Source organism: Capsicum annuum, chromosome 7 (genome assembly GCF_002878395.1).
Source record: "Capsicum annuum cultivar UCD-10X-F1 chromosome 7, UCD10Xv1.1, whole genome shotgun sequence".
NCBI classification, from domain to species: Eukaryota; Viridiplantae; Streptophyta; class Magnoliopsida; order Solanales; family Solanaceae; genus Capsicum; species Capsicum annuum.
Genome location: NC_061117.1, coordinates 194,932,010 through 194,997,056, shown reverse-complemented (window position 1 = coordinate 194,997,056; position 65,047 = coordinate 194,932,010). Strand labels below are relative to the sequence as shown.

The window sequence follows — 65,047 nt, the reverse complement described above, 5'->3', positions numbered from 1 at the left end:
CTATTCTAACTTTGGAAGATATGCTAAGGGTCTGCGTGATTTACTTTAAAGGTAGTTGGGTAGATCACTTGCCACTTAAGAGTTCACCTACAATAACAATTATCATTCTAGTATCCAAATGGCTCATTTTAAGGCTCTTTAAGGTAGAAGATGTAGGTCACCGATTTATTGGTATGAGGTAGGTGAAATCTGATTGTTCGGACCTGATCATGTGTATCAAGCGAGGGAAAAAATAAAGGTTATTAGAGAGAGGATTAAAACCGCTAAAAATCTTATACCGATGTAAGACATAGGGGCTTGGAGTTTGAAGTTGATGATTGGTGTTTCTAAAAGTCTCTCCTATGAAAGGAGTTATGATGTTCGAGAAGAAAGGAAAACTCAGTCATTGTTATATAGGTCCTTATCAGGTTAAGAAAAATTGGTGGCATTGCATATGAGTTAGATTTGTCGGCAAACTTGGCTTCAGTCCATTCCGTTTTTCATGTGTCCATTCTCAAGAAATATGTTGGGGATCATTCTCTTGTCATCTCCATTGAGGATATTGGTGTGAAAGATTCATTGTCATTCGAAGAGGTTCGTATGGCAGTTTTAGATAGACAAGTTCGAAAGTTGAGAAGCAAAGAGATAACTTCGATCAAAGTATTATGGACAAATCAAAAGATAAAGGAAGATACTTGAGAATGGGAAGATGACATACGTGCTAGATATCCCCCACTATTTAAATCTTCAGGCGAAGCCATGGAAGGTTCTAATCTTAACCTTAATCTCACTCTCATTTCATGATGTATTCCCTTAAAACGTGCTTAATGTATTTCGGGCCAGTATTCGGGGATGAATGATCCCTAGGGGGGAGGATAATGTAACACCTCGAGTGTTTTGACACATAAATAGAGTTAAGAACAATCCCACGTGACCCCTATATCTAAATTAAACCACTTTAGGATGGGTTCAGATGGGGGTAAGATTAGATGAGAAAATGACCTGCGCAACGCGAGGGGACAATGTGCAATAGCCCTATACCTTATAGGCCAACGTAGGAGGCCCTGCCTCACCCACGTAGAGGGCTCCTCATTGTGAGGGGGCTAACTCGCACTAGGGGTCGCACCACGACGCGGCTGCCCTTCGCTAAGAGTTGATCCGCGTGGCTACCTCCCTGCGCTGGGGGTTGCACGACACCCCCTCCTTTCATTGATAGGGCATCAATTTTAATGTTATTTTAGGGGTGTTTAGATCTTTTACACCCTTAAGATGGTTCTAATTCACCATCATTCTAATAAGGCCCTAAGAGCAACTACTTCTACTAAAAATCCACTTAGAAAACATTCACAGAGCAATAGGGAGGAGAACTACCTAACGTTCAAAGGTAATTAGCTCTAAAGACCAAATTGCGTCAGATTCTCTCAACTAAAGGTATGCAGAACGACCCTAACACTCATGGGCTTAATTATGATGTTTTAATAAACTCTAAATTTGTTTATTTGTACATTTGATATGGGTTTTAAAATTGTTTGAAGAGCATGAATTATAAACCCTTTTTATAATGAGAATTATGCACTTAACTAGTGTTGTGGATTTCTCTTAAGATTGACGAAAATATTGAGTTTAAAATGGTTTCCTTGTCAATTTATATATTGTTTAATTTTACGGATTCAAAAGGTGTTTCTTGTAGTTAAATGCTTTTGTTTTCTTATGGAGATTGTATAAAATTATGAAAAGATGACCATCTTTTTTGAGTTATAGAAATGTCTTGAAAGAATGTTGGCTTACTTAAATTTTCTCATGAATTTCAAAAGAAAATTCTTATTTGATATTTGAATCATTTTGGTGGTCAACGATATGTTTTTAATAAAGGGCTAAAGAGTGTAGACAATACGATTTATACGGCTTGCAAGTCTAGGTATGATGAAACTTTTTTAGAGGATGCCCATAAAGAGAAAGAGATGAATTTTAAAAGAATGATAAATGGTTTAAAGAGGCTAAAAATTGGCTTATAGAGAGTTAGATGGTTAACCGAGAAGACACGAGTTTAAATGACTCATTGCTGGAAACCATGTTTTGCCGTTGTGGGTTGATTTTATCCTGAAATATGGATAGTCATTATGCGCTTGCTTTGTGCTTTTGGCGCATTAGAGAGTAGAAACTCCGACCCTTACGGTAAACTTGGGTTCAGGGCTTGACCGAAGAGTTAATGTCGGACCTATATAGCCTGTGGGTAAATAGAATGTCGGGAATACCATCTAGCTCAGAATTAAAGAAAAGAGTTGAGTCTTTACGAGATTGATTGAAGCTTTTAATTATCCCCATGTGATTTGACCTCTATCTTTGTTAAATTGCCTTCATAATGCTTTTGTTATTTTGTAAACATATGTTGTTTTTGGGTTGTTCTACATGACAATACATTCCAAGTATTGACCGTCCTCCAACTATTGTTTTGTCTCATGATGTAGGTTGTGAGGTTCAGTTTTGTGGTCCATCGCAACAGTAAAATCTTCTGAAGCATTATATTTGGTGAGCCATCCATCTTCCGGAAGGAATTTTATTTATATGTTTATCTCTTTCAGTTTATGGTCCGGCTAAGGGCCGTGTCCCGGCCCAGACAACCATTCATTAAGTAGAGGCTATGTAGACTAGATTTGATTAATGTTTAGTATGAATTTATTGATGGAGTTTTGCTTATAATATTTCTTGAAACTTCATTATATCTTGCACATTTCATATGAATTATGCCTATGATAGTATGCTAAGGGATTTTTAGATCCATCGTGGTTCGAGATGCCTGTCGCAGTTAGGGCCTCGACTCGAATCATGAAAAAATTGATTATGCTTGATAAAAGAGATTTGATTGGTAAGTAATAGCTTTAATTGACCAATGGAGAAAAAGGGGAGCTCCTTAAGGCGGACATCTTCTTCCTTTGATGCGATAATCCCCATTCTCCCACTTGTTCTTAGACAACTATAAAACAACTACAACACTCAAAAGGTTACGGTTTTATTGATAAGTGCAATAAATTTCATAATGATCTAATTGTTGGAAGGTGAAGAAGTAACAAACCTCGTTGGATATAACACTGATCTTCACCTTGGATATTAATAGTGCCTTGAGTTCTAGTAACGTTAACAATGTTGGACCTTTGTAAAAGCGAAGCGATTTGCTTGCAGGTCAGTGATAGGCTTGAAAGAACTATAGCTAATTCTGCATTTGTATTGCCTGTTTGTTCCTGCTGCAACAAACATGTTGTCAAATTAATCATTTCATATCGATTTTTTGATTTTTTGATTTTTTGATCTGTGCTGGGACTATTTTTATTCCTTCCAAGCTTGCTGCTACACAACTAATTCTTGAACTAGGACTAAAACTATCATTGATGAGTTGTTGTGATCTCTTGATATTTGTGGGAAAGAGATGGAAATCAGGAGAGAGGGGAGAAATGAAAGAAGAGCTTGAGAATTTTCTCTGTAAAAGGTATATTTATGTGGTATATATATTGTATCAATGTGGTATAAAAGTGTATCAATCTAGTATAAAAGTGTATCAATGTAGTATCAAAGTGTATCAATGTAGTATAAAAGTGTATCGATATTGTATAAAAGTGTATCAATTGGATATAGAAACTGCATGTGGTCGACTGGGTTAATGGCTAAAAGAGGAAAATAAATTGACTGACTGACTACAGTTGTCCACATTTTCAAATTGTGAGCCAATTTTTTTCAAAGTGGTCAGCCCATGTCCTTTCCCCAAATTTGTGTAAAAGTTTAATAAAATTACAAGTATAAACAACATAAATCTCTTCCTTAATGAAACTAATTACATAATATTCCTTGTGCTATTTCTCTCTCCCGATTTTGGAAAAATAAATATACATGTCATTGATCCTCATACGTTGCTCCAATGTATGATGAAACTTTTTGGCCTATATTTATGGAAACGAATATCAGCTATCCTTATTCAATTGCTTAATTTAAGGCATTAATAGATGTTGTGATTTATTGGATGCTTAAAAGTAGTAACTGATATTCAAATTCAAAAATATCACCACAATATATTTATTTTTTTAAAAAAATTTTATTTGGAATATAAACTGAAAAAAAATCCCCAATTGACATCTTCTTTCATCTTTTTTTCAAAATCAATATGAACATCGTTATATTGTTGCGGCATTTCGGTTCTTGACAGTCGAAAATTATTTATGAACAATACAAAAGTGATGGAATTGTGGTTTCAGAAAGTAGCACATTCGTGAAATTGGTTTCGACGATTGATACGGAACTGAATATTGATGAATGTCGGAAAAAAATTGAAGTAAAGTACATTGTTGAAAGTAATTTCTCTCCAATTATTATAGGGAATGATAATGGAGTGAGAGTATAAATTGAGTTGAAGAAAAGTATTTCAGGTTTTGTTAATTATCCGTTGTGGATTATAACATTTGACAAGTCCAACAAAGAGATTGATTTTGATAGTGAAACCGGTGCTGTTCTTTGTGTTGAAGGAACTGAATCTGATGCTTTTGTTGAATGTGCATTATTTCTTTATAAATTTACAAATCGTTAATAGAAATTGCAGTTGTCGTATAGAGTTGTTACGTTTTGTTTTTTTTTCTTGTATGTATTGTATTATATTATACGTTGAATAAAATGAAACTATTTACTTAAAATTCCGGCTGGCTTTCTCTCTCCTGATTTTGGGTAAAACACTTATACATGTCGTGGATCCTCATACATTGCTGGAATATGTTAGAAAATTGATTAACCTATATTTATGGAAAGATAAATCCGATACTATTCTTATGTTCCTTAATTTACGTCATTAATTACCTATCATTATGTGATGTATGATTAATAGAGTAACTAAAATTTAAATTCAAAAAATATCTTAAACGTCAACATTAATTTTCTTTTTTGCTAGATTACGATCTTGAATAAAAAAAAGTTACATATACATGTCGACCACATATTATACATTAATGGAATGTATAAGGTAAATCATTTTTTCTATATTTAAGGAAATTAAATCAGTCACCTTAATTATCTAATTTGTTGATTAAATCAGACACCTATATTTAAGTAAAGTAAATCAGAAACTTTAAATCAAGAACCTTATTTAATGGAAATTATGAATTTATTGATTAGTGATATATTAAAATTAGTTACATTAATTTAAATTGAAAATAATTTATACATTCAAAAATTAAAAAAATCATGAATATCTATGTATAATACATAATATGACCTCTTATATGCAATTGTTTTTAAAAAAATTCATAAAAATATTATTTCTTATAAATTATTATTTTATTATGTGTATAAGGTCTAAAAATCAAATTGCATCAGATGAGGTGATATGTATGTATGTAGAAAATATTATATGTTACATTGACCTTATACATAACAGTCTTATGTATAGTGTAATTAATTAAATGTATAATGTTGACATTAGCGGAGTTTCAAAATGTATTATGTTGAAGAATATACATAACTTGATATGTATAACATCAAAAATCAAATTGCATCAGGTGACTTTTAATTTTTTTTAAAATAATATAAGTTCTTGAATATTTTAATCTATACATTAGTATGGTAACCTTATACATATTCATTTTATGTATGATATTATAGTTATGTGAATTATTGATTGAACAACTCGTGCTAACTTAAGAATAAAACTTTCTTATACACAACTTGATATGTATAAAAGTGAACAAACAACAGATATCAACCACATACTCGTACACTACTTAGTAATGTGTGAGGGTTGAATTGAACAAATAATAGAATTTAACCACGTCCTCATACATTGCTTAGTAATGTATGAGGACTGAAGTAACAATATCTGTATGACCTTAATCTATTGTATGAGATGGTATAATACATTACCATTATGTATAAAATTAAGGGATTTAAATAATTACTTTGAGATTTTTGTAATTACTTTTCTGATATGGAATTTTATGTAATAAGATAAAGTTTCCTTTTATATATATGTGTGTAAATTTTAGAAATTACAATCAATATCAATAGTAGATTTTACTTTGGGCCTCTTACTATACTACTGATGATTAGCTTCACTGATTAGTCCCAATCAATTGTTCATGTTCACTTTGAAATCTCTTATTTTTAGGCACTTAATCATTAGATCAAGAAACGCGAAACCATATGAAGAATATTGATATAAAGAGTAAAAGAGTTTGAATCTTAAAAGGAAAGAAGTTTCGTGCAAACAACAATACAGCAAATGCGCAACCAAATATAACGGTGTCACCATGGAAGAAAAAAGACAGATCAACTTTACCAATTTTCATCAAGATGGAACTGAGTGTATGATACATTGATACTAATAGATTTCAAGAGATATCTATTAGTCTCTCCTAGAGATACTGTTATGACCAAGCGTCTAAGACCACACTGATTGTATTTAACAGAAAATGATCATTTTCAACGGAACGGATGATGATTTCCAACGAATCGTACAAGTTGTGCAGAACAATGTTGCTCGGACTCTCCAAAAATGTCGATAAGTGCATATTGGATCCTTCAGTAGTGCATTCTTGAAGGGATCAACACAGCAGCAGCACAATTTTGAGAGTCTTGAGCGACATAGGTGCAAAAGCACCACGCAAACCCCAAAATAGTAATATACAGCAGCACAAAGAAACAAAGTATACAAGCTAAACGTGCAACAGTAAATATCCAAATCCAGCAGGCTGAAGTAAAAGTCTCAGCAAAGCAACTTCCCTTCCACCAACAACGAATGGAGCTAACAGCCAGCCAAAAGAGAAGCAGAATTGTGATGAAAAAGAAGAGGATAGGGAAGGGAAACAAAAGCCCCCCCAGATTTACAGCAAGAAGAAAGAATAGTACTAAGATGCCATAGAAGTCTCCGGGAAACAACATTCAGAGCTATAACTATTACTTCAGCTATGGTGCATAATGGTATAATTTAGATATCTATTCTCACTCTCCCAGGAAAAGGATATGACAGGGAGATCAAGCTCAACATGTTCACAAGATAAAGGCTATCAAAGAACTGATATTAAAACAGATGTATGACCTTATATAACTGGACAACTCTTTTGACAAAGGTAAATTGGACAATGGTAGAACTTATTACATCTAACAGAGAGTGCAGGTAGTACACAGAGAAGATAAAGTGCGAGAAGATCACCTTATATAGCTTCCCATGTGTTGAGACCTCCAGGTTTACAGGTCTGACAACATGATAATTAAGATCTTTATGAAGACGATAATTATGATTTTTAAAAGGTAAATTAAGTCGCGTGGATATGGAAGATTTCAATCCCTAGTGTCTTTTGAAATCAATGTAGACTTGGTTAAGAACAGAACCTAATGGAAGCAAAAGATCTGTATAAGATACCACAGTGATTGACTAGTTAAAAGATACCATAGAGAGATGTGTGGAAGATTTAGAAAACCCCTCATTTTATCTTTAAGACCTAATTCAATATTGGAATGCAATGAACCTGACCAAAACTGATTGGATATCGAGAATTCATATAACTGACATCAATTGTTGTAGGATTGGCATATAGTTGATTGAATGATGACAAATGCAAGCACACAACGTGCACATACACATAAAAGAAGCATGTGTGTGCACATTCATGCACTGCAGAATATCTTCACAAGGAAAGAACAGAGAATCAGCAGTTTAAGAAAAACACCTAAGAAGCAGTGCCTGCAAGAAAATATTCTATCATAATTGAAGTTCTGTCAGCTTTAGAACAGGACTTAAAACCTTTAGGATTGGACAACTGTCTAGTCAGGAAACAACATTGCACTCTATACCAAAGGAAGCTGTTACTATCCAAGAAAAACATAGCATTTACTAAGGAAGGATACACCTGAAAGTTGGCAGGACAACATTACAGCAATTCCTATTGTCTACATCTATGTTGCTCGGACTCAGGTGTGGTACCGGATACTTCATTACTAAAACCAGAACAAAATGGAAGCAAAAGATCTGTATGAGTGACACCAAACCATTGAGATTACACTAGTTAGCAGTTATCCATGTAGAGATGTGTGGGAAATTTAGAAAATCCTTAATTTGTCTCCAAGACCTAATTATTCAGTACTGGGATGAATGGACCAGAAAAAAAAACAATGGATATTGAGAATTCATCTAAATTGCTTTGGGATTGACATATAGTTCATTGAATGATGATAAATGCAAGCACAGACACACACATATATAAAAGGTACACTTTCTGCGCATTCATGCACAAGTGAATAGTGAATCAGCAGTTAAAGGAAACATTTAAGATCCAGTGCCTGTAAGATTTATAGAGGAAAGAGATACAATGACCTCCCCCCCCCCCCCCCCCCCCACCCACAAAACAACATCGCAAGGAGATAGCAAGTAGGCCAAGGACAACACAAGCTGCAAAAACTGAGAAAGATAGCATTTAGCCATAATATTATCCAGAAAAGGAAATGATATATTACAGAGGATGAACCAGAATGTCTCCAGACGTTCAATGGTCAATATTCTCTGCAAATTCATCTGTATTGGTGGAATTTCCATGCCAGCTGTTCCTAAGGTTGCTTCCACCAATCACATCCCCATACCACACTAACAAATATACGAAGCAACACAGCAAATCTCATACAAACCATTTCACTAGTAAAACTAAAGAAGCAGTATCATGTATGGTTCAACTGAAAAGTAAATCTAATCCTGCAGGATTAATAATAAGTTCATTAACCCGAGAAGACCTAGTCTCGAAAGACAAGAATATATGAAACAAAATCTAAAGATTCACAAAATCAATATCCGAACTTGCAGCACCAAAAAGAACATAACCCATCAGCATCTAATTACCTCTTGTTCCATCAACCACCAATCCGCAATGCTCCCTAATCAAATCCAAGCGCTTCAGAATTAAAGCAGCTTCAGCATCATCCAGCTTCTTCCACTTCTCCTCCAACACTTTAGCCTTGTCACTAGCAATTGAACTCATCTTCTCCTTCAACCAACTCGTACCATTTGGATAAATCATCGACATCCCACCCAAACTTTCAAATGAAGCAGCCAAACGCGGATACTTAGACTGAAAATCCTGTTTATCATCGTTAACAATATCCTCCTTAACCACCTCTATTGCAGCAACCTTTTTCTCTTTCTCTTCGTCCTCACGTTTCTCATTATCTTTTGCTTTGTTCAAGGTACTAACTTTACTACTTTTCTTAGGTTCAGCAATCTTTTTAACCGCATCAGCCGCCGCCTTTTTCGCTTTACCATTAGCACTACTGCTAACATTCTCCTTAACTATATTATTACTAGGGGCACCCCAAATCTGATTTGAATACTCATAAACTAACCAATCTTGAGTCTTGGAGAAACCTGGTTGCTCCCCATCCTTCACACTAGTCATAAATTTCTTCTTTAACCTCCTAATCTTATCACTCAATTGACTCTTGGAAACATCAGCCTGTAACTTCCCTCTAATAAACTCATAAAAAGCAGACATATCAGCATTTGGTTCGGTACCTTTTTCCTGCTTGTATTCAACCATACCTTTGAGTATAGCAACCTGATCGTCCTCACTCCATAGGCTACGAGGCGTCGCAGATGCTTTCTTCTCCTCTTCTTCAGCAATCTTGGGCTTCTTCTTTCTTGAATCTTTTGACTCTTTCTGGGCCTGTTCTTGTGGTGGCGGCCTTTTTGCTGGTTCTTTTGATGGGACAGCAGCTTTTACAGGAACACTCGGCTTGACGGTAAAGTCTGATGCAGAAGGAGAAGGCAACGACTGACCCGAATGACCCGAATCGGTTTGGGATTCGGATCCTGACCGATTTTCAGTTCCGGACTCAGAAGAAGAATGAACTGGTTTTGGTTGGGTTTGAAGTGATTTTTGGGTAATGGGTTTCTTGGGTGGTTCATCTTCTTCAGTTTCTTCACCAGACTCTTCTTCTTGTCCTTCCTCAGATTGTTCTTCTTGTTCTTCTTCTTCTTGGGATTCTTCTACTTGTTCTTCTTCAGACGAGGAAGCAGAAGGAGGCTGATCAACTAACCTAGATTTGGCTTTGGGTGCCATGGTAGAGAGCAAAGGGTGCGGAGTTTCGACTAGCACGCCGTCAGCTGTGTATAGTGGTGAGTCTAGATGTCGAGACAAAAGATGAGGGGTGTTGTGTGGTTGCGTAGGGTTTTTTAGTTTATATAGTAAAAGTCAATGTCTTCGTCAATTTGTCACTCCGAGATTTGAAAATTTTACTTTGATATATTTTGAAATCTAGACCAGGTGAGTTTTATATGTAATGTCACTACTTAGAGGTGGAAATGGGGTGATTGGAGGATGGAAGAGCAATTACGCCTTGTTTTTTCCTGACATTTATCAAATAATTTTTTAAAAGTATAATTTATTATTTTTAATCGGTATGTGTTTTTTTTGTGAATTGTGAAGAAATTTGTCGATACGCAAGTAGGAGTAGTGTTGAAGTTACTTGTAAGGATGATACATTCTGAGATGCCAATAAAGAGAGACGTATGAATGAATATAAAATTTTATAAATGATAAGTACTTGATGTTATATATATACTTTGAATATAAATATCTATTTTTCTTTTTTCCCTTAATATATCAATTGAATGAGAGAATTAATTCTTATAGTTTGGAGAACGTATTTGTACATTACAAACAAAAGTTTTATAAAAAGAACAATTTAAAGTTTTTGAAAATATTTTTTACCTTTATATTCTTGTCTTGTTCATTATCGGTATTTTTAAGGTCGTTGGGTTGTTGGTTAAAAGAAAAATTAAAAGATTTTTCAATTTAATAAATTCTCTATGGATATTTTCCTCGTTGGGTTGTTGGTTAAAAAAAAAATTAAAAGATTCTTCAATTTAATAAATTCTCTGTGGATATTTTCAAGAGAAATTTTACGGCTTAGGTGCGAAATTGCTTCTTCAAGCCCAATTTCAGTATCTCGAAATTGGAATAAAATTCTAATTAGACCCGACCGCTTTTTTTAAATTATTTGATAGGCACTTAGCTTTCTACCAAACAAGCGGGTGATATGCAATATGAATTAAGATTAAAAAAAAATTGGAGACAATATATGATATAATGCACATAAGCCCTCCATCCCATCAAAAGTAAAGAATAAAAGATCCTCAACCATAATAGTCGGGGTTGAATCCCTACCTTTTTGGTACATATATATGGTGATATACGTGAGACCATTGATCCTCGTTATTATATGATTGTGATAGAAGCATCTACACGACGATCACATATGCATGTTTTCAACTCGCAATACAACACGTGAGGTTGGCTCAAATAATAAGATTAAGATCACAATTTTTCAAATCATATTAAGCAATTTGTCTTTAACAATGCCGACTAGTTTACTTACCTTGGGGCTCGACCCTGACCTCGCGACCCAACCTCAAGACCTGATAGACTTTGGTACCAACTTATAACTTGGTCAAGTGTTGGGATAGGGACTAATTCTTGAGTCGGGGTCAGGGGTTTGGCATCTGTTGATTCAGGGTTGGGTCTTGTATGTGTCGGTTCAGGGTCGCAGTTCAGGATTGAATCCTAGGTCGTAGGGGGTCTCGTGACGGGCGTCAGATCTCGAGTTATGATCGAGTCTTGGTTTGACCGGGGGGGGGGGGGGGGGGGGATCGCGGGGCGGGGAACTGGGAATGTGATATGGGGTGGTAGGTTGAGGGGCCAAGGGTCGGGGGCGTTTGGGTGGATTAGGTGGTGGGGATGGGTTTGAAGGTGGTGAGGTTGAAAGAGAATTTAGAAAAATGTTTCCCCTACTTTTAGTAGGAAAGTCATTTTCCTTTAATTGGAAGAAAATAAGTCTATTTGGAAAACTTTTAAGCCACTGGAACATGAAAAAGTTGGAAAACGTTTCCGCCATACCGACCACACCCATTGTCAGTGCTTGAACTTCTTCACCTTTACACAGTAAACAAGTAGAAGATGCTGCATCAATGAAATACCAGCATAACTTTGAAATTCTTCAAGTTTATATAGACCTTGTGTTAGAAGGCAATTTCCTCCACCAATCAGCAGAAATGATTTAACGTTTATTCAGAAATGACCTTGTTTCCTTCGAAATGCCATTGGCCAATCCTAGTACTCTCAAATTCTTTTACACAGAAATATAGAATGAGGAGTAGACAATTACCCAAAGAAAATGAAAGTTAATAATGAAATGTACGAAATATAGTACATATCGTAAAGACAGATGTAGTAGGGGTCGCAAACCAGACAGTACACAACTTGGTTTTGGAAGAAATGCCACTAAAAGATTGTACCAAGTTGAGTGCCAACAGAGAAACTAGGAAACAAAATGGATGAGGGAACAGATGAATTAGCAATGATGCATCTTGACCAGAAACAGAAACTGTTACTAAGAAGAATAAAACGCTGCAACTATACAAATCTGGTCCAACTTCCGATATATACTAAAAAGAATTTAACAAATATTAGGGAGATTTCAATACCATTACCATCTCGATAGTTAGATTCTTACAGACAAAGGTGACTACAAACATTGAGAGGCCGTGACATAACTCCGTGGATAGTTGTAGTAGACCATGCAATAACTACAGCATCTATACTATAGCCATTCTTCCTATTGCTAGCGCTAGGGCTCTAAGAGAGCATTGAAGCAAAATGCCTATTCCCTCTATCTTGAAGAGCATGTGTTCGCTAACTGGGGTGTAGAGGCAGACCTTAGGCCTCAGATAGTTGTTAAATACATACTTCTGTAGACTATTATCCAAGCCATATCTCTGAAGTACTCTGACACCTACACATTAAAACAGCAAATTATAATCCATTAGCCCTCTTTGCATAGTTTCACAGAAACTCAGTTTTACTTAATAGACATACCTAAACAGACACCTATGGGCTTGAGCTTTCATTATCTGAACTAGAATTGTGCATCTGTCGCTCCTGGATTGCAGGAAATAGTTGTTTACGTATGTCTGGCAAAGACTCGGGACAGGATTCTTGGGAAGGAGATGTTGTTAATGACCCTTTTCTAGGAGTCTTTACTGGCAAATTCTTTGAGTTTCTCACCATACTACATGCCTTGTCCAACATAATTAAGAAATCACTAACGACTGAAAAGAGACGCAGGCCTTCGTCCTTCCCTGAATTTCCGTGGAAGTAATCTCCTGTGCTCTTTACCAAAGACATTATCCTTTTCTCTTCTTCTAGTAAGCAAGTAACCTCCTGATCTGCATGTTGGATAAAATTTGTGAGTGTATCGTGGAACTTACTTTCTTCCTCCAAACTTCCCATATCAGTGTCCAGAAACTCTTTATTTTTCACTAGTGACTGACTAAGCTTCATGACAGCTGCGCTTAAGATCTCTCCATCAATAAGTGAAGCTTTTCTTACATTCTCAAGCTCGTTGCTTAACCCAGAAACCACCTGGAGACCAAGGTTAAAGTGATAATCTACAGACTCCTGAGCAGAATCCTCAACAAGATCTTCTGTCTGCACACTGGCAGTGCTTTGGCTCTCTCTTAATCTACGTGCTGCTTTTAATCCTTCAGATCGAACAATTTCCTGAACTACAAAATTCAAGAGTGTGGTCTTGCCATCAGTTCCTTTCACATCTGAGAGTTTCAAAAGTGTGTCAAGCTTGAATGCCTGTGCACCACCACGGAAGGTGCCATCATTCATGCGGTTGCCAGTTTTAAGAACTGCTTCAAGAAGTTTCAGGAAGAGTCTACTGTTTCTGAGCTCCTTACATGCGACCTGCAAGTCAAAATGATGAATGAAGGGATTCCTTAAGTGAAATTATGAAAGTAAAAAGCAAGCATTCTAAGAGCCCTTCCATATAATCATGAAGTACAGCAAGACACTAAAATTTCCTTAGGATGGTTATAATTCCCTTGGAATTACTTCCACTTTAAGATAAGCAAAGCAAACACAGATGTCCATTCTGGTATTTCACAGTGGAAATATTTTAAATGATCTTCTGGCACTATCAAAGATTCAGAATCAGGAGACATTGTCAGTTCACCAGTTTAACGTTCAGCTACAGTATTTCACGCGAAGTAAATGACCCCCTTCAATTGAAAAAGTCTGTATTTATTACAAAAAGTGAGAAACCATGAATCTATGAAGAAAAATCAGGTGGGGAACTAACTGTTTTGTTGCTGTTGATTGAAATTACCCGAAGCAATGGTCCCTCTCTCTCAGAAAAGTCTAATTTCTACATACTTTTACCACTAGTAATCTAAAAGAATAGTTAACTTCCTTGATTAGTTTTTCTTATTATTCTTACTTTTTTAACCAAAGGAATGATATTCAAACACGCAGAGACAATTTCCAGATATGAAATTATCAGTCACATGATATGCCGCACATGTATGTTACTCCCTGTGGTCTCATTTTATATGGCATACTTTCCTTTTTAAATTTGTTCCCAAGAGAATGACACCTTTCTATACTTGGAATAGTTTAATTTGTAATCTTCTCATTTTGCCCTTAATAAAATGATTTCTAGCCACATAAATGTCTGAATTGTTTTAGACCACAAGTTTTAAAGTCTTTCTTTATGTCTTAAACTCCGTGCCTAGTCAAACATCGGTATTTGCGTTCTTTTGTTTTTTTCGGAGTTCACGTGGAAGGATTGCGTATAGTTGACAAACCACCAAGAGGAGAATCAACAGATAAAAACTGAAGTCAAAGAAGCATAACAAGAAAATTTCATTTTAAACTGCAACCATCAAATTATAAGAAACTCAGTATTTTACACTTTACCTCTAAGATTGCGAAGGATTCTTTGATGGAAGAAACTTCTTCCTGAAGAGAACACTTGAGCAGCAATGCTTCCATCCGTTTGAAGGCAAATGGAACTGCAACCATGGACTTCAGAAACCGTTCAGCAGGACCAAGCTGAGAAATGTCTCCAACAAATAATCTGAGTTTTAGTTCTTCATCCGGTGTTGGTGCCATCTTCAGAAGAGTTCGTGTGAGATCAGGAGGCAGCTCATTACCTGAAAAGAAACAAATTAGAGTTAAGCTTCAGAAAACGTCTTGATGAAAACAATACAAAATTGAAACTGCATGAAAGTTGCAAAATCTAAGCTGAAATACTAATTGAAGTCGAGCTTTTCACGATTTAATATTAAAAGGAGTTAAGATCTATTTTGTGTGGCAAGGTACATGAAAATAAGGAAATTTTTGTCATCATGAAACTTCAATATTTTCCTTGGGATTGTTTAGAACATCTTTTAAAAAGCAAAGTATCAAATAAGTAACAGACCAAATGTCAAGTTTTCCAATTCACTTCATGCTCCACAAAACTTTGCCATGTTTTATTTTGCAAGCTGAAGAGGACTTTCTTTTCAACTCTGTAACTAAATAAGCATATTCTAGCGTTCACAGATACATTTTCTTCTTACAGATCTTCTCATCCCTTAAAGCTTTTGTGATTGCTATCTAGGTGATTGTTGGCATTTTGCAACAGACACAATGAAAATTTTGATGGGACTTTTTCTTGCCTCCGAACAGGGGCGGATCTAATGGGGGTTCAGGGGTGGCATGACACCGCAAACTTCGATCGAAAAACTGCGTGTATATATATATTTTGAAGAAAATCGGTATATTATTTAAGTGCCACCTGGTGCAGCAGTTGAGGAAGTAGTGTCAGTGGCAAATGCGCTGAAATTTCACATAGTATACCAGAGGTCAAATCCAGACGCTAGCATTATTTTGTTACTTTTTGATCGCTATTCTATTTTCTAGAAGTTTTTTTCCTCCTGACTTAATCTTTGTTTGACTCTTTTTTTTGGGTAATCTTTGTTTAAGAATTTTTAACTTAAGTGTAGAACATAGTTGAAGATTCCTTCTTCCTTCAAATTTATAGTTAACCTCTCCTCGTAAATCATAATAATGATGCTTGGCTTGATGTTATAATTTCTTAACAGTAGAATTGGAAATATCCATTGAATGTTGACAACTATTTTGTACTTTCACGCTGATTGATAAGTTGAATTTAACTCTTGTTTACACAATTTATAGTAATAACAACAACAACAACAAATTCAGTGTATTCTCACATAGTGGGGTCTGGGGAGGGTAAAATATATTCAGTCCATACACTACCTCCAGAAAAATAGAAAGGTTGTTTTCGATAGTTTTTATAATAATAATCACATTTTAATTATTTGATCTATTTGTCTATACAAATTGAAAAGACAAATAATCAAATCGAAACCCAAAGTCTATAAAATCGACAAAATATTTGTCTTATTTGGGGCAGTGTAAATAGCAAAATGTAAAGCAAAAAATTAACTGAATTCATAAAAATTAGGTTCTTTGATAATGTTTCAATGAAATTTTCCTTCAAAAATCTCTTGCTAACAAGCCAAATTCCAATGGGACACCCATAAAAAGTATCCTTTTTGAGTAGTAGCTTTAACGTTAAAAGTGACATGATACCTGCAACCTCAAAATCCTAGATCCGCCTCTACCTCCGAATACATGAGCAAAAACAGGATGTGCGGATGTTAAGATGACAATTTAATTCAAATCCATGTTCACTTCTCCAGGAGAATGACATGATAAATGAAAATGTATCACATCTACTTAAAATATAGAATGGTTGAAAGAGAGGGTTGTAACTAAAAAGTTATAATATTCGGAAGATATCTAACAATGTTATATGAAAGTGAATGTTGAGTTGTGAAGAACTATACGAGTTACCCTCCTACTTTGGGACCTGGTCCCAAAAAAATGTATGCAACTGAAAAACTAAATACAACAAGCTTGTAAAGTAAATAATCAAAGAACACAATAAGTTTTATGTGGAAACTCCTTGCTCAAGGGAGAAAAACCATGATCCACCATGTAGGATTTCCAACCGCTTCACTAGATTCAAGCAACATTGAATACAAACTCCATGACTTCAAGGGTTAGTTGGTAATTTTATCAATTATTAATAGTAATTAAGGAAATTAATGAGATCAAGCCAAAAGGCTTCCTTCGGTTTCACGTGTAATGGTTGAAGTAGAGTACTAGGGCTATATATATTGATCCTTTTATTCTTGAGAAAACAGCAAGCAAATAGCGTACAAAACAGAAGAGAAGTACTCCCTCCATCCCATTTTACCCGTTCCAAATTTTCTAATTTGATGTCCCATTTTACTTGTCCTTATTTACTTATCAAGACAAAATAATTTTTTTTCCATTATACCTTTTGTGTAATTGATTACTCCTTGTTATTAGCCATTCATCAATATTGGAACTAATAACAAGACACAATTAAGAGGGGCAAAATGATAAAGTTACATTACCAATCATTGTTTTCTTAATAGCTGTGCCATCCCAATTTGGGACGGGTAAAATGGGACAAAGGGAGTATAATACTAGGGCAAGTGATTCCTTAACTATTGGGAGAAAAGAAAAGTTAAACGTGTTGGGTTATTTTGGGCGGCTTACAGAATACTTTTGCTGCTGTCAAGTACAGGTAACTACCTCAATTTGCGTGGTAGTGATATGCATATATATGTGCATATGTTTGAAATTTTCATAAAGTGATTATAACCCCATTCTTCTAATAATTAGCTAATGATCGAATGAGGATAATGATGTTTCAATGATGAGTAGTTAATGGGGCTAGAGTTGTGACAGTGGGTTGGAAGTTTGTCATGAGAGAAGCCATTTAGACTACCTGTATAATACTGCTCCATTACTTGAAATTAAGGAACTCATGAATAATTAGTTATATGGATAACAAATAAAGTTATATAAACTATAATAGTATTTGTGGAAAGTGATGTTAGAATGTAAAGTGACAGTATTGCTATTAACATTAGAAACAAAACAGTTTGGCTTGAAAGAAGTTGCATATCGAGGTTCCAGTTTGGCAATTAGGCCACTGTCTGCGCAAACAATTTTTTTTTTTGTCAATTTATTGAAGGTGAAATTGCATTTTAAATGGTAGAGGCACATAATACGATTAATTGGATTGAATGATACACTTTAATATTTGACTTGCTCTAAAATTTTAGAGAATGTTCGTTGATGGGGTATTGATTATATTAAACCCATTTTTGGTGTCGTTTAAGGTGTTTGAGTCTTCGGGAGCATATTTTGATTTACTAGGAGGCGGTGCTTGAATTGTGCATTCGAGGTAAGTGAGACTTTAAGCTTTGATTCTTGATTTTCAAATCTGATTTATAAAAATTATATTTTTTTGCCTAGTCCATGTGTTGGGACAAGCGTGAACTTGGTCGAATTTGTGGCCTTTGACTAGTTGTGGATATGTATTTTGGGAAGTGTATTGAGAATTATTTAGAGGTGAAATGTGAGGTAAGGTTGAGGAGTTGAATATATTTTCTTCGCTGTCATTATAGTCTCTAGGGGCATACATAGCTGCCGTAATATGTTAGGGGCATTACTTATGCTGCCATAATATGTTAGGGGCATTACCTATGCTGCTGTAATATGTTAGGGGCTTGTACATGCTGCCGTATAGACTTTTTGGGGCATTATATATGTTGCCGTGGACTTGTCGGGGTGTTAGGCCGATCTCCTTCACTGTCGTTTATGATAAGTCGTGAGAATGGATTGAGTTGAGCAATAGAATGACATTTTTGAACATCCTTTGGATCTTATTGACATTACTTTGTGAGAGACATTATGTGCATATTATTTGAGTATTTTGTTGTGCCTTGTATTTTCTAACACTTGTTCCAGGGGTATTAAAGTAGCGGTCGAGGATCTTACTGGATTATATTTATATATAGCTCACTCCTTACTTGTATATCTGCAGATACAGTTACAGAGAGAGAGGCTTGTAGCTGATAGTCTTTACGTGTGGATTCTGTTGCTAAGGTGAGCCTTCGCATTGTTCGTGAAGGCAGTCATCCAGCTTTAGTTATTTTTAGATTATAATTTTTATGTTGGCTTTGCATGCCCAAAAGTTGAACTCATGTAACTCTGTTTAGATGCTCCATGGTCTTAGTGTAGGATTTGACGCTAGAGAGTTGTTATTTAAGTATTGTTGTTTTCATAAATCGAATTACGGTAACCGGGTGGATGATTACTTTGCGTTTGATAATATTTTCACGCGCTTGAAGTTCCACATGCGTTTAGCTCAGTGTTTGTAGATATTGTGAATGTATAGAGAATTGGTTCTCCCGGCAAGTGATGTTATCAGGAGCCAGTCACGCCTAGAGGTTATTTTGGGACATGACACTTTCACTTGTAATAACTCTATTACCATAAAATCCAATACAATAACTCCATTGCATCCACTGACTTAGCTAACTCTAACCAAGACAGTAATCAAGCGAACTCTAGCTTCTTTGTCACCTAACTCTAGATGACACTTTGAGAACAAGAATTGAAAAGAAAATACCTACTAATAATGAATAAGAGTAGTAGGTAACGTTTACACACACAAAATAAAGACTAAATTACAACAAGAGCTTGAGACACACGAGTGAGCTAAGTAGGTCCCTGTTGTGAGTGAGGTTTTGAGTCTGAGAGCTTCAAGAGATTTGATGTTGTGAAAATATGGAAGCTTAGGTTTTCTTGTTGTAACATGAGCATATATAAGAGACAAGAAAACCTAGGATACTTCTGATTGGCTGGGACAAACGAGTGTTGCAACCCTTCCACCAACTTACTGAGAGCTGTACTTTTTCCAGCTGTAGTACTGACTAGTGACGTGAATGTGGCCAACCTGGTCCCTAAGTAGTTGCAGCTTTATCATCAAATGATCTCTAGGAACCATGTCCCAAGATAATAGTTTGTCAATCATCAGAACTAGGCAGGTCAATATATCCAAAATCTAGAGTCGTAGAAATGCGATCGTACAAAAATTTGAAAAGATTAAAAATAAACATGTCTGACAGAGGGTGCAAGTAGCATACGTAGAGGATAAAATTAGAAAGGTTGAAAAGAGAACCAGGTAAACCTAAATCCATATGGAAGAGCGTTATCCCTATATTACTGCAAAATCAATGCAGAAGTAGCTAAGAATAGAAAAAAGTGAAACAAATGATTCGTATTGGTGATACCAACTAGTCGGGATTATGCTAAGTTGTTGATCTTATACTTACTCAAGTTAGGTGTCTGCCATGAGCCCTATTACTTGGTCAAAGACTTAAATATGAACATAGGGATAAATGTCAGAAAGCCGAACCCCTAGTATTAAAACATACAAAAATGTCCTTTAAGATAAAATATTTAGTAGTGGAATGAAATGGACCATATCGAATGGAATTTCTAAAAGATTCATAGAGCCACCATAACTAGTTTTGATATTGTAGTGTACCTGATTTAATTGATTGATTATGACATATAGGTACAATAATATGGTCTTGTATGTAAAGGGTGGGGTGACGCTTAATAAGTAGACTTCGTTGTTCATACCCTTCCCTTTCTTTCCTAATACTTTTATATCTTTAGTTGAAACATGATGAGTAACACTCAGTCCAAAAGTTAAACGCGAAAAAATCTTAAATGAAACTATTTTAATAAGGTGAATACTTCTACTTACTTTGTGAAAATACTTGCTAAGACTCCATTGATGGAGCTAAGAAGAGGAGGATAATCAAAATTATAACTGCTTCTTAAACTTGTGTTACCATCTGAGATTTCCGAGATGTTGTGCCTTATATGAGATGTGAAAGAGATACAAAATATCTAATAACCACCTCCTTCTAGAACATTCTATTTGACAGCTCATTGTAACTAACTAATCATTATCTAACAACCTCTAACAACCTTCAACCACTTATACAGCTGACTTATCAGTTGGCTAACCAACTAACTGAATAACTACTCCTATCAGTATTACCTATCAATGGAATAGGTAGTCGTGTATGTGCCAGTGTATGTGGTAGTCAAAACACTCCCCCTCAAGCTGCAGGGGATAGAATGTTCAGTACACCAAGCTTGCTAAGTAAATAAGTATGTTGATCAAGGCTCAGGCCCTTGGTGAGCAGGTCTGCAAGCTAATCACTAGACTGAACATATAGAGCCTTAATCAAGCTATTTTTTATCTTGTCCCTGATGAAATGACAATCAATCTCAATATGTTTGGTTCTCTCATGAAACACAGGGTTGTTGGCCAATTGGATGGCTGAATTATTGTCACTATAAACTGAAATGGGAAAGGTGACCGGAACCTTGAGTTCCTGAAATAATCCAACCAGCCAAGTGAGTTCTGCAACCGCTGAAGCCATGCTTCTGTACTCAGCTTCAGCAGAACTCCTGGACACAGTGTGTTGCTTCTTGGATTTCCATGATATAAGTGAATCACCAAAGTGAATAGCATAACCGGTAACTGATCTTCTGGTGTTTCGACAAGCAGCCCAATCTGAGTCACACCAGCAGGTCATAGTAGTAGCAGGCTCAGCCTTTAACCAGATCCCTTGACCAACAGAACCTTTAAGGTATCTGACCACCCTAATGGCTACTTCCAAGTGAAACTTCTTGGGATGTTGCATGAATTGGCTGAGAGTTTGGAGAACAAAGTTAATGTCTAGCGTTGTAATACTGGCATACATAAGCTTGCCAATAAGTCTTTGATAAGATAAAATGTCAGATAGAAATTCATCACCTTGTGCACCTGTGGCTTGATCATACTCAATGGAGGTGACCTTGGAATTAGACTCTAAAGAAGTAATAGCAGGCTTAGAACCACTAAGACTTGTGTCAACAATCACCTCAAGAATGTACTTCCTTTGGTTCAATATGATCCCTGATGTTGATCTTAAAACTTCAATCCCTAAAAAATACTTGAGATCTCCCAAGTCTTTCATCTTAAACTGCCAATGCAACTTAATTTTGGTGGCATTGATCAATGATGCACTGTTCCCAGTGATTAGCAAATCATTAACATAAACAAACACTCTAACAGTATCATTACCTTGATGCAGAGTGAATAGGGAATAATCATGTGCACTCTGGGTAAAACCAGCATCAAGTAGGTCATGAGTGAGCTTAAGATTCCACTGCCTGGAGGCCTGCTTAAGACCGTACAAAGATTTGATCAACTTACACACCTTGTGCTCTCACTGTCTTCTAAATCCCTATGACATTTCCATGTAGACTTCCTCCTCAAGATCCCCTTGGAGGAATGCATTATGCATATCTATTTGATGAAGATTCAAACCTTTAGATGCAGCTACTGCAATTACACATCTGACTGTAACCATCTTAGCCACTGATGAGAAGGTTTCATGATAATCTAACCCCTCTTGTTGGCTATATCCTTTGGCCACTAATCTTGTTTTAAACCTCTCCACTTCACCATTTGCAAGGTATTTGATTTTATATATCCACTTGGAACCAACAGTATTCTTCCCTTTAGGTAGATCAACAATGATCCATGTGTTGTTAGCTTCCAAGGTCTGAATCTCTGACTTCATAGCTTTCACCCACCTCTCATGTTTTATAGCTTGTTTATAGTGCTAAGGCTCAGTCAAAGTAGAGAATTTGGTTAAATAGCACTGATAAGTAGGACTCAGATTTTTGTAAGATAAATTGTTGGCTAATGGATGTTTGAATCTTTGGTTTCTGGAAGTATCAACATAATCATGCATCCACACCGGTGGTCTGCTTGTTCTTATTGGTCTACTGGAAGAGGGTTGATGTATGGAACATTCATCTTGATATGTTTCTTCATGGTTGGTGCCAGGGGAAGCTGTACCTGGTACTGCAGCATCAGAAATTCCATCCTCTTCCACTGGAGCTTCTTCAGTAACACTCTTAGTAGTTGTTTCATGAAGTATTTCTTCATCTGTGGGGATTAAGAATTCAATGATATCTTTTTCCAGATGAGGAAGCTTGTGTATTTTGTGCTGGTGAGGGAGCAAAAGGAAATGTATCTTTATGAAACACAACATCTCTACTGACTAATAGTTTCTTTGAGGTGATATCCAGCAGTAAATATCCCTTCCGAGACTCTGAATATCCCACCAAGACTGCAGGTTTGGCCCTTTCTATGAACTTATCACCTCTTGGGAGGATAGTGACATAGCATAAACATCCAAATACCCTGAGATGTGACAACTTGGGATCCTTGGAAAACATCAACTGAAATGGGCTTTTACCACTTAGAATAGAAGATGGTAACCTGTTCATTAGATATATTGCAGCCTTTACATACAGTCCCCAATACTTAATAGGCAAGTGAGACTGAAACTTGAGTGCTCTAGCTATGTTTAATATGTGTCTGTACTTCCTCTCCATAACTCCATTCTGTTGAGGAGTGTGAGGACAACTGGTCTGATGTAGTCTGCCCAGGGACTGGAACAATGTCTTACATTGAGAGTTGATAAATTCAGTGCCATTATCAGATCTAATGGTTTTCACCATTATGCCAAACTGAGTTTTAATCATGGAAATGAATGTCTTAATGGCTACTATAGCCTCAGACCTTAACTGCAACAGGTGCACCCAAGTGTATCTACTATGGTCATCTACCATAGTCAAGAAATAGTATTTGTTGTCAAAAGTAGAAGTTCTATATGGACCCCATAAATCTATGTGTACAAGTTCAAAACATGTAGAGCATCTAGTAGTACTTATAGGGAATGAAAATCTTGTCTGTTTAGCTAGTGGACACACAAAACATTTATTAAACATATTTACATCACTAGGATTCTTCAGAATGTCTAAACACTTGAGAACCTGAGTAGCAGGGTGTCCAAGTCTCTGGTACCATAAGCTGCAACTGGACGTTGAGATTCTGCAATGAATCTGCTGATTTTTGATCTTGACTGATTAGTATCTCCTATCCAACCATCTTTAAGAACATACAGTCCACCCTCTTGTCTACCAATCCCCTTCACCTTGCTATTGAAGAGGTCTTGTTTCATGTCTTTTGTTTCTTTGCTCAACATAGTTAACATCTGAGTGTGCTCCTCCTTAGTGAATGTGTGAGGCTTGTCCAATGGAGCACGAGTCACTTCATGACTAGAACTAGCAGCATAAACCTGACCAGCTACCATAGTTAAAGCCTGATAAGACTTGTTGTCAGTGTTGACAAAGTTGTTACCACCATTGCGTGTGGAGAAGCTGTTACTATCAGTGTTTTATGATCTGAAGTTAGAATTATAGCCTTGTTTCTTCTTGTTCTTCCAGTCATTTGGATACCCTACCAACTTGTAACAAGTTTTCTTGGTATGACCTAAGACATGGCAATAATCACATTTTCTGCCTTTATAGTTAGTGTTGCTTTGTCCAAAACAATAGTTTCGATTCACTTGCATAGCAAGTGGCTCCGATCTGTCATTCACAGTCGGCATACAAGTTGAATGTTGGATTTCATCCTCTATAAGCATAGCATAAGCTTGGTTAAGAGTAGGAGTCACTCTTTTGAGCAATATTTGTCTTCTAACTTGATCATAGGACTCATTTAATCCACTTAAAAACTGTAAAAGTCTAAGTTGACATGTATGATCTGAGTACTCTCTAGACCTAGGGAAATCATAACTAGGATTTGGCACTAGCACATTATACTCACTCCATAAACTCTTCAATTTGGTAAAATAGGTTGAGACTGAATCTGTACCTTGAGAGTGCATATTAATTTCACGGTGCAATTGGTATATACGCATACGATTCACCTTGTCATACCTCTCCTCCAAATCCTCCCAAACTGCACAAGCACTCGTGGTATAAATAATGCCAGATAACAGACTCTCACTCATAGTGTTCATGCTCCAGGAAAGCACAATTGTATTACATGTTTCCCACTGCTCATAAAGCTCTTCTCGATACGACTCCTTGTTGTAGGTTCAGTGACAAATCCAAACTTCCTCTTCCCTAAGAGAGCAATAAGCATCGATCGACTCCATAGACTATAATTTTCTAAACCAGTTTTGATTGGAACAAGTACAACACTGGAACTATCAGATGCACCAATGAAAAGTGGATCACTTTGAACAATTTTAGGCTCCATGATTGATAGAATGTAACTGCAATATAGATCTAAATTGCGAAAAAGGACCTGAAGGCAGAGATCCAAAATGCGCAGAAAACTTAGTGAAATGTGATAAAAAAACACACTTAGTATTGAGCTCGTGGCTTTGATACCATGTGAAAATACTTGCTAAGGCTCCATTGATGGAGCTAAGAAGAGGAGAAGGATCAAAATTATAACTGCTTCTTAAAATTGTGTTACCATCTGAGATTTGTGAGATGTTGTGCTTTATATGAGCTGTGAAAGGGATACAAAATATCTAATAACCACCTCCTTCTAGAACATTCTATTTGGCAGCTTATTGTAACTAACTAATCATTATTTAACAACCTCTAACAACCTTCAACCACTTATACAGCTGACTCATCAGTCGGCTAACTAACTAACTGAATAACTACTCCTATCAGTATTACATATCAATGGAACAGGTAGTTGTGTATGTGCTGTATGTGGTAGTCAAAACATACTTTGAGAACCTCTTTTATTATATTCTCACTCTTTACAGGATGATAATGTACTAGTTCTCATTGCATAATAGCTACTACACATTCCAGCTCAAAGAGATTGAATTGGAGGGGAAGAGATAGAGATAGAGATTTACCCTCCTCGAGAGCATCAAAAACTTCTTCTGTTGTCACATTTAAGGCTTTGAGAAGAATTGCTAGATTTTGTGATTTCTTAGCATCAATAATCTGAATATACTGCGAGGTTTGGTAAAAGGATGAGGAAGTTTTTCTTCGATCATCTTTTCCTTGGTCTCCTGGTATATATCCAAATAAGGACTCCATCATCTCCTCGTTGAACCTGTAATAAAATTCAGCAATCAGAATGGTAAAAACCAGATACAGTAAAACTCTCGCAGGAGCAAAGCGAATAGCAAGACCAGTACAAAGCTTACTGGAACGAGCCGGCTCTTATTTCATGCCAAACCATAGAGTGGTCAGGGTTAGCAAGAACCTTGTCCCAGAAGAATGGTTTTAATTTTGTTTTTGGAGCATCAAATTCACCCAAGTCACTTCCCTCCTCCTCAGAAGAACGTCCCCTCTGATGTGCTCCAAGAGGTAAAAGATTTGGCAAATTACCAGATTTTGGTGGATTAGGAGCGCGAACTTTTGGTGGTGGAGGTGGGCGCGGAGCAGGTGGTTTAGGAGGAGGAGGTAGTGGACCAGGAGGTGGAGGTGCACATTTTCCTGGAGGAAGAGGTAATGATGCATGAGCATTTGCACTCATCTCAGGTATGGACAGTTTTGCTTCTGCTTCGAAAGAATTATGAGGATCAGCATCATTTACAGTAGATGCACCATTGACATTTAGAGAAGAACCTGACAACACAAATCATACAATTACTGAAATGTAACGCAAAAGAAAGATGCCATGAGATAAATTGACCATGATAAATAGCAGCAAATAGATACCTGCATTCAGATTCAGAGGCGGTTGCCCATCTTTTGGAGCTACTTCTTTCTTTTTATTCTTGACACACAATACCAACAGAGCTAAAAAGGCAACTCCTGCAATGGAACTTCCAGCCACTGCACCAATTATATAATTCCGATGCTGCTGATTATTTCTTGGAGAATTAGGATCATTTTGTGGTTTATCTGGAGGATGAACAGGCAAAGGTTTTGAAGAATTGGTGTTAGTTTGAGGTTTTGGAGGCTTTGCAGGGGGTTTTATAACTGGAGAAGGAGGCTGCACAGTTGGAGGAGAGCTAGTGGGCACTTCAATAGAAGGAACAGGAGCATAAAGTGGTGATTGGGCAGAAGGTCCTGGAGATGGAGCGAGCGTTGGAAATGCTGCAGGGCCTGGAGAGGGAGAGAGAGACGGAACTGATGCAGGGCCTGGAAAGGGATGGGGAGATGGAACTGATGTAGGGCCAGGAAATGGAGCAAGGGATGGAACTGGAGCACGATTTTGTGGCAAAAATGGACGCTTTCTTCCTCTTAGGTACCTCCTGGGAACACTTGACAATTGTGAAAAAATCTCTTGGTACTTGCTAAACCAAGTACTGGATGCATCATTATTATCAGAAATATGAATTGGAACATTTTTTCTTCTTAAGCACTGCAACAAAATCTGCTTCTCTCGGGGAGGCAAATCTTTAAGAGCCTTTTGTAAGGTTCTTTTTCTCAACAAAGCTATATCCTGTTTTAAGTAACTATAACTTCCTGTTGCTGTCTGTTGAATATAATATTCCAGAAATTTTGCAGCTTCGGTACCCTCTTCTAACTCTTCCCTGCAATGAATCCATACTTGTTCGGCCTGCATAGAGAAGATCTCGTCAAATTATAGTGTTCTAACAAGGCAAGAATTAAGTTAGAGATATGAATTCTAAATACTAACATAACGTTATTTTTGTTTCACTATTATGCAACAGATGCTTCTCCATCTCGCATCTTTTGAAATTCAAATTTGATGGCTACATTATATGCAAAATGAATCAAAACATTCAACAACTAAACCACCAGCATTGGAACTTACTATCCTATGTGATTGACTGTCCAAATCCAGATATAAAGGAATAAATTTCTGCCAGATAAAAGCAACAGCTTGGGAACACAAATTTAGATGCTAGGTTCTCTTAGGAAAGCAGAAAAGTGACTCCAGTTTTCTTGCAAAATGATCTTCAAAAGGCTCGTGCGAGGAAAAAAACCTTTGATGCATTACAAATAAGCTCAAAGGAATAGGTTGAAAAGGTTACAGAGTTCAGGAAAACAGCGGTATTTAAGTTCCAAGGAGAAATGTCAGAGATTCTTCCTCAATGTCTTTGCTGTTAATACAGATTCACTTCTTGTTTCCTACGAACCTCCAAATCTCAGTCATTTTACAACTAACGGTTTAGTCTCTGAACTTTTGGAAATGAAAAACCTTAGAAACTTCGACATAAACTCCTAAGCCCATTTTTTGTTAGAGAGAACACACTTTTATTATTTAATTCTATTCTCAATACGCCTCCTCACATGCTGGCCTGATTCTTTTTCATGGGCTAAGCATGTGAAATCCTTTTTGATAATTGGTTTTTATGACATTTGATCGTAAGACCTGTGCCTGCTTTGATACCACGTTGAAGTGTGTGACCATCTCATAGAGAACTTTTATTATTTAATTGTATTCTCAACAAAAGTAACGCTACTTCAATCTCAACAAAATTGCTAATACAAATCAGAAAATAGTAATTAGGTATCAACAGATAAAAGCATATAACAACCATAGTTAACATATACATCAAGTAACTTCCATTTAGATACATGCACTTCACACATTTTATGGATGCAAATTGCATTCGTAAGTCAAAACCATACCGTATCTTCGTCTATCACAGGAACATGCCAGAGACCTGCAAAGTATAAATTGCTCCCAGGAAACTTCCTTTTCCCTTCTGAATCTCTTGCTGCCCAAACACAAAGCAAAGCAACAAAACCAAATGCATAGGCCACCCTTCCCATTATAATATTGCTCATCCCATATTCTGACCTTCGTTTAATTGCATTTGGCATGTAGTCAACAACCTTTTATTCAAGAAAAACCCAAGGGCCAATACAATCCAAGAAACAACCAGAAAACCTTTGCCTTGGTAGTTCTTTTTTTCAATCCAATACAAAGAATTCCAAATAATTCTCAGCTAAAATAGAGGATTAAAATAAACAACAAAAGTATAAACAATACAAATATATCAAATGGATTATGGCCCGTATTTTGCATCCAACATCAAGAACTCCCATAAACAATCAAAGATTCAGCTTTTGCACTTAAATATGTGTTTACCCCGATACAGTTAAATTTGTATATAAGGTCAAGAGCATGCACGTTAAATCTAACCTTGTTTACGTCCGTTTTCCTGCCCAATACAATATGCACATAAAAATTGTATCATTAGCAACCCTTTGGTTCTTTTGCAACAAGTACTGAGGAAAAAAGAATGTTTTAGCAAAGGTTCAAGAAAGAAATGAATTTCTATATATGATCAAGAATTCTATTTTTTAAAGGTTTGCTTAAATTTTTTTTTTTTTTTTTTAGAAAGATCTCAGATTTTTGACATTTTTGGATCAGGTTCGATGATGGGATTTTTGTTTGTTGGAATATTTGAGGTTTCTTCGGACGCCAAAAAGACCTGTGCATGTGGCACATTTTTTTTATATTTATAGAAACGTGCTGAGAACAAAGTTGAGATAAGAGAGAGACACAGAGGAGATTTGAGTTTTGGCCTTTTTAAATTTTATCCTGAACTTAAAAGAATTTATTTTCCTTCATTTGTGTTCGTAGTCTTGTTTGGTAGAATATCATTTGTGTTCGTAGTCTTGTTTGGTAGAATAGATAAAAGGATAACTAATTCGGAACCAATTTTAGGATGAACTATTCTATATTTGATTGAGATAAAATTATGGGATAATCTATCACTGGATTAGTTATCTCGAAATTAATGTTATTTTTATCCGATATTAAATATGAAATAACAATCCCCGGATAACTTATTTCCCAACCAAATGACAAAGAAAAAGAAAGGCTTTCTTAATTATTTCAAAACAATTTACAATATCTTGTTAGTCTACAGTTTATAAATACACAACTAATAAAAATACTACGATAAGATTCCTGAGAAAATTGAAGGGAAGGTGTCATTTAAGTCTTTAATGAAGGATTGGTGACATTGACCAACTTAAAGGGTCAAACATAATTAGGAAACTTGATTAAGTTAATTGTGAATTTGATTAATATTTTCAAATCTTTCTAATCTTTTCAAAAATACAAATCAATCCACATCCCTCTCCTCTCCAAATCAACCGCCTCTCCTCTCTCTCTCTCGACAGTTTCTCTCAACCAACAGTTCTGCAAATTTCTCCTTTCAATCTCCGGCGACTCCAACCTCCGACGATAAATAGTTGGGCTTCGAGTTTTTTTCGACTTTCAATCGCCAATCGACGTGACAGCCTTGCTCTCCGGCCTCAACAATTTCGAGTTCTTCATCGTTCCTTTTCTTCTTTCATAGGTAAAAAATTATGACTTTTTTAGTTTTGAAGAAAAAGAGGAACTTGAGCTAACTTCACTTCTCTTCTAGTATCGGTGAACAATTTTAATATTTATTGCTTTAATTTGAAATGCGGTCTGAATAAAATCCTAATTTCTGGTATTTCTTCTCTTCTCTTTTCAGAGTGAAATATGATTTTTTGTTGTTTGTTGCGTGTTTTGAAGTTTGATTTTGTTGTTTGTGTTTGTACAAACAAAACAACGATGTTGGTATTTTGGGTGTCGCACCCGTTGCTGGGTTGATTTGTTCTTGTTCTTGCTAAATGTCATGACCTCATTTGGAGTCATGATGGCACCTACCACACCCCACCGGTAGGTAAGTCGATACCATAACCCGGAGCTAATGCAATGAGTTACCTTGGTAAGAACGTCCAACATGGACCTTATGTGTGAACACAATATATAACAACAATATTTCACAACTAAGGACAATCGATATTCAAACACAAATTCAACGACCTGATAGTATTAATACAAGAGCTTCTAAACTTGACAAGAGGAATTTACAATCTCAGAATCTAAAATGTCTTAAATAATCTCATACATTTGTCTCGAAAGAAAAAGATAAATAAGGATAGAGGGGAAAGAGGGCAACTTGATCTCCAAGAGCTCACCTTGTCTCCGAATAGTCAACTCGCACGAACTAGCTCAACGGCGGCAACTAGAACTTGGGTCTGCACCAAAAAGGTATAAAAGTGTAGTATGAGTACCAAAATACGGGTACTCAGTAGGCATCATCGGCCGACTGAGCTCAAATATAATGTAAAGAAGATATAAAGTAAGACAATAATCATAAAGTCAAGGGATAGGATCGAACCTGAATCTGCTTTGATACCACTGTAACAACATCTATGCTACTAAAGCAGTAACATGACATACTATCTCAATATACTCTATAATCGCCATAACAACTGAGTATCATTTCGAAAGCGTAAAGCCATATACACAATAGCAAAACATCTACTTGCCATAATCATCATCAACCATTTTTAAAACATAAACACAAGAACTTACCATGACGTTCCATACCTCCGGGAAGTACACAAAGGAGAGCACAACAAAGAACTCATCACGGCGTCCCATACCACTGAAGAGTACTCAAAAGAATATCAAACAAGAACTCATCACGGAGTTCTATTCCACCGGAGAGTACACCAAAAGAATACAACCAATAATACAATAGAGCACAACTATTCCATCAATTGACCGATACCGCGGGTAGCTCAATCCTGCCATGGCTCATTACCGAATTTCACTTCCAAATACCCATACCGTACTTTAACATAAAGAAAGCAACATTGTCATAGCATAGACATGTAGTCATTAATTCTATAATTCATTGATAAACACCGCGTAAAGTCGATACTAGTTATCCTTATCCTTCCATTAATCAATAGATTACAAGTCTTATCATTACTAGCCATCAAATTGGGGAAAACTACAAGCCACTCATATTATAGGTTATTCATCTATCATAAGACCATTCTTTAGCTAGCATCTTCATGATATGAGTTATCAATTAAGCCATCTCAACCTCAGATATTTGAAGATAATTTAAATAACCATCATGCAATACTAGGTCCATCATTACTAAGAATGTCACAACCTTAGGGCTAATTTCATACTTTAATCAAGTAAAGTCCACCAACTAGTTTACTAGGTTTCTAGCCTCCAAATAGTAATCATAATTTTAGAAGTAACTAGTTGTCATATAAGCCACTTTACTAAGCAAGATTTCATAATATAACCTCTTATTCAAATCAAGAAGATATATTAGGTTAGCCCTTGATTTTATGCAAATTTACACATAACACTAAGCCTTAACTCAATATTAGGCATAAATTTCCTCTAGTTTCTAATTTTGCATCAACAAGGGTCACACCTCTTATATAGTGATTTGGAATAAGAAATGAATAGGAATATACCAAGAGAGACCTCATATCTCAAGCACATAGGCAGTTGACCCACACGGCCTAACTTTACAAATATCAGTGCATATAAGTTTTCCTCACACGGCATCATAATGTTCTTACCTCTTTTGGATTCACCGGGCATTATCACAATATTAATATATTCCTTCAGATTCACCGAGCATCATCATAATATCACATATTCCTCCGAATTCATCGGGCATTATCATAATATCACATATTCCTCTGGATTCACCAGACATCATCATAATATCAATATATTCCTCCGAATTCACCGGGCATCATCATAAAATCACAAGTTTCCTAATACAACAACATACATCCATATGCATAACCGAAATAATAAACATACACAAAGGTTCACAATATAAGAAAGTAGGGATGTAGGATAACACTTGCCATTTCACCTTGGTAATAAGCTTCACACGTAATAGGAGCATAAACAAGAGCATGAGTATTTACAAGGCATCCACAATAATCATCTAACAAGATTATTCAAGTCATGATCACAAGATAATCCGATAATTGAGTTCAACCATCATAATTCCTATATATATATATATATATATATATATAGTTTAGACAATCACCACATTTCTAGGTCACTAAGCATTTACCTAGTTCAAGCTTAAGGTGGGTCAAGCTCGACTTCTAAATCTTGAGAATGTGAAGCTTACTAACAAAAGTCTAGCTTCTACCCGAAATTAAGCTAGATTATCCATACCTCACCATAAGGGCTTACCAATCCTTTCTAGGTCTATAGGGAAAGTCTCTTTAAGAATCCTGCCTAAGTCAATCCAACACCAAGATCATCTCCCCTCTAGGCATCATATAGGTCAATACACTCCTAAGAATGGAGAGGCATATCATTCATGTCTACTTAGAACAACTATAGTATTCTCATACTAGTCTTGAGACCACAAATAAGCTAACCAAGGTCCAGACTAAGGGTCAAATATCATACCTTACAAATTAATAGTCTATAAAATCAATAAATCCCAAGTTTATCATGTAATAAACTATCATCTAAATTCCCCACCCAATCTCTCAAGTTATCAATAATTACATTACAAACAAGCTCAGTCTAGTCTACAGGTAAGCCTAACCTACCTTGAATCCAAGAAACTCACGAACAAATGAGATTTTCCTTTCCTTTTTGAGAAGCTTCCTCTTCCATAAGCAATGCTATCAACACTACAATCTAAGCATTACAAAAAGCATGACAATACCCATTATAGCACCATTATGCCATGGGTTTCAAATAGAAACAAAACCCTAATTAGGTTTCACCCTTGGAAAGGAGTTTTCAAGACCAACTCATAGCCTAACTATCTTTAGGGAGTTAAAATCCTCTAGTAATTTGAGTCAATCACTCAATTTTGGGGCTACAATTAACCCACAATGATTTAGAGGTTTTGAGTCAAGAAACCATGAAATCGATACCAAATTAGAGGAATTCTTACCTTAGATTGTAGCAAGAATCAATCACACAAGTTGTATAAGCTCCAATTCAACCCACAACACACACTTAGAAGATTCTAAACTCCATTAGGGTTTCTAGGTTAAGAGGGAGACACAAAATGGCCAAAATTCGTGCAAGATAGCACTTAAATATGGACTACTCAGCCCTCTGATGGCGCGGTCGCAACCCTCGTGTCACCGTGGTTGCGGCCTTGTAATAATACCTTCTTCACCGTGGTCACAATACCTCGGTACATGCTATGCATGGCTGAAGCTTGGAACTTAGTTCTGAGCTTTGGCCAATGCATCAAAATGCATTCGAGGTCCATTTCGAACAAATAATATATGAAACCCCATAGTTTTCGACGTTTTGGATATGCTGGCAAATTTGAATTTTGCATATGAGGCTGTTTCCAAAGTTTTTACTTAGTGGTGAATTAGGACTAATGAAGACTTCAAATTGAGAAAGGGGTTCTAAAGCCCAAATGAATCATCAGGTAACCGAACTATCAGTTCCCGCAAGTCATTAATAACTAGGGATGGCTATGGAGAAGCTCTATCAAAGAAATCAAGGAAGAATATGGATAATCATCTGAAGGGTCATTATAGTAAAAATAGTGATATTGCTGTTGTTCTATTGAATAAAATCATGCTACTATTTTTTTCTTCAATAGATTAACCATCTGATGGAATAGATTAACCATCTGATGCAATAGATTTACCATATGATGCAACAGAGGAGCCATCAGATAAAAAATTTGATGCAACAAATTAACCATTGGATAAAAAATATGATGCAACAGATTAACTATCTGATGCAACAGATTAATTATCTAATGCAACAAATTTATCATCGGCTTAAAAATTTGATACAACAAATTAACCATATGATGCAATAGATTTAACATCAGATGCAATAGAGAAACCATCCAATTAAAAATCTAATGCAACAAATTAACCATCTGATGTAACAGATGTACCATTTTATGCAATGGAGGAACCATCAAAATAAAAATCTAATACAATATATTAATCATTTGATTCAACATATGAACCTTTTGTTGGATAAAATCCTATCAACTATTCCAACAGGACATGTCCAAGACTTGATTTTTCCAACTGATCATTCATCTATAGCGATGGACGACTCTTCTATTGGAAGAAATCTAAATAATACTTTTCGTTGATAACTGTTCCAACAAATCACTCATTTATTGAAACAAATGTATGATCTGTTGTACATACCAGTCATCTGTTTAAATAGATGAGTGATCTATTTTTATTGTTGTAACATATTACTCATCTGTTACAATAAATTAGTTATATATTGCAATAGATCACTCATTTATTGCACAGATATGTGATCTTTTGCACAGACATTTATTTATTTCAACAGATGAGTGATATATTTTTATTGTTGCAACAAATTACTCATCCATTGCAACAGATTAGTTATATATTGCAATAGATCACTTATATATTGTAATAGATATGTGATATGTTGCACAAACTATTTATTTATTTTAATAGATAAGTGATCTATTTTTATTGTTGCAACTTATTACTCATCTATTGTAATAAGTTAGTTATATGTCGCAACTAATAACCTACCTGAGTGCGATGGTGCCACAAATTTAATGGGTAATTTTGTGGTTAGGTCAGCCATGGAAAAATCTTTTGACGCCTTCACAAAAATACTTAAGAGCAAAATTTGGATACTTATTTCAGGGACAACTGCTTTAGGTAATATCTTGATTTTTCAGAGGATAACAATGTTCGTTTTCAAATAAAAATGGTATATGATCTTCTCAAGTGTAAGTTTATTTATGAAAATAAAGATAAGATGGATGAGGTGTGGATAAATTACTATGGTATGCCTGTTTGTTTTGGTTGGAAGGAGTTTGCCATAGTTACTGGACTAAAATGTTATCCTTTTTCTCTTTCTCAAGTTATACCTATTCTAATAAAAAAACACCCCGCACACCCAAAAAAAGGCAAATGCAAGTCGAGTGATCATGAAGACTTGGTGTTCCTTGTTGGTCCAAGCTTCAAAAATAAAAATTTAATAGAAGTGTTGAATGTTAAAAGACTTTCAAAGAAGCACAAACAATCATTGTGCTTGGTTTGGTTTGTACAAAATATTCTTTGGGCGAAAGACGTTAACAACAACATACCACTTGCTTTAATAAATCTCTCTGAGGATCTTGAGGCATTTAATAGCTATCCTTGGGGTTATGAAAACTTCAAAATGACTGTCAAATATTTGTTGACTCTGTTAGCGCCAAAGACAGTTAACTTATATGGCTTTCCATGGGCTTTCATGGTAAATATTTCTTTTATTATGATATGATTCATTTTTTTTATTCAATAATACTTTTGATTTATTGGCATTATTTTATAGGCTTGGGCATTTGAAGCCATTCCTTATTTGAGACAATAAGTGAACTACGAGGAAAAAGTTTTTTGTCCAAGAATCTTGAGGTGGTTGTCGGCCAAAACTGATAAAAATATAAAATTTCTTGATCTCTTCAACCCCTCAAAGGATGTGGTAAGTCTAATTCTAATTAGATTTTGTTTTTTAATTAATGATTGTTTTAAATGATTTAATCATCATTCTAATATATGCACTGCTTTATGTTTGATTGTGCATTCGTCGCTTGTTACGACCAATCGAGAGTTGAAAATGCTATTTTTTCTTAATTTAAGATCTGTACAAACTTTATCAAACCCTAAGGTCATTGACAGAATAAAAATAGAATTATTTAGAGCAACAACCATCACAAGAAAAATAATTTTGGAGAGTGGGCTTGTTGTTGTTGATGGTGTTAGTGGTGATGGAATTGTTGTTGGTGGTAGTGGTGCTGCTGTTGGGGCTAATGATGCTCCTCTAATAGTTTTTAAAATAAACCATTATGAGTATGATTATATTGGTTATACATATTTTGCCCCTTCTAGCAAATGTTCTGCATGTAAATGTCAAGACTGCAAGGCGAAACATGATGTACTGATTAATGCTATTAATGCATTAACTGCTTCTATAAAGGAATTGACATCTAAGAAGGGTGTCTTTCCATCAAAGAGGATTTTATATCCATCCACTTCATTAGAGATTAAGTCTAAGAGGATAAAGAAAGTAATTTTCAAGGCATTATCAAGCATCCAAAAAGCAAAATTGCAACTCCGCTGTCTTTGTGTTGCATTATTGAGCAATGTACAAGGGCCACAGGAGAGCAATATGAGCTTAAAAAGGTGAATATATAACATCTATTCTAAAAAACAAACAAACACATATCTATTTCAACAGATGACACATCTGCTAAAAATTATCAAACAGATATATATATCTGTTGCAACAGTTGACTAACCTGTTGCATCAGATGCAGTATATGTTGCAATATGTCTCATCTATTTTAGCAAATCAAATAGCTTTACTCAATGTACCATTTTTATTTGTACCAACAGATGACCTATATGCTGCAACAGATGGGTCATCCATTGGGACAAATTAAATCAAGGCTTCCTACTATTTTAGTTTTTCCAAACAGATGAGTTATATGTTGCAACAAATGGTTTATCCATTGAAAATTATAATACAGATCTTCGTCATGTTTTAATTTGTCCCAACAGATGATACATATGTTGCAGCAGAAAGAAAATCTATTTGCTAAATTAGATGAATTATCCTTTTCCATTTTTTTGTATCTCGGTGATTAGCATTGACAATTCTGGCTTTCCAGGTGGATGTCACAGTAGAAGCTACTGCTGAACAACATTGAAAATATACTACTCTTTTTATGGAAATACAGAGAAGCAAAAGCGCAGAAAGTGTATGCAAGTGACAATAAAGATCCACGATGACTAAAGCCAAATTTCATAGCACCGGATGGAGAACAACTTGTCTATATTGAGTAGATCTTTATAGCTTGAGTCTTTCAAAGTTATAACCTCCCCCCTCCTTAGGAATTATTGGCATCAAAACTTAAATTGTTTATTTATTTGTTGAGATCTGTACCTATAACAATTTTTTTTACATTTTATTTATTTGTTGATTTATTTCATGTAATTTCTGAAGGTTTTGATTTATTTTAGGTTATCTATGAATTTTATTTTATCTTTAGATTTGAACTTATTAATTGAAATGGAATAATAGATTCAAATATTGCAACAGATAAGGTATCTGTTACAACAGATGGCATATCTGATGGAAAATATCAAACAGATTTAGACATATGTTGCAACATGTTGGTCATCTGTTGGAAATTATCAAACAGGTTTTTCCACTGTTGCAATAGATAGACATAGATAGAAACATCGACATAATACAACAGATGACCAACCTATTGCAACAGATAAACTATCTATAAGAATAGATAGAATATCTATTACATAGATAGACAATCTGTTGCATTATAAAAAATTGCCACTATAAGTTAAGTGAAGTGACTTACAATAAAAAAGGTAGAATCCATCGATAGAGACCTGAAGTTGTAAAGATCTTTCAACTTTGGCAACTCAAGTAGACAATGTTTATTTTAAACACCTAAAATAGGCATCAAATGTATCAGTTTATCACTTTTTGCCCTGTTGGTAGCTCGCGTGTAATTCATACAGCCAAGACGTGTTGAACTCCCATTTGTGCCGACTTGGCATGTAATTTAGCCCCAACGGTTATTTTTTCCCATTGTCTTATATATTAATCTTTTTTCTAAAATTTAACCCTAAATTCCCAAATCTTCTTCTTCATCATCTTTTTTTCTCTATCCAAATTCTTTAAATTATCTATATTTATTTTTTCTTAATCTTTTTTATTTTTTCCAACTGAGCTTGACAATGTCGAGTTCATCTTCCTCTGTTGTTTGTGATAAAGATTTTTGATAGTGTAAGTGTGGTCATGAAGCTCTATTGAAGACTTTTTTGGCTCAACAAAATTTAGCTCGTAGGTTTTTTACTTGTAAGATTTCAAAGACAATATTTTTTTATTTAATTAGTCGATTAATATTGACTTATAATTATTTTGTAATTGTGGTCTTATTTTTATAGAAATTGGGTGGATGTGATTACTTTGATTAGTATGAAGAACGATACCCTTCACAAGCAAATCGTGTAATATGAGATTTGTTGAACAAAGTCAAGGCTTTTGAAGAGAAACAAAATCTAGCAAGAAGATACTACATTATTGGCGTTATTGCTACTGGTTTGGTGTTGTTGGGCACATGGATATTCAAGCCTAATTGCTGAAATTTTTATGGTGGTGTGTTTGTTATTGGTTTGGTATTGTTGAGCACATGGATATTCAAGCGTAATTATTGGAAATTATCAAACAGATATAGACATATGTTGCAACATGTAGGTCATATATTGGAAATTGTCAAACAGGTCTTCCTACTGTTGCAACAAATAGACTTAGATAGAAACAGCGACATAATACAATAGATGACCAACCTATTACAACAGATAAACTATCTGTCAAACAGATAGAATATCTGTTACAATAGATAGACAATCTGTTGCATTATAAAAAAATTAACTTTCTTCAGACAAAAAAAATTGCCACTACATGTAAAGTGAAATGACTTGAAATAAAAAATTATTATGGTGTTTTTTTTCTACATCTTATTCTTTATATACAGGCTCCAAGCGTTCACTTAGTACCCCATAAGCCCAAACTTCTTGCATATTTTCCACAACATTGTTGTACAGAAAGGTCGTTGGCTCGACTACTTCTGTGCTGGTCAGCAAATATTTGATGTGTGCAAGCACGTACGACCCGCACGCGGCAGCGGTTTCATTTTTTGGAAGGTCCATGTCTTGTTTCGACCTTCAAAATCCCATACTTTCTTTCTCAACACTTTCGCTGACAAATGATCCATCAGTTTACTCTTCCTCAATAAGTTGGGGAACAAATCCAACAGTGGCTGCATGCGAGTAAAAAAATCTGCCTTGTTGAAGGCAGGTAAGTTGTCGTCATAAACCTTGATCTTTCCCTCCTCGAGTAGTATCTCAACAACTAGATAATGTTTGACGTCTATGTTCATGTCTGCAAGAATTCTCTTTGCCTCGATCTAGCTCTTGTTGTGTGGATATGGCCTCTCCCCTATAATATATTTAATTATTTCTTCATCCCATTGGAACCCAGAAACTAACGAATCAAATCTCGAGTCGTTGGGAGTTGACGCTAGCTTAGTGAGATCATCGTACCTATCTTTGAAATTTTTGTTAAAGTTAAGGTCCATTATCCTATCGACAACATCATAAGATTTTGGGTATGCTAATTGCCTGCCCCTCATGAGGCAGAGAATTTCTTCATCATACTTTGAATTAAGAAGTCAATTTTAAGTAGGTTAGTAATTGTAAAGAAGGAAAACATAGTGGAAAGATGCAATGAATGGTCCATATATTGTAGAGGGTTCTCTAAATCTGTTCACAGATTACCCATATAACACAACTTATGCAAAAGATGGGTAATATGTTGCAACAGAACCACCACCAGTTGTACTAGAAAATCCAGCTGTTATGTAGCTTCTTCATAGAGTAGATTAGAAGGATAGGTTTGGAAAAGTAAACTTACCTTGTCCATGACCACGTACGCATATTTGTCATACTCTTGAAGTCTTGGGCGGAAAAGGTATGTATGGAGTAATCTTCTGCGCCTTGCTTGGCATTCTTCGCCCATCGCAGATTCCTCTTCTCTTTGGTGCTAAGTTCCGCGTATATGTCCACCTTCTTCAATGGCCCCTGAACTTTAATAACTTTTGGAGAGGGAGGAGTTGCAATTTTTTTTATTTTTGACTAAAGAGTACTTGTCTAATTTCTCTTTTCTTCCTCCTAACCGCCACTGTAAGAGTGTATGGCTCTCTCAACTTCTTGTATAGTATGGAACCCCTCTCGGATTTCAATTCCTCAACAGCTTTAGCGATAGCCTCTGCTTTTTCAATAAGTTTATCTTGTCTATCCTTGCACTCTTCGCATTTGCAATAAGAACATGAGGGTGAAGAGGTGTGAGAGAGACTACTGTAAGGGTGGGAGGGACCGGTGTAAGGGTGAGTGTAATACCCCATACTTTTTCCTAGCTTGCAATTGTCCTAAGAATGTTAAAATCTTTCTTTGAAAGATGAATCCACTTTTGTACACATTTTATTTTTAAGATTTTCACTTTTTGACATGTGAGAAATTGAATAAGATTTCCATTGATACCAATTTCATCAAAATCCAATGTTGGAAGAGAAAGTTATGGCCAAAATACAGAAAGCAGTAAAACCACCTAAGTGCGACGGTGAAGCCGACGGACCGTCGGACTAGCGACGGACCATCGACCATCACAGCGAGTAATTATGATTACCTTCTACCCTGGATCAATGGCCCAAGACAATGGACCGTCGGACTAGCGACGGACCGTCGCTCAGGCCGTCACAAGGGAAACAGTGAGGCCCTATTCTGCCTAGAAGCGACGGTCAGGACCAATGGACCATCGACCCAGTGATGGACCATCGTAGTAAGTTTTAGTTCTGGTCCCAGTGCGACGGTCAGTCCGATGGACCGTCGACCCAGCGATGGACTATCGCACCCACCGTTCCATATTCCATTTAGTTATTTTAAAGCCGTTTTAAAGGGGCTTTTTGGTATTTTACCACCCATTTATATAACTAGTTATATCCGACCAAAGATCAGAAATTCATTATCCATCTACAATAACAAAATTAGGGTTTTCTCTCTAAGATTAATCCCCAAGAACAAAATCCAAATATTCTTCAAGAACTAAGAGATTCAAATTCTTCAAGTTCAAGAACTTTAAGAAACTCAACCCAGGTATGCATAGTGTTAATTCATGGACTACTTTCATCCATGAAGCCCAAGAATCTCTTTTTAAAGTTCAATTGTATGGATTTCTTTATGAATTTCATGTTGGGTTGCTTTTTTTCATGTTGATAATGACCAATTGAATTCTAATCCATGTTGGGTGGTAAATTTTATGTGGAATTGATTAGTATAAAGGTAGATTCATGTGGACCTATGATCAAACCCTTGGATGATGAAATTAGAGTTGAATCATGATGTTTACTTATTATATAATGTTGTCTACATATACTATGCCTACCATGTGTTTGATTAAATGCCTATGTGAAGGAAAAAAAGATGCCCAACTAGTATGATCTTCTGATATCCCCATTTATGTACAAGATTATGCATATCATATGTTTGATAAATTGCCTCAATAAATGAATTATGAATTGCAATGTTGTTCATGCATTTAAGAAAGTCATGCTTTATCTGTTTGTTTCCATTGAGTCCTGGGGGTACTTGTACCCGATAATTTAGCTGTATGCCTAGAGCCAATGTCATGTTTTCATGATATCCGCAGTCAAGCCATGATCCATAGAGCCCAGTCAGTCATGTGACTCAGGAAAGCTCAGCAATTCAGTAACCTTAGTTATCTCACGAACTCAGTCAGTTATCAGATATCAGTAGTTTTTTGTCAGTTCACGAAATTCAGTAAACTCAGTCCATGTTCAGATCAGTTAATCATGTTCAATGTCTATTCAAATGGGAGTATAAATTAGCATCGAGTGAACCTAAGGATGGGAACTCACCTGCCAGTAGAGGGTGTAATTCTTAGAAGCAATCCTTGCATTCCAGAACTACGTAGACAACATAGGTTGAGATATTATATCTGCTAGTTGAGGGTAGATGAGGTGGCTTAACCTTCTAGTTGAGGGTTCCCATAGTCATCATTAGAGTAACCTGCTAGTCGAGGGTCACTTACATGTTGTCCTTAACAGTGGCACGGTATTGACACCCTTCCAATCAGGGCACAGATTGGACCCCAATTTAGCTATAATGCATCATTTGGGGCATGTTGGTTAGATTACTACTTCACACAGTTTCATGTTATAGAATTCAGGACTGTCAGATACAGTCAACTCAGATACAGTACGAAACTCAGCTAGTTCTATCAGATTTAGGACTTCAGATACAGTCACTCATGTTATCAGTTATCAGAACTCAGTTATTAGTCATGTTAGTTATCAGTAAACTCATGTTATCATGATTTCAGATGTAGTTACTATGTATACATACATGTATTCTCACGTTCATATTAGTCAGTTAGCCAGTATTGTTCATGCATGTGAACCCCATGCATTCAGCCTACCTTACATACATACCAGTACATTCAAAGTACTGAAAAATTTGCGCTATGGTGTCTTATGCCATAGGTTCAGAGACACGAGCTCCAGAGCATCTGTAGATTCCAGTCTCAGCAGTCAGACCTAGAAGCGAGTCCTTATTTTTTGAGTACATGATCATTACTTTATTATCTCATTAATTTATTTATTAGTTGGAGTTAGTTGGGGACATGTCCCATCAACTCCTTATTCAGACCGTTCAGTCAGTTAGAGGCTTTCCAGACTATTATGTTCAGTTAATTATTTCATTTGTTTTGGGTATTTCATACCCCATCCATATGTTATGATTTATTAGATCCTATGTTACAGTTTTGAACCTAATGTCCTTTTAGTTTATGTTTCCGCATTATACAGTATATTATGCAGTATACAGGTACAAATATCAGTCATGGGTTAGCTTGTGGTCCTTTGGGGTCATGAGTATCATGTAGCGTTCTAGATACCAGATTTAGGGTGTTACAGTGAGAGGGACCTATGTAAAGGTGAGAGAGACCTATGAAAGAGGTGTTTTCAAACATCCGGATAGTTAAAGATATCATCCTCCTTAATTCTTGTGTTGCTCTTTGAAGCCAACCACCTAAGGATCCTTGGATGAGAAGCCTCATTCGGGTAATCCTTGACCTGCTTTCGGAGGAAAGGAATGGCTTCAAATTCCCAAGCTTAAAAAATGTAAACAGGAAGCAAGCAAAAAAAAAAGTCATAATAATTATTCAATATAAATTAATGGATGAGTAAGCAAATAGTCATTAAATTTACCATGAAAGCCCAGGAAAGCTGTATAATGTGATCGTATTTAAGGATAGCTTTACCCGTAAATATTTGATACTCAAGTTGTAGCTGTCACATCCCTAAGGAAAATTGTTGAATTTCTTAAAATCCTCAGCAAGCTTCAACAAATCATCTTTTATTACTTTGTTGACATCTCTTGGCAATATAACGGAATGGGCAAACCAAACTAAGCACAGTTGCTCCTTGTACTTCTTTGATATGGTTTTATATTTAATATGTTTTAACAAGTTATTGGCTTTGTACCCATGTCCGACAATGTCCAACAACCCATCTATTTTTTCCTTGCGTTTGTTGGGTTTGGTGGGTGGTCGTATGGATAATGCCTTCCCTCTATTTGATGGTGGTGGTTTGGCTTTCCTACTTGCCTTGGACCTTTTGCAAGATGTTTCCTTGGTGAGAGGTTCTTCTGGACAATCGCATCTTAGGCCTGTCACTATGGCAAACTCTTTCAACCCAAAACAAACTGGCATGCCACAGTAGTTGATCCAACTTTCATCCATGTTTTTCCCCCTACTTCGAATATTTATCATCCCCACGTACTTGATCCCGTGCCTAAGAAGACCATATAACATGCTCATTTGGAAATAGGCAGTGTGGTCCTCAGACAGCTTAAGAAAGTGTCCAAAGCAGCTCTTCTTAAAAAGTTTGTCTATATTTTCATTCTTCATAGTTTTCCTTAAGTCATCAAAAGGTTTCCCAACTAACATTTAAGTACAAAATTACTAGTTAGTTCTACAGGGTCATCTATCGGCATCGCAACTTGAAACCTGTCAATACTAATAGTTTTGACAGATGCTAGAATTTTGATATTAATTCACGCCCTATTGGTGATACATTATCATCATGTTGATCATCATCCTTTTTCTCACTTTCTTCTTCCTCCTCTTCTTGTTTATCTTCTTCTCTTTCCTCCCCACTTTCATTTTCCTCATCATTATCTACAACCATTGTCCACCTCCCCCAACGCCATTTTCATATCTTTCCTCAGCTTCACTTTTCCCTGTCTGAGATTGTTCAGGAAGCTCCTTCGAATAAATTTGTACTCTATCCTATTTTGTTAGGTGGTCAGAAGTTGATCTACTTTCAGTTTCTTTTCTTTTGGGAGACATGTTTTACCTACAAACAATAGAAAAACAAAAAATGCATTACAATTGATGTATGCATAAATTTTAAAAAATACATTACAAACACCACCAATAATGACAGCACCAACAACCACCACAAACACCACTAATACCGAAACCACCTACACCACCAACCAATGCCACTACCACCACCACCAACAACCACTATAAACACCACTAGTGCCACCACGACGACCACCACCACCACCACCAATGCCACCACCACCACCACCACCAACAACAACAACCAAAAATACCATCCAATAATACCACGAGAGTCAACGGAACACTACGACAAAAACTAGGATTTTCTCGGGTTCTTCTTATGATTTTAGCATTAAAACTCAAAATTGTTAACCCATTCTCGAAGATAATACAACTAAAAGTATTTTTTATCATTAACAAAAAATTCCTAATTTTTAGAAAAAAAAAACAAATGTAGAACTCTTCTTGAACTTTGTTACCTACGAAAACAGAGAAAACAATGGATACAAGCAAGAATGGAGTACAAAATAACAACTATGTGATTGAAAATAGGAAGAAAATTGATCTGTTGAGAAGGGTTGAGCAATATATTGAGTAGTTGTTTTCTGTATTGTTGAGAGAGAAAGAAAAGAGCGAGAACTCAAGATTTGAAAAGATGAAACATTTTTTCCGCAAATGAATGATTTGTATGGTTTGTTTGCATTTTGGAAAAGAATGACAAGTTTTGAAAATATTAAATTGGTCCGAATAATTTGCTCATCCCTACTTGTAGCTAAATCAATTTAGGTATTTAAAAAATTAAGGTAATATGAATCATTTCAACTCGGATTGATTGGTTGATGACTAGGGTCAAAAGGAGCGCATTACCAACATCATGTAATACAGTTTACCCTATAAACTCATCCCTAGTTGTAGATAAATCAATTTAGGAATTTTGAATAATATGCTAATATGAATCATATCAACTCGAATTGATCAATTGACGACTCGGGTCAGGAGGAGCGCAATACCAACATCACGCAATATAGTTGACCCTCCTAACTCATCCCTAGTTATAGCTAAATCAATTTAGGACTTTGAAAAATAAGCTAATATTAATCATTTCAACTCGGATTGATCGATTGACGACTCGAGTCAGGAGGAGCGCAATACAAACCTCACGCAATATAATTGACCCTACCAACTCAACCCTAGTTGTAGCTAAATCAATTTAGGTATTTCAAATAATAAGCTAATATCGATCGTTTAAACTGGGATTGATCGATTGACGACTCAGGTCAGGAGGAGCGCAATACCAATATCATGCAATATAGTTCAGCCTACCAACTTATCCCTAGTTGTAGCTAAATAAATTTAGGTATTTCAAATAATAAGCTAATATGAATCGCTTTAACTAGGATTGATCAATTGATGACTTGGGTCAAGAGAAGCGTAATACCAACATCACACAATATAGTTGATCATATCAACTCATCCCTAGTTGAAGCCAAATCAATTTAGGTATTTCAAATAATAAGCTAATATGAATCGTTTCAACTCGGATCGATCGATTGATGCCTCGATTTAGGAGAAGCGCAATATCAACATCACACAATATAGTTGACCCGATTAAATCATCCCTAGAAATAGCTAAATCAATTTTGGTATTTCAAATAATAAGCTAATATGAGTTGTTTCAAATTGTATTGATCAATTGACGATTCGGGTCAGGAGGAGTGCAATACCAACTTCACGCAATATAGATGTTCCCACGAACTCATCCCTAGTTGTAGCTAAATAAATTTATGTATTTTAAAAATAAGATAATATGAATTGTTTCAACTCGAATTGATCAATTGACGACTACTGTTAGGAAAAGCGTAATACCAACATCACGCAATATAGTTGACCCTATAAACTCATCCCTAGTTATAGATAAATTAATTTAGGAATTTCAAATAATAAGATAATATGAATCATTTCAACTCGGATCGATCGATTGATGACTAGGGTCAGGAGGAGCGTAATACCAACATCATACAATATAGTTTACCATACCAACTCATCCCTAGTTATAGCTATATCAATTTAGGTCTTTAAAAAATAAGCTAATCTGAATTGTTTACCCTCGAATTAATCGATTGATGACTCGAGTTAGGAGGAGCGCAATACCAATATCATGAAATGTAATTGACCCTACTAACTCATCCCTAGTTGTAGCAAAATAAATTTAGGTATTTAGAAAATAAGCTAATATGAAATGTTTCAACTCGGATTGATCGATTAATGACTCGGGTCAGGAGGAGCACAATACCAACATAACGTAATATAGCTGACCCTATCAACTTATCCCTAGATGTAGCTAAATCAATTTATATATTTCAAATAATAAGCTAATATGAATACTTTCATCTCGGATTGATCAATTGATGACTCGGGTCAGGAGGAACACAATACAAACTTCATGCAATATTGTTGGCCCGACCAACTCATCCCTAGTAGTAGCTAATTGAATTTAGGTATTTCAAAAATAAGCTAATATGAATTATTTCAACTCGGATTGATTGATTGACAATTCGGATCAGGAGGAGCACAATAACAACATCACACAATATAGTTGACCCTGCCAACTCATCCCTAGTTGTAGCTAAATCAATTTAGGCATTTAAAATAATAAAATAATATGAATCTTTTCAGCTGGGATTGATCGATTGATGACTCAAGTTACGAGGAGCACAATACCAACATCATGCATTATAGCTACCCTACCAACTCATCCCTAGTTGTATATAAATAAATTTTGGTATTTTAAATAATAAGCTAACATGAATCATTTCAACATGGATTGATAGATAGATGACTCGGGTCAGGAGAAGCGCAATACCAACATCATGCAATATAGTTGACCTGATCAACTCATTCCTAGTTGTAGCTAAATCATTTTATGTATTACAAATAATAAACTAATATGAATCGTTTCAACTCTGATTGATCAATTGACGACTCAGGTCAGGAGGAGGGCAATACCAAGATTAGACAATATAGTTGACCCTATCAACTCATCCCTAGATATAGCTAAATAAATTTAGGTATTTAAAAAATAAGCTAATATGAATTATTTCTACTCGGATTGATCGAGTGACAACTCGGGTTGGGAGGAGCACAATACCAACATTACGCTATATAGTTGACCCTACCAACTCATCCTTAGTTGTAGCAAAATCATTTAGGTATTTTAAAAATAAGTTAATATGAATCGTTTAAACTTGAATTGATCGATTAACAACTCGGGTCTCGACGAGCACAATACCAACATCAAGCAATATAGTTGACCCTACCAACTCATTCCTAGTTGCAGCTAAATTAATTTAGGTATTTCAATAATAAACCAATATACATCATTTCAACTTGAGTTAATCAATTAACGACTCGGGTTAAGAGGAGCGTAATACCAACATCACACAATATAGTTGACCCTACCAGCTCATCCATAGTTGCAGTTAAATAAATTTAGCTATTGATAAAATAAGCTAATATGAATCGTTTCAACTCAGATTGATCGATTGATGGCTCTAGTCAGGGGGAGCGCAATACCAACATCATGAAATATAGTTGACCTTACAAACTCATCCCTAGTTGCAGCTTAATCAATTTAGGTATTTCAAAAATAAGCTAATATGAATAATTTTAACTCATATTGATCAAATGACACTTGGGTTAGGAGGAGCGCAATACCAACATCACGCAATATAGTTGACCTTACCAACTTATCCTTAATTATAGCTAAATCAATTTAGGTATTTAAAATAATAAGCTAATATTAATTGTTTCAATTTAGATTGATCGATTGACAACGAAGGTTAGGAGGAGCGCAATACCAACATCACGAATATAGTTGACCCTACCAACTCATCCCTAGTTTTATATAAATTAATTTAGGTATTTCTTATAATAAGCTATAATGAATCGTTTCAACACAAATTAATCGATAAATGACTTGGTTCAGGAGGATCGCAATACAAACATCACTCAATATAGTTGACCCAATCAACTCATCCCTAGTTGTAGCTAAATTAATTTAGGTATTTTAAATAATAAGCTAATATGAATTATTTCAACTCGGATTGATCGATTGATGACTCGGGTCAGGAGGAGCGCAATTCAACATCGCACAATATAGTTGACCCTATTTACTCATCCCTAGTTGTAGCTAAATCAATTTAGGAATTTCAAAAATAAACTAATATGAATTGTTTCAACTCGGATTGATCGAATGATGACTCGGGTTAGGAGGAGCGCAATACCAACATCACGCAATATAGTTGACCCTACCAACTCAACACTAGTTGTAGCAAAATTATTTAGGTATTTTATAAATAAGCTAATATGAATTGTTTCAACTCAGATTGATTGAGTGACAACTCAGGTTAGGAGGAGCGCAATACCAACATCATGCAATATAGTTGACCCTACCAGCTCATCCCTCGTTGAAGCTAAATTAATTTAGGTATTTCAATAATAAATCAATATGTATTGTTTCAACTCAGATTAATCAATTAACGACTCAGGTCATGAGAAACGCAATACCAACATCACTTAATATAGTTGACCCTACCAAATCATCCCTAGTTGCAGTTAAATCAATCTAGCTATAGCAAAAATAAGCTAATATAAATCATTTCAACTAGGATTGATCGATTGATGACTTTGGTTAGGGGGAGCGCAATACCAACATTACAAAATAAACTTGACCCTACCAACTCATCCCTAGTTGTAGCTAAATCAATTTAGGTATTTCCTAAATAAGCTAATATGAATCTTTTTAACTCGGATTGATCAATTGACGACTTAGGTCAGGAGGAGCGCAATACCAACATCATGTAATATAGTTTACCCTACCAACTCATCCCTATTTATAGATAAATTAATTTAGGTATTTCAAATAATAAGCTAATATAAATCATTTCAACTAAAATTGATCGATTGACATCTCAGGTCAGAGGAGCACAATACCAATATCGCGCAATATAGTTGAACATATCAACTCATCTCTAGTTGTAGCTAAATCAATTTAGGTATTTTAAAAAAAAGCTAATATGAATCATTTCAACCCAGATTGAACTATTGATGACTCGGGTCACGGAGAGCGCAATACCAATATCGCGCAATATAGTTGACCCTACCAACTCATCCCTAGTTATAGCTAAATCAATTTAAGTATTTTAAAAGTAAGCTAATATGAATCATTTCAACTCAGATTAATTGATTGACGACTCAGGTCAAGAGAAGCGCAATACCAATATCATGCAATATAGTTGACCCTACCAACTCATCCCTTGTTGTTGCTAAATCAATTTAGGAATTTCAAATAATAAGCTAATATGAATTATTTCAAATCAAATTGATCGATCAATGACTTAGGTCAAGAGGAGCGTAATACCAATATTACGCAATATAGTTGACCCTATCAACTCATCCTTAGTAGTAGCTAAATCAATTTAAATATTTCAAAAATAAGATAATATAAATCATTTCAACTCGAATTGATCGATTGACAACTCGTGTCAGGAGGAGTGCAATACCAACATCACACAATATAGTTGACCCTACCAACTCATCCCTAGTTTTAGCTATATAAATTTAGGTATTTCAAATAATAAGCTATTATGAATCATTTCAATTATAATTGATCGATTGATGACTTGGGTCAGGAGGTGCGCAATACCAACATCACACAATATAGTTGAAGCCACCAACTCATTCCTAGTTGTAGCTAAATCAATTTCGGTATTTCAACAATAAGCTAATATGAATCGTTTCAACTCGGATTAATCGATTGAGGACTCGGGTCAGGAGGAGCGTAATACCAATATCACGCAATATAGTTAACCTTACCAGTATATCCCTAGTTGTAACTAAGTCAATTTAGGTTTTTCAAAAATAAGCTAATATGAATTGTTTTAACTTGGATTGATTGATTGATGACTCGGGTCAGGAGGAACGCAATACCAATATCACATAATATATTTGACCCTACCAACTCATTCCTAGTTATAGCTGAATAAATTTAGGTATTTTAAATAATAAGATAATATGAATCATTTCAACTTGGATTGATCGATTGACGACTCAGGTTCAGATAAACGTAATACCAATATCACACAATATAGTTGATCCTACCAACTCATCCCTAGTTGTAGCTAAATCAATTTAGGTTTTTCAAATAATAATCCAATATGAATCATTTCAACTCTGATTTATCGATTGACAACTTAGGTCAAGAGGAGCGCAATACCAACAACACACAATATAGTTGACCCTACCAACCCATCCCTGGTTGTGGCTAAATCAATTTAGGTATTTCAATAGTAAGATAATATGAATTGTTTCAACTTAGATTAATTAATTGATGACGGGTTAGGAGGAGCGCAATACCAACATCACGAAATATAGTTGACCCCACCAACTCATCCCTAATTACAGTTAAATTATTTTAGGTATTTCAAAAATAAGCTAATATGAATCATTTTAACTTTGGTTAATCGATTAACGACTCGGGTCAGGAGGAGTACAATACCAACATCACGCAATATAGTTAACCCTACCAACTCATCCCTAGTTGTTGCTAAATCTATTTAGGTATTTAAAAAATAAGCTAATATGAATTATTTCAACTTGAATTGATCGATTGACAACTCGGTTCAGGAGGAACACAATACCAACATCACGCAATATAGTTGACTCTACCAACTCATCCTTAGTTGTGGATAAATTAATTTAGGTATTTAAAAAATAAGGTAATATGGATCGTTTCAACTCGAATTGATCGACTGATGACTCGGGTTAGGAGGAGCGCAATATAAACATCACGCAATATAGTTGACCCTACTAAATCATTTTAGGTATTTCAAAAATAAGCTAATATGAATTATTTCAACTCGGATTGATCAATTGACGACTGGTCAGGAGGAGCACAATACCAATATCACGTAATATTGTTGACCCTATCAACTCATACCTAGTTGTAGCTAAATTAATTAAAGTTGTAGTTAAACATATGAACTTAATTAAAATTGTATAAATACAAATGTTCAACGTGTTGCAATAGATGACTTATCTGTTGGAATTTATCAAACAGATTATTGAATATGTTGCAACAGATAATCTATTTGTTGTAAATTATCAAATAGACGTTGGCATCTATTGCGACAGGTGACTTATATGTTTTAAGATGTTTTTTTTTATTTTAAAGAAATTTCCTGTCTGAGATAAAAAGATAAAATACTAAGGTGGTAAAGGATATTACTTGGATAACTTAAAAATTTCTTCCTTGATTTGTCTTATCTTGTCTTTTTCAATGTCACTGTCTCCTTGTGTCCCTCATAGTTATTAATGAATATTTAAAATCCATCTCTAGAATTCTCTCTTTCAACCATAAATTAACTTAACTTATCTCTCTTCTTTATTTCAAAATTCTCTTTCTCTCCTCTTTAGGATAATCGCAATCGTCTCCTTTTTTCCCTCTATTTTATCTCCCCTTTTGCAAGAGGATCATTTTGGACCTCAACCGATCAATATTTTTTCTCAACTAAAATGGGTGTTCTGATCCCTTTGCTTTTTTGACATGGTAGGTATGGTTCACCATTGCTCTTTTCTTCTCGTCTTCTTCTTTGTATGTTATTTAAATTAGATATTTACATTTGTTGTTTTTATTGATTTAACCATTAACAATATCCTATTTATTAGGAAAATTGAAGGAAAGATGACTTTTATGTCTTGATTAAATGAACTATTGTTTTTTATTAAAATATGCAATAAAGTCATCTATTGGGAGAAATTGAAAAGCCTTATTGTCAGCTTTACTGATAGTCTCTGCTGTTTCTTTGTTGTTGATTGATGTGTGAGTGGATGCTAACACATTTGAAGCTTTTAACTCTGAATAATTGCAAAGTCTTAAGCAATTTTTGTTGTTTTTGATCATTTTTGTGTGTTAATGCAGATACAAGTGATCGGGGAGGAAACCAAAGGAAAGAAGAATAAAATAGTTGAAATCTGGTGGAAATAAGCTGAAATATATCTGATGATCATTTTGAAACGCCGTTATACATGGGACAGGTTGTCAAAGTCACCATCAAGATTAGACAGAACCTGAGAAGATTAGATGAACTGCGACGATAATTTAGAAGGGCCGTCAAATAGTTGACATCTCATCAAAATTGTCGTCAACTAGAGGACAGAGTATGCTGATTTCTAGTGAAGTGTGATGCCAATTTGCAAGTGCCGTTAAGAATTTTAACATGCCGTCAAGTTTACCGTCTGAAGAGTCAAAAGATAAAAATTCACTGGAACCTTTGATGACATCTCACACACGCCGTCAGACATCTGACACGCCGTTAAGATCGCCGTCGTCCAATCCGAAGAGAAAACTGAAACTTTAATTTTATTTTCTTATTTGGGGTTGACTATTTAAAGACTTATTTTAGGGGGTTTTAAGGAGAATCGGTCATTATCTATCAGACATTAACCCTGAGAAGAGAGGGACGTACATTGCTCTCTTTCATCAATTATTCTTCTTGTTTCTTATCAACTATTTTTGGTTTTCCACTTTGTGATTAAATTGAAGGAACTACTTGTTTTTGTCATCCATTCGTAAGTTTATCCTTATCATCATGAATTCAAATTGTTATTCCGTTCATCAAATCATGAGTGGCTAATTCCACTAGCTGGAGTTATGGGATCCATGGATTAGGGCTTGATATGATGCTAGGTGTTTAACGGATTCAAAGAGTAGTAGAACATCTTGAAATTGTTTTAACTGAAATCTAGTGGTTTCAAACATTAGATTATGCCTTAGGTTTTATTTGCTTCTAATGGAGAAATAGACTAGAGGTCGTGAATTATCAATAGGGACTCGAAAGCTACCAACCTTCTGTTTAATGATTGATGCCGTAACTGGATTAATCTACCTGAGATAACATCCTATTGGAAATAGATAAGTTATCTAAGTTCGAGATAATTAGATAATAAATAGTCTGGTGAGGTCGAGAGATAAGTCAGAAAGTATCATAGTCAAGGATATTCTGCTGTTTCTACTTACTCCAAGAATTCCAAGCATTACCTAGTATTCATTAACTCCCAATACCCATGGTGAACATAACTCTGGTTTCTCATTTATATTGATTACAACACTAAAATATTAAAAGTCACAATTGACTCTCTGTGAAATTTAAACCCCCACCTTCAGAAACAGTAAACTACCAGTAAAGTATTTTGTAAACAAATCAAAGTTCACATCCTATTCCCTGTGGGATTCGACCCCAACCTAGTTGGGTTTTATATTGACAATGATCTCTTACACCCATTCAAGAGTGTAATTTGAGCGTTACCAAAAATAGCGCCATTTCTGGGGAATACGGTTGTAGACTAATAATTTGTACGCAAAAATTTGTTGATAGTTAAGTTTCCTTGATTTAAGTTTATTTTTTTTATTGTTGTTTATTGTAGGTACTGAGTTGTTTATGCCAAACACAAGATGTTTTGAAGAACCACTATTACCAACCAATCTGTAACCTCAACTAATAGAAAGAATGGCTGAACAACAGGAAGAAGAAAGACTAGTTGCTATGGTCAGGGCTTAGGTGAATGTGTAAAATTTGGGTCAAAAAGCACATCACGGTAACCCTGATGATGAAGACTTGGGTGATGAGGAATTGCTGAATCTGCAAAACCCAAGGCGAGCTGAACAAGTTGCTGCATTAGTGCAGCGAAACATCAACAGAAATCATCCAGTCCAAGGAAGATATGGGCAACAACTTATGTAATATTAGAATGATGAAGATGATGAAGGAATGGACGGAGATGGTGCAACGGGTGCTATCATTCCTCCACCGTTGGCACCAGGTGCCAAATTCAACATAACAAGCACCATGATCCAACTCCTGAATCTGAAAGGGTTAATTGAAGGCTTGCTGGTGATGATCCGAACATGAATTTTGTGAACTTCATCACCATTTTCAAATCCTTTAACAATCCGGGAGCGAGCCAGAATGCGGTTAGGTTAAGATTGTTTCATTTGTCTCTGTCTGGGTAGGCAACAATGTGGTTGAATGAGTTAGAGCCTGATTCTATAACCAACTGGAGACAGTTGTAAGATGCATTCCTAGAACGGTTCTTTCCACCCTCTAGAAGAGTATAGTTAAGGGACCAGATTAACAACTTCAGATAGCTTCCGACTGAAGCACTACACGAAACTTGGGAAAGATTTAAGAAGAAACTTACACAATATACGAACCATAATATGACAGATTTGCACTTGATGGATACTTTGTATAGAGCTTTTAACTATGTGATGAAGCCTATTGTTGGCAATGCTGTAGGTGGTTCATTCATTGATCTCTCTTTTCTAGATGCTTTTGACATGTTGAATAGAATGACCAAGTAGAGTCGGGCTTAGCATACTAGGGATTTTGTAGTGGCTAGCCTGACTGTTGCTGGTGGTATTACTGCAGAGCAGTGTAGAAGAGATGAAGAGCGAGATTAGGACATGTCCCACTTGAAGATGCAGATGGACTTGCTAGCCAAGCACTTGCTATCCGACAAGACTAAAATGGTTAAGGATATTGAATCACAGGGTACTGTGTCTACAGGTGCTGATCCTGAGGCAAACTATAAGAGTAATCAGGGGGTTTCTAAGGCAACAGCCAAGGGAACCAAGGTCGGACTTTTTATGACAAGCCTAATTATAAAGATAGGGAGCAGGGACATTGGAGAAATAATAATGGTAGGAGTGGTTTATATATTCCTTCTAGGAGTCAGGATGTTGCGACGACTAGTTCTGGAAAGATGTCTATGGAGGACATGATGGAAAAGCTATTAAAGGGAGTTGAAGCTACCAATTCGGGGGTAACTACTATGATAAGTGAATATTCTACCCTCAGTCATTTGGTTAGCTCACACTCTGCTTCTATTAAGTATTTGGAGCAATAGATGAGCCAACTATCAGCTACTCTAAACCAGAGAAAAACTGGTACTTTACCTAGCGATAGGTTTAGAACCCAAGGACTAATGAATCTTGTTTTGCGATTACCACTCGAAGTGGAAAGATTTTATTTGCCCCTTCTATGGGCAAAGCTGTAGACAAGTAGGTAAATAATGATAAATCAGAAGGAAGCAATCCAATGGAGTCTAAAAAGATGGATGGTTTTATTGATATTTTAGAGAAAGAAGATGAAAAGAAAGGGGAAGTGGTATTGAAAGAAATGCAAATACCACCACCTCTCTTTCCTCAGAGATTGAAGAAGAAAACAGACAACGAAAAATTTAGCAAGTTCATGGCAATAATGAAACAACTGACAGTGAATGTGCCATTGATGGAGGCACTTGAGCAAATGCCAAACTATGCTAAATTTATGAAGCAATTGCTAACAAAGTAAAAAAAGGTAAGCTGTGAGCCGGTGGACAACATCCACCACTGTAGCGCTGTTTCTTCACAATCCTTAGTGCAGAAAAAGCCTGACCCTGGAGCATTTACCATACCGTGCACAGTTGGGTCCATGAAGTTTACCAAAGCTTTATGTGACTTAGGAGCAAGTATTAATCAGATGCCCCTTGATATCTACAAGAATCTTGGATTGGGGGAACCTACCACCATAACGATGCATCTTGTGATGGCAGAAAGGTTGGTGAAACGACCAGTTGGTATATTGCATGATGTGCTGGTGATGGTGGATGACTTTATTCTGCCTGCAGACTTTGTGATATTGGATTGTGATGTTGATTTTGAGGTACCCATCACCTTGGGTAGACCATTATTAGCCACGGCAAGAGTGTTAGTTGATATGGAGCTCAATGAGCTAAAGTTCAGGTATGGAAAAAGAGAGGCTAGATTTAAAATGCATCCTCCTATGAAGCGGTTGGAGGAGATAAATATCTTCTTGGTCATCGATGTATTCCAGGAAGATGGTAATGAGGTAGTGATATAGTATCTTGATGAAGTCTAAGTAGTCAAGATAATTAAGTCGTCCCGTGACGTTAAATCAGGCACTGTTTGGGAGGCAACCCAATGTTTTAATTTTATTGCACTTGCGTTTTTAATTTTTGTAGCTAAGAGTTGTACAAAGGAGGTGAACTATTTTAAGTCAGCTTGAGAAGGTTGACGTCAATTTTGGCGGGCTATCACAAGTATGACAATCCGTGAGAAATGGCATCAAAATAATCAAGTCAAAGCCTTATTCTGTTAAGGCTGACGACAATTTTGAAGCGCCGTCCAGTATCTGATGTGCCGTCAAAAATGCCATCAAATGAGTTGAGTCCAGCTTAAAAATTTTGGGCTAACCCGGCCCAACAACAGTTGTTCACATTCCCACGTAGTTTAGATATTTCTCTTCTAGTTTTGGTTTTCTTTCCTTAGAGAGTTATTTCCCTTCCTTTTTCAAATTTAATCCCTTCTAAGGCAAAATTTTAAGACTTTCCTTGTTGAAGCCTGAGAGTTAAGTCAAGAAATCCACTCTCTCTCATCTCAATTTTCTTTCACTCAAAATTCTAAGTGCTTAGAGTACATCAACTAAGTGTCGACATCCAGATATGGGAAAAACTTCAACTTCATCTTTCTTTGGATCAATTGTGAACTACAAGAAACCTTGGTTTCAAAGGGGTGAGCTGAACCCATTAACATGCTTCAAGCCCCTTCAAAAACTACGGTTTGTAGGGGTATGCGGTATAATTTCATGGAAATCTCAGTAAAGAACATGACCTAAGTTGAAATTGATAATAATGTTAGAAGAAAAATCAAGTAAAAAGAAGTTAGAAATTGTAATGGTGTCTGATGGCAATTTTCATGGCCTTGCACCTATGTGACGGCCATTCAAAAATACATTCAAAAACTGAGAAATTTTGTAGATTCTGGATAAGGTTGACGATGCTTTTGAAGCGCCGTCACACCTGTGATGGCAAATCAGAAAGGTCGTCAAACCTGGGAACTAAAAATAGTGTTACTGTTAAACTGAGGTGATCCTTCTTCTTTTCTTGTTTGATTATGAGTACTAATTGAGGATTTATACGTTGTATAGAACTGAGCATGGCACCCAAGAGGAAGAATCCAACCACACCAAAGAAAGAAGCTAAAGAGAGTGTACCTCGACAACTTATCAATGAGGACTCTGATTATGAAGACGAGGAGCCTTTGCTCAGATGGAAAAGAAAGAGGACTAGTCTAAAGACTCTGCCTCCACCTAAGACTATTGAGGCGGAGGATACTGATGATACTGAGGTGGCAACCTCATCTGAGCAACCTTCGAAGAAACAAGGATCAGAACATACTGATCAGGGGTATGAGAGCACTGAAAAAGAAGTTAAACTGAAGATTTTGAGAGGCCTGCAGCTGAAGAAACTAAGTCTGAGTCACCATCTTTGGAGCAGCAAGGTGATAAGGATTCTCCAGTATGGGGAACTTTGGTGAAATGAAAAAACCCCGAGGTTAGGAGCAATGTGAGATGGCAAATCCTTGGGGCTGAAACGATATATTTGGATGGACTTCGCAAAACAGATCAATGAAGTGCCAGAAGGTCAATTCTAGAGAAGAAGATTATCACTACAGGGTTGATCAGATGCCCTGAGGTGATGCATAAACTCAAGGAGTATGGTCTGGAGTGGACTGCTAGGGGAATCGGTGTTTACTGTCCTTTGTTGGTTCGAGAGTTCTACACGAACTACCAGGCTATGGTGGAAAATATATGTAAAGAAGGGGATAGAACTTCAAATAAGCCTCTTCTGACCAAAGTTGTAGTACGTGGAGTGAGGGTAGATGTATCAGATGCCACCATAAACAGGTTTTTTCATGGGCCAGCCTTTATCCCATGAGCCACATCACCTATATTCTATGCTCGGTTGAAGCATCGGGAAAATCAGCACAATTGGCTAGCGACTCTCATAGCAGATTGGAACCAGAGTGGTTGAATAATTCGGCAGAAAAGATTACCAAAGCATCTCTAAATTTAGAGGTAAGATTTTGGTGAGGTTAATACAGATACATCTGATACCCACCGAGGGAGACAACATATTAGGGGATGATCAAGCAATATTGGTTGCAAGCTTGATAGATAGAACCCCCTTAGACTTTGGAGAAATTATAGTGGAAGAGATCAAGATTCGACTCACAAGACCCGATGCTGCATATCCATTCCCATGTCTGATTACTAGGTTGTGTGAAGCAGCTCATGTACCTGAGATTTCAGGTATTGATGATGAGATACATGCCAAGAAGACTCACAACCCAGTCAGCAAAAATGAAATTTGGTCGGGTTTGTGACTTGATCAAGATGCAGTTGGTGCAGCAGATCCTCCAGTCACTAAGACTGTTTCAGCACCAGATGTGGGGGTTGTAAAGCAACAAAACTATACCACCACCACCACCACCAGCATATTCAGGTCAGGTAGGTTCAGTGCAACAAGGTCAGCATTTCAGCCGATTGATATGAGGAAGGTGGCCAGGAAAGCGAATTAGTGCGAGGTGAAACTACAAGCCTTCGCCAAATAATTTGCTGCTGCTGTAGACAAAAGAGTCAAAGGTGCATGCGATGCTGCACTAGAACCTTTCATGACCTTGCTTGGGCAGGTGGCAGATTTTGAGAATAGATTTGATGCTCGGGTAAGAGAAATGATAGATGCTGATCTCGCTACTTTTAGGGCTACATTGGACAAGGTAAAGGCTGAGGTTGGGATGCTGTAGCAGTACCAAATTATGGTGCCAACAGGATCAGCCATGCATGATGTAGAGGAAGACATTCCTATACTTGATCTTACTATGGATTCCCCGAAGAAAAAGAAGAAAAAGGGGCAAAAGAAAGGCAAAAGCAAAAGAGATGATCCTGATAGTGAAAAAGAGAGAAAGGCTAAAAAGAAAGCAAAGAAGAAGACAGAGAAGGAGAACTTGAAAAGTGCAAGACTGGAGTCTCTGGCTGACATAGAGAAATGGGAAGCAGCCATCAGAGCTAGATCTGCAGGTACTTCATCGAGATAGGCTCCAGCTACTGCAAAGGCAGATGCTACGAGCGGGGAAAAGACAGCTGATGATGCGATGGCAGGGTCGGAGACCTAGGACCCATAAGCTTGACTGTTTTCAGGTATATCCTAACCCTTGGTGCTTTTTTATTTCTTTATTTTAAGTTGAGGGTATAGGGAAACTATTGTTGTAACACATTCTGTGGATAATTAGGAGTAGTGTAAATACTTGAGGAGTTAGCTCATTTTGTAAATTTTGAGTACCTCTCCAGTGGTCTGATATGCTATGAACTACGTGAAGTGCATCTAGTATGACCATTGTGTATCTATTTGTGGCACTAGTGTGGCAAATAAATAACCTGTAGAAAATAAATGCATGAAATGGACAAGTAGTGATGCGCTATATACTTGTGTGCCATGTGCGTGTAAGGTCTTACTCAGTTCCCATTGTGCGTTGAATCTAGAACTTGCCCAGTTAGTCGTGCCATAGTCATAGGATAGGCCTTTAGGAAAGGATCATAGGCCATTTTTGCATGTTAAGCCATTTTAGCTTAAATGACCATCCAAGTGTGAACAATATCTCTTGATCCCTTTTTGAGCCTAAATATCCTAATTCTTTCTTGTACACCTTTCACCTTCCCATTACATCATAATGAACCTGTTTTGGCCCTAGTCCTCCTTGGACACTGTGCACCTTGACTTAGGCAAATAGCCTAAGTTGAGGGTGGCTACTATTGGGATGCATTATGAGTATGAAGAGAGGTAAAATAAGGAAAATGAATAACAAGTTGGGTGTAGTGAAGAAAAGCAAATAGAAAAGATAAAACTAAAAAAGTTGATCTAATGCTTGAACAGACATCACCCATCTTGAGAATACTTGACAAATAAAAGAGGGAAGAAAAGAAGGTCAAAAGTTGAAACCCTGTGACTTAATGTAGTGCCAAGGAGGTGTAGTCACTATGAAATACCCTTGAATGTCATATCATCCCCTAGCCTACGTTACAAGCTTAGAAAAGCCCTATAGTGATCCTAAATGACTTATTTGAAGACTTCGGTACTGACTATAAAGGCAAGCCTATTTCATTCGATGCGTAATGTTGGAACTTTATTCTGAGAGTGATTCGTACGTTCATCCCTATGTCTATACATGTGAATCTGAGTGAGAAAGGGATTTATTTATTGTGAGGGCATACCAGGTATGTTGCTATTAACTGCTTTGTTCGGAGAATGTAATTTGGGTATGTGCTAGCTTGTTATTGTTGAGATTTTTGCCATATCTAGATACTTGTGAGTTACATGGTTGTTTTCAAATATTATACACAATTGATTTTATTTTGATTGATCATGGAGATGGTACATGTATTCTGAACTGATAAGAGTAGTTAGCTGCTGAAAAGTACTTTGTTTACTCTTAGTTATGTTTTGGTTGCTTGAGGACAAACAATTGTTTAAGTTGAGGGTGTTGATGTGTGAGCCGATGCTAACATATTTGAAGCTTTTAACTCTAAATAATTGCAAAGTCTTAAGCAACTTTTGTTATTTTTGATCATTTTTGTGTGTTAATGCAGATACAAGTGATCGAGGAGGAACCAAAGGAAAGAAAAATAAAACAGTTGAAATCTGGTGGAAATAAGCTGAAATGTATCTGACAATCATTTTGATGCACCGTCATACATGGGACAGGCAGTCAAAGTCATCGTCAAGATTATACAGAACCTGAGAAGATTAGATAAACTGTGATGATGATTCGAAAGGGCCGTCAAATATTTGACATCTCATTAAAATTGCCGTCAACTAGAGGGTAGAGTATGTTGATTTCTAGTGAAGTGTGACGCCAGTTTGTAAGCTCCGTCAAGAATTTTGACACGCCGTCAGGTTTGCCGTCTGAAGAGTCAGAAGATAACAATTCACTGAAACCTTTGACGACATCTCACACACGTCGTCAAGATCGTCGTTATCCAATCCGAAAAGAAAACTGAAACTTTAATTTTATTTCCTTATTTAGGGTTGACTATTTAAAGACTTGTTTTAGGGGGTTTTAAGGAGAATCGGTCATTATCTATCAGACATTAACCCTGAGAAGAGAGGGACGTACATTGCTCTCTTTCATCAATTCTTCTTCTTGTTTCTTATCAACTATTTTTGGTTTTCCACCTTGTGATTAAATTGAATGAACTACTTGTTGTTATTTTCATCCATTTGTAAGTTTATCCTTATCATCATGAATTCAACTTGTTATTTCTTTCATCAAATCATGAGTGGCTAATTCCATTAGCCGGAGTTATGGGATCCATGGATTAGGGTTTGATATGATGCTAGGTGTTTAATGGATTCAAAGAGTAGTAGAACATCTTGAAATTCTATTGTTTTAACTGAAATCTAGTGGTTTCAAATATTAGATTATGCCTTAGGTTTTACTTGCTTCTAACAAAGAAATAGACTAGAGGTCGTGAATTATCAACAGGGACTCGGAAGCTACCAACCTTCTGTTTAATGATTGATGCCGTAACTGGATTAATCTACCTGAGATAACATCCTATTGGAAATAGATAAGTTATCTAAGTTCGAGAGAATTAGAAAATAAATTGTTTGGTGAGGTCGAGAGATAAGTCAGAAAGTATCATAGTCAATGATATTTTGTTGTTTCTACTTACTCCAAGAATCCCAAGCATTACCTAGTATTTGTTAACTCCTAATACCCATGGTGAACATAACTTTGGTTTCTCATTTATATTGATTACAAAACTAAAATATTGAAAGTAATAATTGGATCTCTATGAAATTTAAACCCCCACCTTCGGAAATAGTAAACTACCAGTAAAGCATTTCGTAAACAAATTAAAGTTCACACCCTATTCCCTATGGGATTCGACCCCAACATAGTTGGGTTTTATATTGACAACGATCGCTTACACCCATTCAAGAGTGTAATTTGAGCATTATAAAAAATTACATGCTCAAATTACACCCTTGAATGGATGTAAGCGATCGTTGTCAATATAAAACCCAACTATGTTGGGGTCAAATCCTATAGGGAATAGGGTGTGAACTTTGATTTGTTTATGAAATGCTTTACTTGTAGTTTACTGTTTCCGAAGGTGGGGGTTTAAATTTCATAGAGAGTCAATTGTCACTTTCAATATTTTAGTGTTGTAATCAATATAAATGAGAAACCAGAGTTATGTTCACCATGGGTATTGGGAGTTAACAAATACTAGGTAATGCTTGGGATTCTTGGAGTAAGTAGAAACAGCAGAATATCCTTGACTATGATACTTTCTGACTTATCTCTCGACCTCACTAGACTATTTATTATCTAATTATCTCAAACTTAGATAACTTATCTATTTCCAATAGGATGTTATCTCAGGTAGATTAATCCAGTTACGTCATCAATCATTAAATAGAAGGTTGGTAGCTTCCGAGTCCCTGTTGATAATTCACGACCTCTAGTCTATTTCTCCGTTAGAAGCAAATAAAACCTAAGGCATAATCTAATGTTTGCAACCACTAGATTTCAGTTAAAACAATATAATTTCAAGATGTTCTACTACTCTTTGAATCCGTTAAACACCTAGCATCATATCAAACCCTAATCCATGGATCCCATAACTCCGGCTAGTGGAATTAGCCACTCATGATTTGATGAATGAAATAACAATTTGAATTTACGATGATAAGGATAAACTTACGAATGGAAGAAAAAAAACAACAAGTAGTTCCTTCAATTTAATCACAAAATGGAAAACCAAAAACAGTTGATAAGAAACAAGAAGAATAATTGATGAAAGAGAGCAATGTACGTCCCTCTCTTCTCAGGGTTAATGTCTGATACATAATGACCGATTCTCCTTAAAAAATCCTAAAACAAGTCTTTAAATAGTCAACCCCAAATAAGGAAATAAAATTAATGTTTCAGTTTTCTCTTCAGATTGGATGACGATGATCTTGACGGCGTGTCAGATGTCTAACGATGTGTACGAGATGTTGTCAAAGGTTCCAGTGAATTGTTATCTTCTGAATCTTCAGATGGCAAACTTGATGGTGTGTCAAAATTCTTAACGGCTCTTCCAAATCATCGTCACAGTTCATCTAATCTTCTCAGGTTTTGTCTAATCTTGACGGTGACTTTGACAGCCTGTCCCATGTATGACGGCGCTTCAAAATGATCTCAGATACATTTCAACTTATTTCCACTAGATTTCAACTATTTTATTCTTCTTTCCTTTAGTTTGCTCCCCGATCACTTGTATCTGCATTAACACACAAAAATGATCAAAAACAACAAAAGTTGCTTAGGACTTCACAATTATTTAGAGTTAAAAGCTTCAAATATGTTAGCATCAGCTCACACATGCTGTTGATAATGTTGTTGGTAGTGTTACAATAGTTCCTTCAACTATTGAATTTGATGAATCTACTATTGGAACAAACGGAGCAACTGTTAAAAGTAATCAAACCAGTAACAAGGCTGGTTTGATTTATTCCAATATATGACCCACCTGTTACAATATTTCAGCCATCTAGTTACAAAGATGCATCACTTGTTGTAATAGATTACTCATCTATTTAACAAATGGGGAGTCTGTTGCACTAGATGTGTCATCTGTTACAGCACTTATTGTAACGTGTTGTATTTATTCTATTTTTTGTTACCCTTCTGTAATGTTCTTTTTGTTGTTCTCTTGTTTGACATCAAATGTTCTTATTTTGTTCGTAGATAAAAGAAAGTGAAAGTGGGTTAACTTTTTCCAGATCATCATTAAAGGCTAGAGTAAAGATGGGTTCAGAGGAATAAGCTGCTTGTAGATGGAACTACTTCGTATATGGGAGGTATGTTTTACTGATCAACCTATCATGAAAATACACATCCACTATACTGATTTTGTGAATGTTGGTTCTTTACCTATTAAGCGTTAATCTTCCACACAAGATATGTCATTTTTTTAATTTAGATTATTAGGTTCGAACTGGTAAGGCTGAGGGACCAAGTAGGAGGTATCGATACCCTGTTATGATTTAATGAAGATTTTTTTAATTTTTATGTGTCAAGTTTTGAGAAGGGTTCAAGTTTTTAGTAGTAGTTTAGACATTCAAATAGTGATTGAACTGATTTTAAGAGTTCAATGGACTTTCAAAAGGCCTCCAAAGCCTCGAACTGTTGCAAAAAAGAATGAAAAACCAATAGTTATTGCCCTGGTCCAAATTTATATGGATGGGTTGCTCGAAGAGACTATTATACAGAAGAAGGTGCTTGCGAGAATACCTGTGCAGGAAAGAGGTGTTGGAGAAGACCATATATTAACTCAAACCTTATTAAAAAAGAAACACAGGGTTGGAAGGAATATGTAGCGAATCTGGCTGATGAAATTGACATGAAAAATAAAAAAATTAAATGAGCTACAATGTGAAAGTGTATCCAAAAATGAAAATCCATCAGTCCATTTTGAAAAGAAAAATGCTGAAGTGGACTGGACCAGTGTACTTCATTAAGGGACTGCAACTAGCTAGCGTGGCTTGAATGAAGACCTACAAAATGCAAGACTAAAACTCTAAGGTTGCATCTTTGCAAGCACCGATGGTGATAAGATTGTCGGCCAGGAATGAAACCTGAATTAACAACTCCAAAAGT

The 65,047-nt window shown here is 36.0% G+C and overlaps 2 protein-coding genes across 2 annotated transcripts; both read right to left on the bottom strand.

Moving 5' to 3' along the window:
• Positions 1-6,275: 6,275 nt before the first annotated feature.
• Positions 6,276-10,235, bottom strand: LOC107878270 (STOREKEEPER protein). The gene is made up of 2 exons (XM_016725195.2): positions 8,840-10,235; positions 6,276-6,754 (listed from the first exon to the last, which is right to left on the bottom strand). Exons 1-2 carry the CDS (start codon positions 10,053-10,055, stop codon positions 6,666-6,668), a joined length of 1,305 nt encoding a protein of 434 aa, XP_016580681.2. The 5' UTR covers positions 10,056-10,235; the 3' UTR covers positions 6,276-6,665.
• Positions 10,236-12,234: 1,999 nt separating this feature from the next.
• LOC107878269 (formin-like protein 3) lies at positions 12,235-29,196 on the bottom strand. Its single transcript, XM_016725194.1, has 7 exons — positions 28,245-29,196; positions 26,358-27,204; positions 25,841-26,264; positions 25,544-25,746; positions 14,757-14,992; positions 12,870-13,745; positions 12,235-12,786 (listed from the first exon to the last, which is right to left on the bottom strand). The coding sequence occupies exons 1-6, from the start codon at positions 28,437-28,439 to the stop codon at positions 12,882-12,884; spliced, it is 2,769 nt and encodes a 922-aa protein (XP_016580680.1). The 5' UTR covers positions 28,440-29,196; the 3' UTR covers positions 12,235-12,786; positions 12,870-12,881.
• Between the last annotated feature and the right edge of the window lie 35,851 nt (positions 29,197-65,047).

Coding starts and splice junctions, on each gene's coding strand:
- LOC107878270 (XM_016725195.2), bottom strand. CDS start 10,055: ATGGCACCCAAAGCCAAATCTAGGTTAGTTGATCAGCCTCCTTCTGCT. Junction 6,755..8,839: donor GGTGGTTGATGGAACAAGAG/GTAATTAGATGC, acceptor GCTGGCTGTTAG/CTCCATTCGTTGTTGGTGGA.
- LOC107878269 (XM_016725194.1), bottom strand. CDS start 28,439: ATGCCAAATGCAATTAAACGAAGGTCAGAATATGGGATGAGCAATATT. Junction 27,205..28,244: donor CTGTGATAGACGAAGATACG/GTATGGTTTTGA, acceptor TTCTCTATGCAG/GCCGAACAAGTATGGATTCA. Junction 14,993..25,543: donor TTTTGATGCTCTCGAGGAGG/GTAAATCTCTAT, acceptor GTTTCTTTTCAG/GTAATGAGCTGCCTCCTGAT.